A 72,089-nucleotide genomic window follows, 5' to 3' on the forward strand; every position below is an offset into this window, starting at 1 on the left:
TTGATATTGCCTTTAGTTAGGTTATGTTGAATCCTGAATTAGTTATATATGCGGTTGAGATAAGGTATAAGATATGCATGTCATTAGAAAGCTAGCAAAAAATTAAGAACTTTTCCTTTAGATATCGAATGGTTTCGTTGAACGGATTAGAAGTTATAGTCAATTGAATTTTTGTATTATTATTAAAAATGATTATTATTATCGTCGTTATTATCGTCGTTATATTTTTATCTAATTATTATTATTATTATTATTATTATTATTATTATTATTATTATTATTATTATTATTATTATTTTTATTTTTATTTTTATTATTATTATCAATAAAAAGTATCATCCTTAAAATTGTTATTTTTATTATTATTACTATTGTTATTGTCGTTGAAGTTATAATTAGTATTATCATTAATATTATCATAATATTTATTATCATTAGTATTATCATAATTAGAAACTAATATTAGTAACACCTAATTATTAAGATTACTATTATTATCATTAACATGAACGCGCTATAAAAGACAATTAAAAGCTATTAAACAAACCAATTAGGAAATAATGAGTATGAGTATCATGATGAAATTTAAATTATTCTAAAATATTAATTCAGATAAAATTATCGTTTTTCATTATTTTTTATCACAATTATTATTAAAAGTATTATTAATATTAAAACTATCATTTTTACAAAATTATTATTTTAATAGGAATATCATTGTTAATATAAAATTTCATTATTTTCATTAATATGAATTACCATTTTATCATAATATCATTTTAGCAAATATAAATATTGTTATTATTATTAATAAAATAATAATAATTATTATTACAAAATAATATAACTCTTACTTACTATTATTATTATCGATATTATTTTATCAAATAAATATGTAATACAAAGATGTTTTACTACGTGTAACATAGTTACATTAATACTACCTATCATATTATTTTTATGATGTTAAATGAACTTTATAAATTTTATTACTTAAGATATATAAAAGTATATTTTATATGAAATTTTATTTATTAATAAATGAATTATATTATTTACTCTAATAGATCTTTTAAAAATATTTAAAAAATATAAAATCGACGATATTTAAACTATATATTAATTATTTATAGATTTTGGAAATCATTTTGAGTCAAATTAACTTTTGTTGACTTTTGCATAGTAGTCTCGATCATTAGGATTGTGGTACACTATGACTTGATCTAATTTATTAGACAAATATTGACCAACACATACACACACACACACACACACACACACACACACACATATATATATATATATATATATATATATATAATTAATTTAGGTTCGTGAATCTGAGGCCAACCTTGCACTTGTTCAATGACGTTATATGTATTTTTACTACGAAATACAGTATGGTGAGTTTCATTTGCTTTTTTACCCTTTATATTTTTGGGCTGAGAATACATGCGAAATTTTTATAAATGTTTTACGAAATAGACACAAGTAATCGAAACTACATTATATGGTTGAATGGATCGAAGCCGAATATGCCCTTGTTAGCTTGGTATCCTAAGAATTAGGGAACAGACCCCCTAATTGACGCGAATCCTAAAGATAGATCTATCGGGCCCAACAAGCCCCATTCTGGAATTTGGAATGCTTTAGTACTTCGATTTTATCATGTTCGATGGGTGTCCCGGAATGATGGGGATATTCTATATGCGTCTTGTTAAGGTCGGTTACCAGGTGTTCAATCCATATGAATGATTTTTATGCAGATTGCATGTTATTGAAAAATGGAAATATGAAATCTTGTGGTCTATTAAAATGATGGAAATGAATGATTATGATAAACTAATGAACTCACCAACCTTTTGGTTGACACTTTAAAGCATGTTTATTCTCAGGATTGAAAGAAATCTTCCACCGTGCGTTTGCTCATTTTCAAGATATTACTTGGAGTCTTTCATAGCATATTTCGAGAACGTTGCATTTGAGTTCATCAAAGATTATTATTAAGTCAATTTATAGTTGGACAGTGGATATTATGAAATGGTATGCATGCATGTCAATTTTCGATGTAAAGAAAGTTTGTCTTTTAAAAACGAATGCAATGTTTGTAAAATGTATCATATAGAGGTCAAATACCTCGCGATGTAATCATATGTTATTGTATTCGTTCTTATGGATTAGGACGGGTCTCTACAGATATGATCTTGTTCATTAATGATAACGATGAATTCGAGGATATCTTAGAAACTATCCGTCATTCCACGATCATCTTAACGCTTCATTTAAAGGATCGGATAGAAGATATTGAGGCAGAATACAAACTTTACCTGCAAAGAGAAGAAGAAGATGATATGCATTCAAGACTTTGTCACAGCACTTTATGATCACAACCTCAGAGAAGAAAGGCAAAGAGAGAATGACTCAGTAGTACGAACTATTCACGAAACAAGATTCTATCAAGATCAGAAAGTCATTCACTCCAAGGTCTTCAACGCCTTAGCTGGATCTTCATTTCCTTTCTCAGCCGACCAATGAGCACTACTTACTCTCATCCGAAGATATCTTGACGAATCTACTGGATGCCCGACTTTCCATATTGACAATTTATTGATCAATAAACTTCATGATCTATTCGTTCTCTTAGTAAGGGATGATTTTCAAAGCACACACAGATAGACTACGACTTTAAATCGAATAAAAACATCTATGGTTTCTGATTCCTTTTTAAGATGATAAAACCACAAGTAATGAGTGAAGTCATCTACAAACACAACATAATATTTGTGACCATCAATAGATAGAACCATTAATGTCCAAATATCAGTATATATATAATATCAAGTGGCGCATGCGAATCTGATTCATTTTTTTGTTTTAGAGATACAAACAAGCATATATTCTTGCATAACAATGTTCCTGTCATCGATATCTCCTTGGGATCTATTACGATTCTCTTCGAGAAGTTGGTACGCTTTTAGTTTTTCTCGAGTTTCGGGATAGGAAAAATCTTTAGACTTTTAATGAGTGAAAGCCAAATGTACAGAGCCTTTTCACCTTTGTTCTCGATGTACTGATGAAGTCGTTATTCCCATTGGTAATATTGTCCATCATATAGAACTGGTGGCCTCGTATCCGAACCGAGAGTAATTGATTCGTTGTCAACATTTTAAAAATAAGTACTCTGCAAAAAGTATTCGGTAACAGTTGTGCCAAATGGATTGTATTCGGTTTTATGACTTTTCAAATGAAAACTACTCAATACTAACTTTCCGAATGAAAAGTATTTGGTATTGACTTGCTAAACAGAATGTGTGTATGTGCTTTCTGAATAGAAAGTATTCGATATTCTTCAAACACACAAAATTAACCAAATACCGAAAATGAATAGTGCAAAATACAAAACACACTTACAGAACAGTGTATTCCGAATAAAATAATAAATGCCGAATCAAATCTATTCGGTAACAGTAATGCCAAACAGAAAGTATTATGTAATCTTCAAACACATAGAAAAATTTGAGATTCTTCTTGTTGAATGCTTTTCCTCCAAGTATTGTTGTCTTCAATCTCTAATTCACAGTAACAAGTCTATGTGATACATTAGATCTATGAATATTTTTGGTTAAATCAACAGAGTGTCGGTTAGTTACTTTTCCGAAACTATACCAAATCTATCAAAACTTGATATAATTTAACAATTAAACTGTAGAACAAATGCTATTTAGCTTCGTGAACACTAATCTCCTTCCATTTCTTCAAAACAACTTGTAATCTTCACTTATGAATCAAAACAGTAGCATTTTTCCGAAAACCCAAAAACTTCAAATAATATCAAATTATGTTTCGTTTGTTGAAATCCAATGCTGAAACCAATACAGATAGATTCACTAAAACCTAATACACATTCGTTAATCGAGTTGAATCCAAACGACGCACTAGATCTAGCAAATTAAGATTTGTAAAATAGTTTCAAATTCGTAAGTTAAGTGTCGAACGGATGAAATAGGCTAATTCTCCTAACGTTTGATGTAATCTGGACTGAACAATCGATTAGATATCAATTATTGGTTCTGATACCAAGTGACCTTGGTTACATCATAAACATAGATCTAGGAGGTATTCGATGAAGATGAAGGTTTCGGTAAAGTAAGATAGAAACAAAAATTTCTAAGTCTACGGCTTTCTTAACTCAATTACAATGCATTGGCTGTTTTCTTATAAAAAGCCCTTGGGTGGTATTTATTGCCCTAATCATACCACCCTTACATTTAGGTTGTTACACAACCTACACAACAAAGAATATGAAATATAGTTATCAACAGTTATAATTTCTCTAATCGCTTAGTTTCTTTAATATGCATATTCTAGAAGTTGCATGTTTTATTTATTAGATCTAGTTTTAACGAGTATGATTGAGCTCGTGCGTTGCTGCATGAAATATTTGCGATATGTTTTTAATGTTATAACGTATCACATATGATAATTACTAAAAAAACATGATATTTAAGATTACTATTACAATTCTTTGTGGTCTACAAAGTATCTCATTGACCATACTTATAAATCAAACTCGAAATTTTTATCTACTTATTTTCCCTAAATTGTCAAACTAACTATTACTTAAAAGCACTTAATTATATTTTCTTCTTAATATAAAAGATTAGTCATTTTATGATTAATATATATAACTAGAAAAAGTACGGACCGCGAGTTGATGCGTTTGTATTTAGGTACCTGTTTGTAGTATCACACGATTTATGTACAAAATGTGTACTTATGTTTACTACTTATTACATACATAATGTTGTACATTTAAAGATTTTAAAAACACGATATTTTAAAAAATGATATTTCTGAAAGTAACATTCTTTTCGCTCATTTTCTCTTTTCTATTTCTATCAAATCATATATTGACATCATGATGTATTTTGGTGTTTTCTTTAACTCTCTCCACAGAAAACATATATACCTAATGGCATGCGCGTTGCGTTCTTTACAAATTCATAAACTTACCGCTTGCTTTAGATATCCACTTGATATAATTAGTTGAATACAAAATGTTTCCCTTTAAAAAAAGAAGCTCCGTTTTGAATGTAATTAGTTGCGTTTTGTTCGTAAAATTATTTCGAGTTAAACGGTGATGACGGAAAAACGCAACTCGCGGAGGGAAAAAAGATAAATCCCGTTAAAAAATTGGGTGAATTTTATTTGTTGATTATTATATTAAATTAAAAAGTTATATTTTAACCCCTTAAATTACTCTTCATACTCATGTGTAATCCCTAAATAATTACAACATATACCCCTTAAGTGTGTATGATTTGACCTTTTCTTCCCTTGGTCAAAACGGCTTACACATGTATGTGGTACGACCAAAATTTTCATTGCTATTAGTAAATACTAGTCAGGTCCGGCCCGCGCGATGCGGCGGGGGCTTTCGGTCGGCGTGTTCATATTTACTGCAGTATTATTTACAGATGGGAAAACGGCACATGTGTTACGCGTCGTTAAAATTTAACTCGCAGCGAGCAGGAAGATACGGGCTGTCGTTGTGTTTAGCGGTTTTTAAAAAGTGTCCGGTTCGGACGTGCTTAGTATCGTTTCGTTGGTAAGATTATTTCGAGTCTGACGGTGTTGGCGAAAAAATTTAACTCGCGGCGTGCAGAAAGATACGGGCTGTCGTTGTGTTTAGCGTTTTTTAAAAAGTGCCCATTTCGAACGTAGTAAGTATAGTTTTGTTCATAAAATTATCTTGAGTTTGACGGTGCTCTCGGAAAAATTTAACTCGAGGCGAGCGGGAAGACATGGGCTGACGTTGTGTTTAGCGTTTTTTAAAAAGTGTCCGTTTCGAACGTAGTTAGTTTTGTTTTGTTAGTGAAAATATTTCGAGTTTAACGGAGTGGTTGGTGAAATTTAACTCGAAGCGAGGCGGAAGATACGGGTTGTCGAAGGATTTCGGTGAATTTTTTATTATTATTTTTTTTTTTATTTAGGGAAGTTGCATTTAACCCCTGAACTTTGGTGTTTGTTTTGCAAGTTGGGTGAAGTTGAGACGGGAAGAATTAATATTGCAAGTGTGAAAGACTTTGCGCACTGATGTTGCCTTATCAAACGACAAAGAGTCTCATTGTTTTTAGTAATATAAGGATTAATTGAAATTACATACATATTTAATTTTATATATAGCTTTTAGTAAAATATTGACGTACTATACTAAAAGATAAATTATAAAAATTGTTGTACTATGCCGAAAATATAAATGAAATCGTGTAGTTTTTATGTATCTAAATTTATTGAAAACGAGAAAAGGAGAAGAGAAAACAAAAAACAAAAAAAAAACAAAAAAAACAAAAAAAAAAAGATTAGTTGTAAAAAAAAACTAAAAAAAATCAATAACTTGCTCTTAATGGGCATTTGAAGTACAGTATATTTCCTATTTATTACGATGATGAAATATACAAATATAAAAAAAACAAAAAAACAAAAAAACAAAAAAAAAATGACATGAAATATACAAATCATTCATAAATGAAAATGAAAATGACATGTTTTTTTACTCCAATTACAATCATTTTTAAATCAGACATGATTTAAGCATTAAATTGAAATTAGAATCTTTTATAGCCTGAAATAAAAAACGATATTATCTTTTGGGGCAATTTGTCATTTACATAATTATAAGAGCACTGGGAGTGGTTCCATTTTTTGCCGTTCACTTTCCGGAGCGTCGGGATTTTGGCGTTCCCTTCGGTATTCCGACAACGTTTAGGTACTGTAGCACTGGATTCCGAACGTTAGGTTAGTCTATTTTTCCCAAGAGACAGGTGTTATGTGGGTTTCCTCTTTTTTTAATCTTTTCCATTCTTTTTTCATTACTCCCTCTGTTCCACCACAAGTGTTCACATTTCCATTTTGGGATGTCTCATTACAAGTGTCCACTTTGAATTTCAACTAATAGGAAGAGGTTACTCCGGAGAAAGAAGATTTCTGATTGTTGGAGAATGAAGTTAGTGAAATTTTTTAAAACTGTGTACAAAAAGTAAGTGAACACTTGTAATGGGACAGAAGGATTATTAGTTTACATGTACTCCTCAACATTAAAAATGAACACTAAACTACTCTTTCACTATTTACACTTAAAGTTTCTACAGAAACTTTGAACATAACTTCGTGTGAACGCGTCACCGTTACTTGTGCAATTAAAGTAACTTATGAGAAAAGGCAGTGTCTTCATCGAAGGCTCCACAACGGGCGTGAGTAAGCATGTAAAGAATTAAACACGATTAAATTTTTTTTTTTATAGATGACCTATCGTTACCTGAATGTTGGTGGTCGATGACAAAGCACTACTACATAAACACTATAGAGACCCTACGATATAAATGTATTCTAGTTGAAGTCAAAGTAAATAAGTTCGTAAAGAGTTTAGATACCGGGTACATTATAGGAGCATCTTTTAGAAAGGCAACACAAATTTTTTCCCCGATATATAAAGATGACGTTCACCGCTAAACTTGAACTCATAATCTATATCAGATGTCTGTTGCATTATAAAAAACCAATTTCTGTTACATCGATAATAAAGGGGGAGTGATATGTACACAATCTATATTTGTTATGTACACAACCTCTATGCTTTACAGTGTTGGACTGTACAACACTGTAAAGCATGATGATTGCGTACATAATAAATATAGGTTGTTTACATATCATCACCCATAATCAATGACGTCTTTGGACATAGGCAAGATAAGCGATCGCCTAAGGCCCAAAATTTTTGAAGGGCTCAAAATATATATATATATATATATATATATAGTCATAATCAAGAGGGAAGCACTTTTTTGGGGGAAGGGGGAAGCAATTTCTTTTTTTGTTTTTTCGTTTTTTGAAAAAACTTTGTTCATGAACATCATAGATTAGATGAAAATATGAATATTTAAAAAAGACACTTTGTGATAAATGTCATTATTTTGGCGGCAAAACGCTCGAAGAAAAAAATAAAAACATTCAATGCATTGAATGTTTTGCTGCTGAGTTTATTCGCATCGTTTTGTTTTCATCTTGTGTGAAGTGTTTTTTTTCGAATTTAGCCCGATTTAGAGTTTAGAATTTTCGGGTTTACCCCGTAAACCCTCAACCCTAAACCCTAAACTCTAAACCGTTCGTGTTAAAATATTCAATCTAAACCATAATTTTTAAACCCTAATAGCTAAACCTTAATTTTTAACCCCGTAATTTCTAAACCCTAATTTCTAACTCCTTTAAAAAAACTCAGAATCAAAACATTCAATGTATTGAATGTTTTCATTTTTTTCTTCGAGCGTTTTACCGCCAAAATAATAACATTCATCACAAAGTGTCTTTTCTAAATGTTCATATTTTCATGTGATCTTAATGCCTGGAAAAAATTTTGAAAAAAACGAAAAAAATTACTTCCCCCCACTTCCGCCCAAAAAAGTGCTTCTCTCTTGATTATATATATATATATATATATATATATATATATATATATATATATATATATATATATATATATATATATATATACATATACATATACATATACATATACATATACATATACATATACATATACATATACATATATATATACATATATATATATACATATATATATATACATATATATATATATATATATATATATATATATATATATATATATATATATATATATATATATATATATATAGTTAAGTAGATAAAAATAATGTGTTCAGTAAATTTAATTAAAAAAAAAGTAAGTTAACTTATGAGTATTAGTCTATATAACAGTAGCATCTGTAAAAAGAAGTTATTCAAAACTGAAGTTGCTGAAAAACTACTTGCGGTCTATCATGTCACAGGAAATACTTAATGAATTGGCTTTGATATTTATTGAGAATGATATATTGAAGAGTATTGACTATAAAGAGCTGATAAACGACTTTGCTTCTAAAAATGCTAGGAGAGTAGTTTTATTTAAATAATAGTTTAGGTATAGTCGAAGGACAAATATTTTGAGTATTTTAAATACTTTGATACGCATGTCTTGAAAACTTTTTTCGTATTGGTAAATTTTAATATTTTATTTTTCTGTATTTAAAATTTTAATGTGTACAAGGGTCCATTTTTATTTTCGCCTTAGGCCTTTGAATTGTTGAAACGGCCCTGCCCATAATAAAGACTTGTCCTTTTTAATCAAGCATATTTAATATTGTAACGACCTAACCCGTTATCCAACCGAATATGCAACATAATTTTTTTTTATACAGAAGGGGTGCGCGGCGCGCAACCCCATATGTGCGCTGCGCGCACGTAGCCTGGCAGCTTACTGTCCAAAATTTCCATTTTTCGATTAATGATCTCCCACTTCCCGACACTTTTAGACGAAACGGTTTTCACAACATTTAATAATAGTTAAAACTAACACGGTTCAATAATAAAATGAGTTTTACGACACCGGGACCACATCGGCCGTTTTACGACTTTTGTACAAAATACAAGTTTCCGACCACATGATTTTTAACACAAAATAAAGACCGAGCATGGCGATTGAGATACGCTACCCAATCCTAATCAATCCAAAAGCAAGATCTTCTAAAGCAACTACGCGAGTCCACTAGTTCCCACGCTTACCCGAGCAACCGCATCCATGCAAATCTATAAAAATGAAAACAACGAGAGGGTAAGCTAATGCTTAGTGAGTGAGAATATACTACATACATATATATATGCATAAAATGGACACGCCACACAAATAATCAATTAACACATACCGGAGCATCCACGTATAAGGCAAACTAAGTATACCGTTCAACCGCTATATAACAAGTTATAAATCAACAAGTAAGTTCACCAACGATGCTATGAACAACACCAACAAGCTACACACTGAGGGTTAGCTACATCACAATAATATGACGATATATAACAATAAAGCGTACAACGCCCAAGGTTAACCCCTTAACCCAATACCAAAAGTCAAATCCCAAAATACCAAGATGAGGATTGGCCGAACTACACTAGCATTAGTAAATCCGCATCCACACGAGATTACTATCTTCAATACCACAACAACATCTAGGTTGGTCGAACTACAAGAGCCTTAGTGAGTCTGCAACCACACGAGATCACTACCTCAATAAGATGACCGAACTACACTCGTCATCGTGAATCCGCATCCACACGTGATCCACTTCTCCAATCACAACTCAATACCAACCCTTCGCCATTGGGGTTGTATAATCCACATCACAAGCATATGTGATAACGTACACACAAAGTGTGCACCTCACCAAAGGTGGTAAACCAAAATGCACAACCGTGCCAATTGGACCTATTACACAAGTCCATCAAATCTACCTATATGTGAAGTGAGCTCTATAACCGAGAACCACTTCACCCGACCCGCACTCATCCTACACATACATATGCACATAGGATATTAACACTCACCTTGTCGTCTTGATGAATGCTACCAAATAATCCGCAACTCGCCGATGGAATGTACCTATTCCAATTTCACAATACAAGTAACACACTTAGAGTGAATTCACAAACCAACTCAAAACGACACTTAGTGCAATTTCGACCAATTGCACTTCCAAGCACAAAACGCGCCCAAACTAACCAATAATCACTATCACAAGTGAAAATGGTCCTAATACACCAATTAAACCATACACAAGTGTTAAACACTTATCATTCTCAAAATCACCCATAAACTCTAATTTTGACTCAATTCAAAAATTAGTCTTTCAAATACACTAAAATGGGTTCCAACACTTCCATAATCACCAAACCTAGTGATTAAACCCAATTCCAACTCCTAAATCATGGCCAAGTCGGTTTCCAACCCAAAACCCACCAACAACAACAATAAACCCGATTACTAGCATCAATGAACTCACTTCAAGAGTTTAAATGGGTTTCTCTACAATTCAAGTTCAAACCCTAACTTTGAATATCAAATCAAACATTAAAATTCGGAGTTAGAACTTACCACAACAACCAAAACGTAGTTAGGAACGAGAAGAACAACTTTAAAACCCGAGCTTTTGATCAAATCGAGCTTCTTCTTCTCCAAAACCCCAATTCTCTCTCTAGAACTCTCTCTCTCTCTAAGATAGTTGAAAGTGTTTGTGGATGTGAAAATGATCCAAAGTTGGGTCCAAACCAGCTGATATGGCTTCAGATCCGTCCCCAAGTGAAAAGACCAAAAAGCCCCTCATTTAATTCTAATTGGAAAAAGGCAGAAAACTGTCGCTGGCAAGGTGTGCGGCGCGCTCACCTAGTGGTGCGCGGCGTGCACAACGGTCTGAGCAGTATTTGAGCTTTTTAATTTACACCAAGCTTCATACACTTTATGTACGCCATTTATACTCTTATGTACGATAAATATTTGGGTCTTACAACTCTCCCCCACTTAGAATCGATCACGTCCTCGTGATCCTCGTCACTTAACCAACCGGACCCACACTCAATGGTCCTCAAACATACGTTCCAAACCGACTTCTACCACAATTATCATAAACTCAAAGATTATTCCGTTCACCAATTACACACGTGCACGCATTTCGAGGCATGCGATGCACAAATCATCCGAAAGCAACTACAAACGCTTAGCATGTAGTGACCCGAACTTTTCCATGTTTATATATATTAATTGAGATTGATATTTACATGATTAAATGTTTCCAACATGTTAAGCAATCAAACTTGTTAAGACTTGATTAATTGAAATATGTTTCATATAGACAATTGACCACCCAAGTTGACCGGTGATTCACGAACGTTAAAACTTGTAAAAACTATATGATGACATATATATGGATATATATATAGTTAACATGATACTATGATAATTAAACATATCATTAAGTATATTAACAATGAACTACATATGTAAAAACAAGACTACTAACTTAATGATTGTTAAACGAGACATATATGTAACGATTATCGTTGTAAAGACATTTAATGTATATATATCATATTAAGAGATATTCATACATGATAATATCATGATAATATAATAATTTAAAATCTCATTTGATACTATAAACATTGGGTTAACAACATTTAACAAGATCGTTAACCTAAAGGTTTCAAAACAACACTTACATGTAACGACTAACGATGACTTAACGACTCAGTTAAAATGTATATACATGTAGTGTTTTAATATGTATTTATACACTTTTGAAAGACTTCAATACACTTATCAAAATACTTCTACTTAACAAAAATGCTTACAATTACATCCTCGTTCAGTTTCATCAACAATTCTACTCGTATGCACCCGTATTCTTACTCGTACAATACACAGCTTTTAGATGTATGTACTATTGGTATATACACTCCAATGATCAGCTCTTAGCAGCCCATGTGAGTCACCTAACACATGTGGGAACCATCATTTGGCAACTAGCATGAAATATCTCATAAAATTACAAAAATATGAGTAATCATTCATGACTTATTTACATGAAAACAAAATTACATATCCTTTATATCTAATCCATACACCAACGACCAAAAACACCTACAAACACTTTCATTCTTCAATTTTCTTCATCTAATTGATCTCTCTCAAGTTCTATCTTCAAGTTCTAAGTGTTCTTCATAAATTCCAAAAGTTCTAGTTTCATAAAATCAAGAATACTTTCAAGTTTGCTAGCTCACTTCCAATCTTGTAAGGTGATCATCCAACCTCAAGAAATCTTTGTTTCTTACAGTAGGTTATCATTCTAATACAAGGTAATAATCATATTCAAACTTTGGTTCAATTTCTATAACTATAACAATCTTATTTCAAGTGATGATCTTACTTGAACTTGTTTTCGTGTCATGATTCTGCTTCAAGAACTTCGAGCCATCCAAGGATCCATTGAAGCTAGATCCATTTTTCTCTTTTCCAGTAGGTTTATCCAAGGAAATTAAGGTAGTAATTATGTTCATAACATCATTCGATTCATACATATAAAGCTATCTTATTCGAAGGTTTAAACTTGTAATCACTAGAACATAGTTTAGTTAATTCTAAACTTGTTCGCAAACAAAAATTAATCCTTCTAACTTGACTTTTAAAATCAACTAAACACATGTTCTATATCTATATGATATGCTAACTTAATGATTTAAAACCTGGAAACACGAAAAACACCGTAAAACCGGATTTACGCCGTCGTAGTAACACCGCGGGCTGTTTTGGGTTAGTTAATTAAAAACTATGATAAACTTTGATTTAAAAGTTGTTATTCTGAGAAAATGATTTTTATTATGAACATGAAACTATATCCAAAAATTATGGTTAAACTCAAAGTGGAAGTATGTTTTCTAAAATGGTCATCTAGACGTCGTTCTTTCGACTGAAATGACTACCTTTACAAAAACGACTTGTAACTTATTTTTCCGACAATAAACCTATACTTTTTCTGTTTAGATTCATAAAATATAGTTCAATATGAAACCATAGCAATTTAATTCACTCAAAACGGATTTAAAATGAAGAAGTTATGGGTAAAACAAGATTGGATAATTTTTCTCATTTTAGCTACGTGAAAATTGGTAACAAATCTATTCCAACCATAACTTAATCAACTTGTATTGTATATTATGTAATCTTGAGATACCATAGACACGTATACAATGTTTCGACCTATCATGTCGACACATCTATATATATTTCGGAACAACCATAGACACTCTATATGTGAATGTTGGAGTTAGCTATACAGGGTTGAGGTTGATTCCAAAATATATATAGTTTGAGTTGTGATCAATACTGAGATACATATACACTGGGTCGTGGATTGATTCAAGATAATATTTATCGATTTATTTCTGTACATCTAACTGTGGACAACTAGTTGTAGGTTACTAACGAGGACAGCTGACTTAATAAACTTAAAACATCAAAATATATTAAAAGTGTTGTAAATATATTTTGAACATACTTTGATATATATGTATATAATGTTATAGGTTCGTGAATCAACCAGTGGCCAAGTCTTACTTCCCGACGAAGTAAAAAATCTGTGAAAGTGAGTTATAGTCCCACTTTTAAAATCTAATATTTTTGGGATGAGAATACATGCAGGTTTTATAAATGATTTACAAAATAGACACAAGTACGTGAAACTACATTCTATGGTTGAATTATCGAAATCGAATATGCCCCTTTTTATTAAGTCTGGTAATCTAAGAATTAGGGAACAGACACCCTAATTGACGCGAATCCTAAAGATAGATCTATCGGGCCCAACAAGCCCCATCCAAAGTACCGGATGCTTTAGTACTTCGAAATTTATATCATATCCGAAGGGTGTCCCGGAATGATGGGGATATTATTATATATGCATCTTGTTAATGTCGGTTACCAGGTGTTCACCATATGAATGACTTTTATCTCTATGTATGGGATGTGTATTGAAATATGAAATCTTGTGGTCTATTATTATGATTTGATATATATAGGTTAAACCTATAACTCACCAACATTTTTGTTGACGTTTTAAGCATGTTTATTCTCAGGTGATTATTAAGAGCTTCCGCTGTCGCATACTTAAATAAGGACGAGATTTGGAGTCCATGTTTGTATGATATTGTGTAAAAACTGCATTCAAGAAACTTATTTTGTTGTAACATATTTGTATTGTAAACCATTATGTAATGGTCGTGTGTAAACAGGATATTTTAGATTATCATTATTTGATAATCTACGTAAAGCTTTTTAAACCTTTATTGATGAAATAAAGGTTATGGTTTGTTTTAAAATGAATGCAGTCTTTGAAAAACGTCTCATATAGAGGTCAAAACCTCGCAACGAAATCAATTAATATGGAACGTTTTTAATCAATAAGAACGGGACATTTCAGTTGGTATCCGAGCGTTGGTCTTAGAGAACCAGAATTTTGCATTAGTGTGTCTTATCGAGTTTGTTAGGATGCATTAGTGAGTCTGGACTTCGACCGTGTTTACTTGAAAAATGATTGCTTAACAAATTTTGTTGGAAACTATATATTTTTAACATGTGAATATTATGTGATATATTAACCTCTTAACACGTTTGATATTATGTGATAGATGTCTACCTCTAGAACAAGTTCCATTGACTCACCTAATAATAATGAAGAGTCAAATGTAAATTGGAATGATTCGTGGACTGATTCACAAGTTCCCGAAGAGGAACCGGAAGAAGAGTCGGAATCGGAAGAAGAATCGGAACCGGAAGAAGAATCGGAACCGGATGAAGAAGTAGAACCGGTGGGGGAAATAATAAAACGGTTAAGTAAAAGAAAATCCTCAACCAACCTACCAAGGTTAATTATGGTCAATGGTGTTTCCGCCAAGGAAGCAAAATATTGGGAGGATTACAAATTCTCCGATGAATCGGATTCCGACGAGAATTCCGATGATGTTATAGAAATTACCCCAACTGAATTTAAAAAGGCAAAAGAAAATAATAAGGGAAAGGGCATAAAAATAGAGAAATCTAATTCTAACCCCGATGAACTTTATATGTATCGTCAACCCCCGAAGTCCTTAAGTTGTAACAATGACCCAGGAACCTCTAAACCACCAGGTTTTTCTAAACCGTTGTGGAAAACGACAGTTAGAATTAGGGGAACATCATATATCCCTAGAAACTTGGCAAAACGAACCAAAATCGAAGAAGAAGAAATAAGCGAGTCGGAATAAGATAGTTGTATTCGTGTGGTGTAATATATGTAATATAGTGTGCTTATGCTTTATGATATATGTAAAAATTTCTTGTATTAATAAGTATTTTTTTTATGAATCTAACTCTTGTCTATTTTACAGTATAAAAACACAAAATGGATAGACAACCCAATATTTTAAGAGACCTACCCGGAGACATGATTGATGAAATCTTGTCTAGAGTCGGTCAGAATTCTTCGACACAACTATTTAAGGCGAGATCAGTTTATAAGACATTCGAAGAACGTTCCAAGAATGTCTTGGTTTATAAGAGACTTTCGTTTGAAAGATGGGGGATATCACATTGGGAAACCCATAAGTTACGATGTGTTTACTTTGACGCATATATTGCGGGGAACCCAAATGCTATTTTACGCAACGGGTTAAGAAATTATTTTGACTCAATATATCCGAATATTGGACTTCGTGATTTAGAAAAAGCGGCTAACATGCAACATAAAGAAGCATGTTATGCTTACGGATTAGTAATGTTCGCTTCTCACCAAAGTGAGAACAAGAACATCGGGCTACAACTATTAAACAAAACGTTTCCACAAGTGACGGAGTCGGTAATTGGGGTAAGAAATGAGGTTTTTAGATTGTTATGGGACTGTTGGACATTACGTAACCCTCGTCCTTTTGACGACGTTACAACACGCTGTCTTATCAACGGCCATAACGGTTATGTTCCACAAGACCAAGGATGGGAAGTAATCCTAGTAAAACCAGAATGCATGACTTGTTTCTGGACGTATGAATTACGTATCTTTATTACCTTTGCTGAACAACTTGTGTGCTAGCTAGAATTATCTTCACAACTATCTTGTATCAAAGTTATTGTGTGCTATATTTCATGCTTTATGTAAAATAAGCGGTATTGTAAGTTTGTAAAATATTGTATAAAAGTTTGAACGCGAAATATTATTATAATCAGTTTTTCATATAGAATTGTAGTAGTTGAATTGTATATTAGCTACTAAGTATGAACTTAACGGGTAGGTACTACCCGAATTTAAACTTATAAAATGCTAATATGAAGAAAAAGCTTTTATAAATGAGTTCATATTATGCTACGAAATACTATTAACTACTCTTAATATTCTGTATGATTAACTTGTTCCATTTGATAATTTTGAAGGAAATGGCACCGACTACTCGACACACCGTGAATATGAATGAAGAGGAATTCCGTACTTTTCTAGCTTCAAACATAGCCGCAGTACAGGCTGCGCTACATACCAACAATAACCTTGGATCTAGCAGTACAGGAAATCGTGTAGGATGCACCTACAAAGAATTCACTGCCTGCAAACCTTTGGAATTTGATGGAACCGAAGGACCGATTGGATTGAAACGGTGGACCGAGAAGGTCGAATCGGTGTTTGCCATAAGTAAGTGTACTGAAGAGGACAAAGTGAAGTACGCTACGCATACCTTCACAGGTTCTGCGTTAACATGGTGGAATACCTATCTAGAGCAAGTGGGACAAGACGATGCGTACGCACTACCGTGGTCAGCATTCAAGCACTTGATGAACGAGAAGTACCGTCCCAGAACCGAGGTCAATAAGCTCAAGACAGAACTTAGAGGGTTACGAACCCAAGGATTTGATATTACCACGTACGAAAGACGATTCACAGAATTGTGCCTATTATGTCCGGGAGCATTCGAAGATGAGGAAGAGAAGATCGACGCGTTTGTGAAAGGATTACCGGAAAGAATCCAAGAAGATATAAGTTCACACGAGCCCGCCTCCATACAACAGGCATGTAGAATGGCTCACAAACTAGTGAACCAGATTGAAGAAAGAATTAAAGAACAGACTGCTGAAGAGGCCAATGTGAAGCAAGTCAAAAGAAAGTGGGAGGAAAACGGTGATAAGAATCACCAATACAACAACAACAGCAATTACAACAATAATCGCAACAATTATCCCAACAATCGCAACATCAATCGCAACTACAACAAACAGCCCAACAACAACAACAACAACAATAGCAACTACAACAATCATCCCAACAACAATAATAACCGCAACAACAACAACAATCAGAAGCAGCTATGCCAAAGGTGTGAAAAGTATCACTCAGGGTTCTGCACCAAATTTTGCAACAAGTGTAAAAGAAATGGTCATAGCGCGGCGAAGTGTGAGGTCTACGGACCAGGGGTTAATAGAACGAAAGGAACAAATGGTGTCGGAACGAGTAATGGCGGAGCAAGTAGTGTCGGAGCAAGTTATGCCAATGTAGTTTGTTATAAATGTGGAAAATCGGGCCACATTATTAGAAATTGCCCGAACCAGGAGAACACGAATGGGTAAGGCCGCGGAAGAGTTTTCAATATTAATGCGGCAAAGGCACAAGAAGACCCGGAGCTTGTTACGGGTACGTTTCTTATTGACAATAAATCTGATTACGTTTTATTTGATTCGGGTGCGGATAGAAGCTATATGAGTAGAGATTTTTGTGCTAAATTAAGTTGTCCATTGACGCCTTTGGATAGTAAATTTTTACTCGAATTAGCAAATGGTAAATTAATTTTAGCAGATAATATATGTCGGAATCGAGAAATTAAACTGGTTAGCGAAACATTTAAGATTGATTTGATACCAGTAGAGTTAGGGAGTTTTGATGTGATAATCGGTATGGACTGGTTGAAAGAAGTGAAACCAGAGATCGTTTGTTACAAAAATGCAATTCGCATTATACGAGAAAAAGGAAAACCCTTAATGGTGTACGGAGAAAAGGGCAACACGAAGCTACATCTTATTAGTAATTTGAAGGCACAAAAACTAATAAGAAAAGGTTGATATGCTGTTCTAGCACACGTCGAGAAAGTACAAACTGAAGAAAAGAGCATCAATGATGTTCCCATTGCAAAAGAATTTCCCGATGTATTTCCGAAAGAATTACCGGGATTACCCCCACATCGATCCGTTGAATTTCAAATAGATCTTGTACCAGGAGCTGCACCAATAGCTCGTGCTCCTTACAGACTCGCACCCAGCGAGATGAAAGAACTGCAAAGCCAATTACAAGAACTTTTAGAGCGTGGTTTCATTCGACCAAGCACATCACCGTGGGGAGCTCCTGTTTTGTTTGTCAAGAAGAAAGATGGTACATTCAGGTTGTGTATCGACTACCGAGAGTTGAACAAACTTACCATCAAGAACCGCTACCCACTACCGAGAATCGACGACTTATTTGATCAACTACAAGGCTCGTCTGTTTATTCAAAGATTGACTTACGTTCCGGGTATCATCAAATGCGGGTGAAAGAAGATGATATTCCAAAGACTGCTTTCAGAACACGTTACAGTCATTACGAGTTTATGGTCATGGGATTTGGTTTAACTAATGCACCAGCTGTGTTCATGGACCTTATGAACCGAGTGTGTGGACCATACCTTGACAAGTTTGTCATTGTTTTCATTGATGACATACTTATTTACTCAAAGAATGACCAAGAACACGGTGAACATTTGAGAAAGGTGTTAGAAGTATTGAGGAAGGAAGAATTGTACGCTAAGTTTTCAAAGTGTGCATTTTGGTTGGAAGAAGTTCAATTCCTCGGTCACATAGTGAACAAAGAAGGTATTAAGGTGGATCCGGCAAAGATAGAAACTGTTGAAAAGTGGGAAACCCCGAAAACTCCGAAACACATACGCCAGTTTTTAGGACTAGCTGGTTACTACAGAAGGTTCATCCAAGACTTTTCCAGAATAGCAAAACCCTTGACTGCATTAACGCATAAAGGGAAGAAATTTGAATGGAATGATGAACAAGAGAAAGCTTTTCAGTTATTGAAGAAAAAGCTAACTACGGCACCTATATTGTCATTGCCTGAAGGGAATGATGATTTTGTGATTTATTGTGATGCATCAAAGCAAGGTCTCGGTTGTGTATTAATGCAACGAGCGAAGGTGATTGCTTATGTGTCTAGACAATTGAAGATTCACGAACAAAATTATACGACGCATGATTTGGAATTAGGCGCGGTTGTTTTTGCATTAAAGACTTGGAGGCACTACTTATATGGGGTCAAAAGTATTATATATACCGACCACAAAAGTCTTCAACACATATTTAATCAGAAACAACTGAATATGAGGCAGCGTAGGTGGATTGAATTATTGAATGATTACGACTTTGAGATTCGTTACCACCCGGGGAAGGCAAATGTGGTAGCCGATGCCTTGAGCAGGAAGGACAGAGAACCCATTCGAGTAAAATCTATGAATATAATGATTCATAATAACATTACTACTCAAATAAAGGAGGCACAACAAGGAGTTTTAAAAGAGGGAAATTTAAAGGATGAAATACCCAAAGGATCGGAGAAGCATCTTAATATTCGGGAAGACGGAACCCGGTATAGGGCTGAAAAGATTTGGGTACCAAAATTTGGAGATATGAGAGAAATGGTACTTAGAGAAGCTCATAAAACCAGATACTCAATACATCCTGGAACGGGGAAGATGTACAAAGATCTCAAGAAACATTTTTGGTGGCCGGGTATGAAAGCCGATGTTGCTAAATACGTAGGAGAATGTTTGACGTGTTCTAAGGTCAAAGCTGAGCATCAGAAACCATCAGGTCTACTTCAACAACCCGAAATCCCGGAATGGAAATGGGAAAACATTACCATGGATTTCATCACTAAATTGCCAAGGACTGTAAGTGGTTTTGATACTATTTGGGTAATAGTTGATCGTCTCACCAAATCAGCACACTTCCTGCCAATAAGAGAAGATGACAAGATGAAGAAGTTAGCACGACTGTATTTGAAGGAAGTCATCTCCAGACATGGAATACCAATCTCTATTATCTCTGATAGGGATGGCAGATTTATTTCAAGATTCTGGCAGACATTACAGCAAGCATTAGGAACTCGTCTAGACATGAGTACTGCCTATCATCCACAAACTGATGGGCAGAGTGAAAGGACGATACAAACGCTTGAAGACATACTACGAGCATGTGTTATTGATTTCGGAAACAGTTGGGATCGACATCTACCGTTAGCAGAATTTTCCTACAACAACAGCTATCATTCAAGCATTGAGATGGCGCCGTTTGAAGCACTTTATGGTAGAAAGTGCAGGTCTCCGATTTGTTGGAGTGAAGTGGGAGATAGACAGATTACGGGTCCGAAGATTATACAAGAAACTACCGAGAAGATCATCCAAATTCAACAACGGTTGAAAACCGCCCAAAGTCGACAAAAGAGCTACGCTGACTTTAAAAGAAAAGATATAGAATTTGAAATTGGAGAGATGGTCATGCTTAAAGTTGCACCTTGGAAAGGCGTTGTTCGATTTGGTAAACGAGGGAAATTAAATCCAAGGTATATTGGACCATTCAAGATTATTGATCGTGTCGGACCAGTAGCTTACCGACTTGAGTTACCTCAACAACTCGCGGCTGTACATAACACTTTCCACGTCTCGAATTTGAAGAAATGTTTTGCTAAAGAAGATCTCACTATTCCGTTAGATGAAATCCAAATCAACGAAAAACTTCAATTCATCGAAGAACCCGTCGAAATAATGGATCGTGAGGTTAAAAGACTTAAGCAAAACAAGATACCAATTGTTAAGGTTCGATGGAATGCTCGTAGAGGACCCGAGTTCACCTGGGAGCGTGAAGATCAGATGAAGAAGAAATACCCGCATTTATTTCCAGAAGATACGTCAACACCTCCAACTGCTTAAAATTTCGGGACGAAATTTATTTAACGGGTAGGTACTGTAGTGACCCGAAATTTTCCATGTTTATATATATTAATTGAGATTGATATTTACATGATTAAATGTTTCCAACATGTTAAGCAATCAAACTTGTTAAGACTTGATTAATTGAAATATGTTTCATATAGACAATTGACCACCCAAGTTGACCGGTGATTCACGAACGTTAAAACTTGTAAAAACTATATGATGACATATATATGGATATATATATAGTTAACATGATACTATGATAAGTAAACATATCATTAAGTATATTAACAATGAACTACATATGTAAAAACAAGACTACTAACTTAATGATTGTTAAACGAGACATATATGTAACGATTATCGTTGTAAAGACATTTAATGTATATATATCATATTAAGAGATATTCATACATGATAATATCATGATAGTATAATAATTTAAAATCTCATTTGATACTATAAACATTGGGTTAACAACATTTAACAAGATCGTTAACCTAAAGGTTTCAAAACAACACTTACATGTAACGACTAACGATGACTTAACGACTCAGTTAAAATGTATATACATGTAGTGTTTTAATATGTATTTATACACTTTTGAAAGACTTCAATACACTTATCAAAATACTTCTACTTAACAAAAATGCTTACAATTACATCCTCGTTCAGTTTCATCAACAATTCTACTCGTATGCACCCGTATTCTTACTCGTACAATACACAGCTTTTAGATGTATGTACTATTGGTATATACACTCCAATGATCAGCTCTTAGCAGCCCATGTGAGTCACCTAACACATGTGGGAACCATCATTTGGCAACTAGCATGAAATATCTCATAAAATTACAAAAATATGAGTAATCATTCATGACTTATTTACATGAAAACAAAATTACATATCCTTTATATCTAATCCATACACCAACGACCAAAAACACCTACAAACACTTTCATTCTTCAATTTTCTTCATCTAATTGATCTCTCTCAAGTTCTATCTTCAAGTTCTAAGTGTTCTTCATAAATTCCAAAAGTTCTAGTTTCATAAAATCAAGAATACTTTCAAGTTTGCTAGCTCACTTCCAATCTTGTAAGGTGATCATCCAACCTCAAGAAATCTTTGTTTCTTACAGTAGGTTATCATTCTAATACAAGGTAATAATCATATTCAAACTTTGGATCAATTTCTATAACTATAACAATCTTATTTCAAGTGATGATCTTACTTGAACTTGTTTTCGTGTCATGATTCTGCTTCAAGAACTTCGAGCCATCCAAGGATCCATTGAAGCTAGATCCATTTTTCTCTTTTCCAGTAGGTTTATCCAAGGAAATTAAGGTAGTAATGATGTTCATAACATCATTCGATTCATACATATAAAGCTATCTTATTCGAAGGTTTAAACTTGTAATCACTAGAACATAGTTTAGTTAATTCTAAACTTGTTCGCAAACAAAAATTAATCCTTCTAACTTGACTTTTAAAATCAACTAAACACATGTTCTATATCTATATGATATGCTAACTTAATGATTTAAAACCTGGAAACACGAAAAACACCGTAAAACCGGATTTACGCCGTCGTAGTAACACCGCGGGCTGTTTTGGGTTAGTTAATTAAAAACTATGATAAACTTTGATTTAAAAGTTGTTATTCTGAGAAAATGATTTTTATTATGAACATGAAACTATATCCAAAAATTATGGTTAAACTCAAAGTGGAAGTATGTTTTCTAAAATGGTCATCTAGACGTCATTTTTTCGACTGAAATGACTACCTTTACAAAAACGACTTGTAACTTATTTTTCCAACGATAAACCTATACTTTTTCTGTTTAGATTCATAAAATATAGTTTAATATGAAACCATAGCAATTTGATTCACTCAAAACGGATTTAAAATGAAGAAGTTATGGGTAAAACAAGATTGGATAATTTTTCTCATTTTAGCTACGTGAAAATTGGTAACAAATCTATTCCAACCATAACTTAATCAACTTGTATTGTATATTATGTAATCTTGAGATACCATAGACACGTATACAATGTTTCGACCTATCATGTCGACACATCTATATATATTTCGGAACAACCATAGACACTCTATATGTGAATGTTGGAGTTAGCTATACAGGGTTGAGGTTGATTCCAAAATATATATGGTTTGAGTTGTGATCAATACTGAGATACGTATACACCGGGTCGTGGATTGATTCAAGATAATATTTATCGATTTATTTCTGTACATCTAACTGTGGACAACTAGTTGTAGGTTACTAACGAGGACAGCTGACTTAATAAACTTAAAACATCAAAATATATTAAAAGTGTTGTAAATATATTTTGAACATACTTTGATATATATGTATATAATGTTATAGGTTCGTGAATCAACCAGTGGCCAAGTCTTACTTCCCGACGAAGTAAAAAATCTGTGAAAGTGAGTTATAGTCCCACTTTTAAAATCTAATATTTTTGGGATGAGAATACATGCAGGTTTTATAAATGATTTACAAAATAGACACAAGTACGTGAAACTACATTCTATGGTTGAATTATCGAAATCGAATATGCCCCTTTTTATTAAGTCTGGTAATCTAAGAATTAGGGAACAGACACCCTAATTGACGCGAATCCTAAAGATAGATCTATCGGGCCCAACAAGCCACATCCAAAGTACCAGATGCTTTAGTACTTCAAAATTTATATCATATCCGAAGGGTGTCCCGGAATAATGGGGATATTCTTATATATGCATCTTGTTAATGTCGGTTACCAGGTGTTCACCATATGAATGACTTTTATCTCTATGTATGGGATGTGTATTGAAATATGAAATCTTGTGGTCTATTATTATGATTTGATATATATAGGTTAAACCTATAACTCACCAACATTTTTGTTGACGTTTTAAGCATGTTTATTCTCAGGTGATTATTAAGAGCTTCCGCTGTCGCATACTTAAATAAGGACGAGATTTGGAGTCCATGTTTGTATGATATTGTGTAAAAACTGCATTCAAGAAACTTATTTTGTTGTAACATATTTGTATTGTAAACCATTATGTAATGGTCGTGTGTAAACAGGATATTTTAGATTATCATTATTTGATAATCTACGTAAAGCTTTTTAAACCTTTATTGATGAAATAAAGGTTATGGTTTGTTTTAAAATGAATGCAGTCTTTGAAAAACGTCTCATATAGAGGTCAAAACCTCGCAACGAAATCAATTAATATGGAACGTTTTTAATCAATAAGAACGGGACATTTCATAGCATACATGGAAACCATCACGCGTTCTTCCTACTCCTCTAGGCAATTCTTCCCAACGAATCACCTTTTATACAAAATCGTCATCCGCGATTTATCAAATTCGCAAATCCGAGCGCTAAAACTTGCTCAATCCCTCACATCGGGAAAAACTCTACCAATCTCGTACCGAGATATCAACCCTTTAGCGTAACCTTACCAAATACAATGCTAATAGCAACCAAGTTTCAACCTAAGGTCAACAACCAAAACGATGAAGACCGAACAAAAGCGAATCTTTACGGATAACATTTATCACTTACATCCCTTGTAGCGCGCCACACGACTAATACGCAACTATCATAAAGTCGTAAGCAAACGACAAAATCCGCTAGCGTCCAAAATGACTATGGCAATGTAAATCCCAAGGTGTACAAAATCGACTATTGTCACACCCGTAACAACATGTGAGCGAAACACAGCTATCGCATCACCAATCACACAACATGGTCCTGACGACCCCACCATTGGTATATAAAACAACAAATAGTTCTCAACACAAACCACATGAAGGATGGCCGAAACTACACGCACCTTAGTGAATCTGCACCACACGCGACTCACTACCTTCACCGCAACAACGATCGGGATTGGCCGAACTACACGCGCCTTAGTGAATCCGAACTACACGAGAGTCACTATCCCAATAGAATGACCGCATCTATACGCGTCATTGTGAATCCGAACTACACGAGACTCACTTCCTCAATATAATGACCGCATCCATACGTGTCATTGTGAATCAGAACTACACGAGACTCACTTCCTCAATAAGATGACCGAACTACACGCGTCATCGTGAATTCGCATCCACACGTGATTCACTCCTCAATAGAATGGCCGCATCCACACGTGTCATTGTGAATCCGAACTACACGCGACTCACTTCCCAAAATCTCAACACATGAATGATACTCCCATTCCGATAACGTTATACCATACCGATATAACACTACTCCTATGGTGAAGTTAGCGGACGGAGTCAACGGCCATAACCCACCAATCACATAAGCTCTTTTGGCCTCAATCAACGAGTAGTGTAACATCGCGCACTGCTACACCATAGTGAGTCCTAATGGAATACACTAACCATCCATCCCAAACGACAGGTATATACACATACTTAGAAACATTCCACTCACATCGAAAATCTTTGCACACGCATCACACGTACGTGTACACAATGCCACCACAATCAAGCAAGAGACACCTATATCGTACATTAGCACAAAACAATAGTTCTTTAGAAGAGAATCCGACACGCACATCCCTTAACCAAGGGATCTCATCTTGCTCGTCAAATACGTCCATTATCTCTCAAAGGGATTCACCACATTACCACCTTGGCGGTAATTTAAATCCAAAACCATAAGTACAATTTATTCCAAACCGTACTTTTACCAGAATCGACCAACGTAGGTCTCAACGCTAGCTCCGAATCCATATGAGCATCGTCCAATATCAACACACTAAAACATCCTCGTGCGAGAGTTCAAACTCCCCCACTAAGAATTCCGTTCCATAACCACATCATCGAGATAAAGGTATCCCGCGAATCCACTACTCACTCATTGTTGATTTAGTCAACGTCGAGTCCGTCTCCGTCTCACCGAGACTCATACAACCATCATGCTAAAGAAAAAACAAAATCCATCCGTCTTGTATTTCACAACATACCCATCACGATACCTTGCTCCAACCTTGAGCAAACGAAGGATTTCGGATCATCCTTCTCCACTTCATTCAAATCATTCACTAACACGAACACAAAACCTCACCCTTGCAATCGTCCGATTGCTATGGCTTGTCAAATTCCGTTTAGTCACTCATGTACCTAAGGGTTTCTATAGGGTACCTTAAGTACAATGTAACCGCAACACCATCGGAGTCGAATACCACTAGTAGGTATGAAAGAGGCACCTAACATCGCGTCACGTAGACTCCATTACCAACATACATCGAGATCCATAACACTAGATCTCAAGGGTTCCATCCACCCGTCGAACCTCATGGTTCATCAACTTCAACACGAAAGCAAACACGCGCTAACATCCTAACACCAAAGCCCATAACCATGGCTTGGTAGCATCATTTCCCAACACTAAGGAATGCTTGGTTGCACCAAGTCTTACGCCCTTCGTCCGTCAATCAAAACTTCACCGTAGGGTAATTCCATTAGGAACGTCACCCATAACAATAATACGCACAACACAATCGCAATCTTAACGGTCTCACTCGAACGAGCTTAACGACCCGATACCATAAGCGTAAACCGCCCGCTCACTACGGATTATCTTCAGCGGAGAATGAAGTCTAATTAAGACTTACGTCCACACCGCATGTTATTACAAACGAACAACATACAATATCACACTAGGAGTACCTAATGCAGCATCGTTGGGCTTCCGTTCCCCACTTCCCATCATGTAGTCTCGCTCTAACCTCTTAACCCGGTCGTCAAACGATTCAGAACACGCCGACTTCCGGTGTCCCTCTTTTCGACAATTAAAGCACCTGATCGTGCCTGAAGGTACACCCATACAATCTCGTGCCAAATAACCTCGTTCTCTACACTTATAACACGTAGGCATGTAACCCCTCTTACTCTTCTTCTTCACATTCCCGACGCCTTCAGGCGTACTTCGTGCCCTCTTACCAGGAGCACCATGTGACTCTGACCTTGCAAGTACTTCGTCATTGTCACTACCTCGAGGTTTGGAAAACCTCTTCTCAAACTCTTCCCTTACGACTTTAGTCACTTGGTCTCGGACCATTTCGGTCACCCGTCCTTCGATTGCCTCTTGGAGTTCTTGCTTAACCTTGTCGGCGAAAACCGAGGCATATCGTTCGAACGAAGCCTCAATCTTTAACGTTAACTCATCCTTCCCCGTATGAATAGTCTCGTCCGTTCCGTAACCATCTTTCGTCTTCATTCTAAGGAATGCAAAACGATTAGACCACGAACGTAAAACCACACACAAGACCGCCCCATCTTGCTCAACACTCGTCGTACATCACTTGTTAGACATGATTTGCACCCGTAATAAGGTTTGTAAGTCCTTATTACGTGCACACGCCGTATCAACTTGTTAGTACAACGACCGCCTCGCTCGATGATATAAACAACACAACCAAATATCCTACGCGACATAAACACACGCAAGAATAATGTCACAACACAAGCCAATACCCTAGTTAGTTCACCTACACGCTAAGGCACTAGCAAGTTCCCATTCCGACCCGTAATCCTACAAGTCCTGCAACAAATACGCACACATAAAAAGTCTAAGTCTAGGCGCCTATCTCAAGTCACCTAAATTCCTTAGACCATGCTCTGATACCACTTGTAACGACCCAACCCGCTATCCAACCGAATATGCAACATAAAAAAAAATTATACAGAAGGGGTGCGCGGCGCGCAGCCCCATATGTGTGCGGCGCGCACATAGCCTGGTAGCTTGCTGTCCAAAATTTTCATTTTTCGATTAATGATCTCCCACTTCCCGACACTTTTAGACGAAACGGTTTTCACAACATTTAATAATAGTTAAAACTAACACGGTTCAATAATAAAATGAGTTTTACGACACCGGGACCACATCGGCCGTTTTACGACTTTTGTACAAAATACAAGTTTCCGACCACATGATTTTTAACACAAAATAAAGACCGAGCATGGCGATTGAGATACACTACCCAATCCTAATCAATCCAAAAGCAAGATCTTCTAAAGCAACTACGCGAGTCCACTAGTTCCCACGCTTACCCGAGCAACCGCATCCATGCAAATCTATAAAAATGAAAACAACGAGAGGGTAAGCTAATGCTTAGTGAGTGAGAATATACTACATACATATATATATGCATAAAATGGACACGCCACACAAATAATCAATTAACACATACCGGAGCATCCACGTATAAGGCAAACTAAGCATACCGTTCAACCGCTATATAACAAGTTATAAATCAACAAGTAAGTTCACCAACGATGCTATGAACAACACCAACAAGCTACACACGGAGGGTTAGCTACATCACAATAATATGACGATATATAACAATAAAGCGCACAACGCCCAAGGTTAACCCCTTAACCCAATACCAAAAGTCAAATCCCAAAATACCAAGATGAAGATTGGTCGAACGACATGAGCCTTAGTAAATCTGCATCCACACGAGATTACTATCTTCAATACCACAACAACATCAAGGTTGGCCAAACTACACGAGCCTTAGTGAATCCGCAACCACACGAGATCACTACCTCAATAAGATGACCCAACTGCACCGTCATCGTGAATCTGCATCTACGCGTGATCCACTTCTCCAATCACAACTCAATACCAACCCTTCGCCATTGGGGTTGTATAATCCACATCACAAGCATATGTGATAACGTACACACAAAGTGTGCACCTCGCCAAAGGTAGTCAACCAAAATGCACAACCATGTCAATTGAACCTATTACACAAGTCCATCAAATCCACCTACATGTGAAGTGGGCTCTATAACCGAGAACCACTTCACCCGACCCGCACCCATCCTACACATATATATGCACATAGGGTATTAACACTCACCTTGTCGTCTTGATGAAAGCTACCGAATAATTCGCAACTCGCCGATGGAATGTACCTATTCCAATATCACAATACAAGTAACACACTTAGAGTGGATTTACAAACCAACTCAAAACGACACTTAGTGCAATTTAAACCAATTGCACTTCCAAGCACAAAACGCGCCCAAACTAGCCAATAATCACTATCACAAGTGAAAATGGTCCTAATATGCCAATTAAACCCATACACAAGTGTTAAACACTTATCATTCTCAAAATCACCCATAAACCCTAATTTTGACTCAATTCAAAAATTAGTCTTTTAAATACACTAAAATGGTTTCCAACACTTCCATAATCACCAAACCTAGTGATTAACCCAATTACAAGTCCTAAATCATGGCCAAGTCGGTTTCCAACCCAAAATCCACCAACAACAACAATAAACCCGATTACTAGCATCAATGAACTCACTTCAAGAGTTTAAATTGGTTTCTCTACAATTCAAGTTTAAACCCTAACTTTGAATATCAAATCAAACATTGAAATTCGGAGTTAGAACTTACCACAACAACCAAAACGTAGCTAGGAACGAGGTGAACAACTTTAAAACCCGAGCTATTGATCAAATCAAGCTCCTTTTTCTCCAAAACCCCAAATTCTCTCTCTAGAACTCTCTCTCTCTCTCTCTCTCTCTCTAAGATAGTTGAGAGTGTTTATGGATGTGAAAATGATCCAAAGTTGGGTCCAAACCAGCTGATATGGCTTCAGATCCGTCCCCAAGTGAAAAGACCAAAATGTCCCTCATTTAATTCTAATTGGAAAAAGATAGAAAACTGTCACTGGCAAGGTGCGCGGCACACCCACCTAGTGGTGCGTGGCGCACACAATGGTCTGAAAAGTATTTGAGTTTTTTAATTTACGTCAAGCTTCATACACTTTATGTACGCCATTTATACTCTTATGTACAATAAATATTTGGGTCTTACATATATTTATATTCACTTCTTTAGAGACTGTTTACTAACATTCCTATATTACTATTGACTATTTTACTATATGTACTAAAATATTCCTTAAAACTATATATGTTAATTTAAACGATTTCTTAAAACAGACGTGCAGACTTACCTGCAAGGACCACCCAAATAGATCCATATCTTAAGAAACTCTTTATGTTTACACGTTTTTTTATCCTAAACAATTATATTTATTAATATAAAAATTAATTAATCATACTCTCTTTTAAGCATTTATTTTAGAAAAATGGTAAATATAGCCCGTATATGGTTAAGCATTAATTGCAAAATTAATATTTACAATATGAATCTACATATCTTCATAAATAAATTAACCAATTGAATTTAAATATAAAAAATACGTTATAATATAAAAAAAATAACAATTTTTTAATCAATGCTTAAACATAACTCCCAATATTCTCCATTTTTTTATTAGATAGATAGATAGATACAAGCAACATACCATCACAATTTCATTTAACTTATTTTGAGGTGTAAATAATCAAGCATAGAATATTCAGGTCGGGTTCGGTCCATGCATGACATCAAAGAAAGGGGATTTAAGGGTCAACTGAGTTTAAGTCTCCGGTCCAGAGTACCGTGAATAACCCCTTGCGAGATGAGGATCTCAGCGGGGGTGGTTAAACATAGACCCACCATCAACGGGAAGTCCCGTTAACGACTGCTATCAAGAATGTCTAGTGAAATGCTATAAGTCCGGTAGCACGGGTATAATCGCACTATATAGATAGCGCGGCTAGTTCGTACCTTAATACCTAAAATAGTATGTGTGTAAATCCCAGAAATGGAATGCCCTTGCATTGTGATTCGAGTCAGTGATTTATAGCTACAGTGACATTTTTCTATTGGTGCCACGTGTTCCATGTTGCTTTCTTGTCTGTACTGCCTGAACGTCTAGGAGAAGGGACCAGGGAACAGTACTATTACTTTTTATACTGGTTGTCTGTAATTTGCAGAGATCGTGGTAAGTACATGACACGTCATCCTCTTTCAGCACGCTAGACGTAACTAGCGCACATTTACTTGAGCCTGAGTGCTGTAGCGCGAGGGCTGTGCACACATGGTGCAAGTGTGATGCGCAACACGAGCTAATCGGGTGTGCGTATCATTAAGTCCCCCCAGTTCGATATTATGTACAAGTATTGCGTATGGTGTCGAACTCAGCTACTGTCAACCCTATAGCAGATGTAACGTGACAGCCGTCACATCACCTATTTCATTGCATTAAATTTTGACATACTCTGACACGTGTACGGTAAGGATAATTTACAGCCGTCCTTTTTTCTTCTATAAATAGACCTTCCCCTTTCATTTTTCACTTTTCCTTTACTTTCAACTTTCGACATGTCTTCTTGCGCAGATCTTTCCAGTGTTGGTTTCATTCCTTCATCCATCACACCTCAATACGTAGCGCATCTATCGAAGCGCTATCCTCCAATGGGGTCGTTATCACCCCTTGTTCCTGGCCGTGTATATCGAGCCAACTGATCTCCTGTTGGGTAAGTGGCTGTATATAGCGTAGTTTTTGAGCGAGGGGATCTGCGCATTCCGCCAACAAATTTCTTTATGTGCATTCTTTCACATTTTAACATAGGTATGGGTCAGCTAGACCCTGATAGTGCCTGTCATTTTATCGTTTTCCAAATGTGGTGTAGAGCGCATGACTTTATTCCGATGGTGAATTTGTTTAAGAACATATTTCTTTTGAACGACTCGATACTAGTTGGTTCGCTTTTCGTGATAACGTTCGTTTTACCGCTGGACCAGTGGAGGAAACTCCCCCAAACTGGAAAGAATGCTACTTCTTCGTGGATGACACGTTCATCCCTCTGGATTATTCAAATGCGGGTTCCTGGCAATATGGTTTTGACGGGAGTTTAAATTCAGCGCTATCTCTACGTTCTAGCGAGCAGTCAATGCTGTATAAGTGTGTGGGTCGTGCCATACAGTTGCGTGCATTCAATAATTACATTTTATACGTGGGTGGTATATCCAAGCATTGGCCAGACCCCAATTACTATCCTCACTTTAGCTGCCATCTTCAAGGTATGCAAGGCTTTCAACTTACCTTATCTAATTCTTCTCCTTAATGACTTCGTTTACTTTTGCAGCGATATCATTTGCTGAGTATCTTGAGTTCTCAACATCCGCATCTGTGGCGGTGGATCGTATGCCTGTGGGGAAAGTTTTTTTGGCTAAGCGCCCGGTTGCGGCAGCTTCTACTTCTGTTATGTTTTGTGTCTTTTTTTTATGTGATCGTTCATCCCTTTACGTTATTGATCATTTTTTCCGATCAGATGGTGGTGGACCTAGCGCGAAAAAGAGCGCCGATGGACTTCATCCGTCCCCTATTCAAGTGAATAGAAATTCTTCTAGTGAAGGAGGGCTCACCAGCCCTACGGGTTACCCGAAGGGTAAGAATGTCTAAAGTCCTGGTCCCTGTGATGGTTTTTCTGGCGACGAGATGTCCATAATGAGGAACACGGTGATGCGCCTTTGTGGAAAGCTTGAGAAGACGCAACAGGCCAACGGAGAAATACAGATACAGCTAGATCGCGAGAATCGCCAGAATGATGATCAAGAGGAAACTATTCGCACGCTGAAGGCTCAGTATGCAAATCTAAAGCAGCGAGCGCAGTCTGCTACTCTTGAGTTTAGGGTGCTAAAGGCAGGTCTCCTTCGCATAATGGACAATGCTTTGAACAACGATGTCGTGAGTGATCATTATGAATATGCGTTGAAAGCCATCCAGGATGTTGAACGTCTCTACTTCTGGGATATTATAAAGGAGAATATTCAGACGCCTGCCATTCTCCCTAAAGCTATTCAAGATTGCCTCATACCCGAGGCGCGCGAGAAGGCTAGGAAAGCTTTTATGGCCCTGCACCACATTCCTATTCCTCTCCTGAAAGAGTTGTCGCGTGATCCGCATGTGACGGCGTGAGATTTAGTGAACTCAAAATTGTAGGCCTATTTTTTAATGTAATAATGTGTTATGGCGTGTGTAATATTTTGTAACATGTGTATTTTTTTTAAAATAAAAAATATACTATTGTGATGTAAGTTTGTGACACATTGATTGCTCATATTATTGCTTTGTTATCTATAACGTTGTTATTTTTACCCTTGGCGTCCTATCGCTAATCTTTATATGCATTGATGTGCACTCAACGTACACTCAGATCGTGTGCTCGTAATCGCGTCTAAGAGTCTTCCAAACGTAAGTTTGGGACTGTGGTCAAGCGCGACTAAAACTTTTTGTTTATAGCCATGACTTGCAGATCCCTTGGTCTGCTCGAGTGGAACTAGGTCAACCCAATGACCGTCGCTCTCTGGTAAATAGTCTAGTATGTCGCCAAACAGACTTCTGCCGCACTGGAGCTAGGGAAAGTCATCCCTTGAAGAGGCAGGAACGCGCTGGTATATTACTGTGCGCGTGCAGTTTAATTCAAATAGCTATTCTACTTTCAAAGGTACGAGAAATAATTGACAATGACTTGTTGCTTTAATATAATCGAAAATACGATTTTATAATAACGCAGTACACGGTCGACCTACAAAGGCGCGTTGTTTTAGTAATTACATGTAAATCTAGACAAAGTAGGTGAGTGATCAATTCTCCTAATTTCTATATTACATGTAACATTTCTTAAGCGCGGTAGCATGCTATGTCCGCTTAATTGGATTACCCTTGAGCTCTGCCAGTTTTTAAGTTTCGGTGTTACTGATCCCAATGATCTTGTAAGTTCCCTCCCATTTTGGCCCCAACTTTCCATTATTTTGGGCCCTGCTCGCTTGATTGTCGCGCCACACAAGATCTCCTACTACTTGTATACTCTTTTCCGCACACGCTTATCGTAGTATTTTGTGATGCGCTGTTTGTTGGTTGCTTCACGAATCGCCGCCATTTCTCTGTGCTCTTCCGTGTAGTCCAAATTGGTGCGCAGCTTTTCATCATTTCCTTCTTCATTGTATGACAACATTCTTTCAGTTAGGATAATTATCTTTGCTGGGATCACCGCCTCATAGCCATATACCAAACTAAACGGCATTTCTCCCGTGCTGTTCTTGTATGTAGTTCTATGCGCCCACGAAACTTTTGGCAATTCGTTCACCCATCCTTTGCGATTCATTCCTAGCCTTGCTTTGATAGCGTGTATGATATCTCGGTTCGTAACCTTGCATTGACCGTTGGCCTGTGGGTGCGCGACGGAGGTGAAACTTTGCTTAATGTTTAAGTCCTGACACCAGCTGGGGAAGGGTTACCTTCGAATTGCGTACCATTGTTGCTGACGATTTCATTAGGTATTCCGAACCTGCATACGATGCTTTCTCAGAAAAAGTCCCTGACCCGCTTACTAGTTATGGTGCGCAGGGGCTTCGCTTCTACCCATTTGGTGAAGAAGTCAATAGCGACCACCAAATATTCCGCATTCCATGCGCCTTTTGGGAAGGGTTCCACTATATTGATGGCCCATTTGTAAAATGGCCATGGTGATGTGATCGGTATCATAGGATGCTGGGGCGCCCTGCTAATCGGCGCGTGTAGTTGGCACTCTTAACAAACCCTTATTATTTCTGTTGTGTCGGCATACATCCTTGGCCAGTAATACCCTAGCCGCTTGATCTTTTCGGTGACTGTCCTGAAGCCTGAGTGTAACCCGCATGATCTTTTATGAATTTCATCAATGATTGTCGCGGCTTCCTTTGGCCCCACGCATCGCAGGGTTGCGCCGAGATAGGATTTCCGGTACATGATATCTCCTAGTAGCTCGTAATTGGGTGCCTTCACTCTGATCTTTGTTGCTTCTTTCTCATTTTTTGGCAGGGATCCGGTCCCCAGGAATTCGATAATATACGTCATCCAAGTCTTTTCTTCCCCTTCGACTGACGCAATTGTCACATCTGGCTCGACAGATTTTTTGAAAATTTGTTCTACCAGTATATTTTTTCTAAATGGTTAAACGTAAGAGCTGCCAGCTTGCTGAGTATGTCTGCCTGTTTGTTTTGACTTCTCGGTATTTGGCTGATCCTGAAATCGGTGAGCGTATCCGCCAAAGAGTGGACCAGAGATAAGTATGACTGCATAGATTTGTCATTAGCATCGAACGTGCCATTTATTTGATTAGCTACCAATTGTGAATCTACATAAGCTTGTAGTTTCTTTACTCCTATTTCCTGGGCTATCCGCATTCCTGCGAGTAGCGCTTCCTGCGAGTAGCGCTTCATATTCTGCTTCGTTGTTTGTTACTTTGAAATTGAATCGCAGCGCATACGTGTGCTCTTATTGATGTGGGCCAGTGAGGATTAAACCTGCTCCGGTGCATTCAGAGCTTGTTATGCCATCGGTGTGTAATTCCCATAATTCGGGAGAGGGCGCGGGGAGTTGTTTAGGATCGTAGATTGTTTGCATATCGGCGGCTGTCTCGACCAGAAAATCTGCCATCAACTGACCCATAGTAGCATTTCTAGCGCAATACGCAATTTCATGCTCGCCCAGCTCAATTGCCCATTTAGTCACCCCCCACCCCCCGATACTTCTGGCTAACAGAGTAGTTTCCGAATAGGTTGATCAGTGAGCACCATAATCGGGTGTGCTTGAAAATACCTGCGCAGTCGACAGGAAGTGATGACCAGCGCGAACACCAGCTTTTCTATAGGGAGGTAGTTTAACTCACTCCCCGACAGTGCTTTGCTAACAAAGTATATGGGCATTTGCGCATCTCCTCGTTCGGCAACAAGGACGAAACTAATAGCTTCTTTAGATATGGCAAGGTAAAGTATCAAAGTTTCGCCCGAGATAGGGGCTGTTAGCGTAGGGAGATTTTTTAGGAGCGCTTAATTTCTTGGAATGCCTTTTCTGCTTCATCAGTCCATTTAAAATCTGACTTCTTGAAGCGGTCTTTCAATGTATGAAAGAACGGGAGCGATCTTTCTGCGGCCTTGGATAGGAATCGCGTTAATGCGGCTAACTTTCCATTGAGGCTTTGAACCTGCTTTTTTGTTTTAAGAGAAGGCATCTTTTCAATCGCTTCTTTTTTCTTTGGATTCGCTTTGATTCCTCGCAGAGTTACAATGTGCCCTAAAAAGTTTCCTTCTTCTTCCCCGAAGCTACACTTAGCGGGTTTAAGCTTCATATTGATGCTCCTGAGCGCGTCAAATGTTTCAAGGATGTCAGCTAGCAACTGCTCTTTAGTGGTGCTTTTGATGACGAGGTCGTCAACGTATGCCTCAAGGTTGCGCCCAATTTGCTTAGCGAATGCTGCATCTATAGTGCGCTGATAGTTAGCACCCGTGTTTTTCAATCCGAAGGGCATCTTGGTGTAGCAGTATATCCCTTGGTCTGTGTGAAACGCGGTCTTCTCTTCATTTTCCTCAGCCATTTGTATTTGGGATATCCTTTGTAGGCATCCAAGAAGCACTTAAACCGGAAACTGGCGAGCGATTCGACCTTCCAGTCTATCTCTGGTAGCTGATAATTGTCTTTGGGGCAGGCTTTGTTAATATCTTTAAAATTGATACAAAGTCGCCACGTTCCGTCAGATTTGGCCACTAAGACGGGGTTAGCCACCCACGTCTGGTAGTTCACTTTGCGTAGTATGTTAGCTTTGACCAGCTTGTCGACTTCTCTACTCAACCACTCAAATCTGTCAGGCACCATCGGCCGATTCTATTGTTTGATGGGAGTCAAATTGGTACTAGCGCGGAGATGATGCTGCTCTATTTCTCGTGGCACCCCGATCATATCGGCGTCGCACCAACAGAACACGTCTGAATTGGAAATGAGTATATTTCTCAGTTTTTCTTTAGTTTTCTGTGTGAGATTTCCCCCTATCTTCACCTTTTGTTCTGGATACTCGGGGTTAACCACGACACACCATTCATTCACGCCTTTCTCTTCGGGGGTAATGTCCCTTTTATCGGTAATAGATACGGACAAGGCATCTAACGGTGTTGATTCGAGGGTGGAAACTCCTCGCTCTGTTGAAAATCGGACCATTCCATGGATTGTTGACGGTATAGCGCCAAACTTTTGGATGGAGGTCCTTCCCAATATAGCATTATATCTAGAGTACGAGCGTACTACGCAGAATTCTACGCTTTTGGTGCGCTTTTTCAACTTATTCTTGCCGTCTCTCAGCTCCAACCTCAAGTCTAAAATTCCGATAGGTCACGCTGAATCTCCTGAATACCCGGATAAAGCTGTGGTTGGAGGCTTGATAGACTGTCTAATCGGTGTGGGCAACTGTCGGAAGCAATGCGCGTACATGATGTCAACACTACCGCCATTGTCCATGTGAAGGCGCTTCACACCATGTCCTAACTCGGGTAAGTATCCCTGTACCACAATGGGCGCGCATGAAGTGTTGAACTCTCGAACAGTAGGGAAAGTTATCTCTGTCGCTTCCAAGCTTCTGCCAGTGCCAGCTTTGCGCTTAGTTCCTAGCTGTTGTCGACAGTTGGCCATTGAATCCACTTATTCTGTCGCAACAGGTGCCTGTATAGAAAAAATAAGTGAGTAGTGGACATACAAAGAAAAGATCAAATCAAAACCTTTTAACTTTTGTGTCCCACGGATGGCGCCAAATGATGAAGCATAGAATATTTAGGTTGGGTTCGGTCCATGCTTGACATCAAAGAAGGGGGATTTAAGGGTCAACTGAGTTTAACGCTGCCTGTATATCAAGAATGTCTAGTGGAATGCTATAAGTCCCGTAGCGCGGGTATAATCGCGCTATATAGATAGTGCGGCTAGTTCGTACCTTAATACCTAAAATATTATGTGTGTAAATCCCAGAAATGGAATGTCCTTGCATTGTGATTCGAGTCCGTTATTTATAGCTACAGTGCCGTTTGTCTATTGGTGCCACGTGTTCCCTGTTGCTTTCTTTTCTGTACTGCCTGAACGGTTAGGAGAGGGGACCAGGGAACAGTACTATTACTTTTTATGCTGGCTATCTGTAATTTGCAGAGATCGTGGTAAGTACAGGACACGTCATCCTCTTTCAGCGCGCTAGACGTAACTAACGCACATTTACTTGCGCCTGAAGTGCCGTAGCGCGAGGGCTGTGCACACATGGTGCAAGTGTGATACGCAACACGAGCTAATCGGGTATGCGTATCATTACTGAACTCACCAATCAAGATCATCACGATATGCCATTAAAGTTCTTGTGAAGAAGCACATATCAATTTAATATGGGATTTTGGCATGTGAGCATATGGGTATATAAGTTACATACATTAATAATGTTATCTTATTAATAATGTTATCATTAATAATGTTATCTTATTTGGCTAGTTAGTAAGGCCCGGTACCCACCAGGTCGACCCTTTTTTCTATATTGTTCAGCTACTGAGAAGTTGAGAGTGAATGTACATATATATTGTTGTTATTCGTACATCCACATATTATACGTGAAAATGTCGACATTAATATGTCATTTTCTTTACTCAACATAAAAACATCAATTATTGATTCACGGCACTTAGCTATATGTTCAAGTGTACGTGCTTCCTATATATGGCTGCCACGCTCATGAGGGAAAGATACATGTTGGATATACGATGAATGTCCCAAATAAGTTAAATGTAATATATTACTGTTTATTTTAGGTGTTAATGCTCTTGGATACATGTCTGTCGACTATGTAATGTTGCACTACAAGAAAAAGATGTTTTCTCCACATGTAATTTTGCACTACAAGAAAAAGATATTTATCCGAAGAAATTTGCCAACAACATATCCTTGCTAACAGAGGCGGATCCTTGTGTTGACTTAGGAGGGCCATGGCCGGCCTAAGTTTCGGGGCCATTAATGTTTTTTTACTTACAAAATATGGGCAAAATATATTTATAGCTTATTGGGCCACCCCAAAACAAACCGTCTATATAAATTCTCAAGTTTTATCGACAATTCTAAGTTTATGCCATGGCCATCCTAAGTTTTATCAACAATTCTATATAAATTCCCAATTAATGATGTGTTAAGATAAAGTTTTATGTGTGAAAAAGAGACGTATTCTACTGAAAATTTTGCTAGGGTTAATGTCTTGATGATATTAAAGGCTAAGGGCCTGTTTACTTTTAACTTAATTGGGCTTAATGGGCTGAAAGGATTACTCGGTCACCAGCTCCCCTTGTTTACTTTTAGCTTATTTTTTTAACTTATCTTTACCAAATGATTATTGATTAATGTAGAAAAGGGGTGTTGTCCCCATATGGTCAATTTGTTTCCAGGGCTACCCTTATCCTTCTTTTCTTAAAATCAAAAATTAAAAAACCTGTTAATCGATCGTGGACTATTCCGACCTTGTTTTCTCGATTGATTCTGTCAATCTCCCATCTTATCTTCAGGTAAGTTTCTATTTCTTCATTTATGCTTTTGATTTGGGGTTTTTTCTAGAACATAAATTGTGTGTTATGTATATTTTATGCTTTTAATTTGGGTTTTTTATATGTATTGTTTCGTTTCCTGATGGTTTATATATAGTGTTTCTATTTTAATAAATTGATTGTTTTTAAGAAAACATATATGAAAAATGGATGTATATTATAACCTTGACAGTAAGAATATATATATTTGTAGGTGAAGTATGGATGTTGAAGATGAACTTTTAATCTTCCTCATTGTTTATTGTTATGTGAGATGTAAAATCATATCAAGAAGATCAAAAAGGAAAAGAGATCTCACTTCCGCGTTAAGTGGACATGATTATACACAAGAGTTATTAGTTGGATCAAATACGCAATGTCATGAGCTAATGTGTGTCTCACGTGATGCATATGTTCTATTATGCAATCATTTTAAACAAAAAAATTGGTTGCAAGATAGTAAACATATAAGTGTCGAGGAGAAGATCGCGATGTTTTTAACGGTTCTTGCCCAAAATGATCGGTATAGAGCAGCAAAATATCGATTTCAACACTCGTTACGAACCATTCACATATGTTTTCATGAAGTTCTACAAGGAATGATGCAATTTGCGCGAGAAATCATAGGGCCGACATACCTCGATGACCCAAATGTTTCGGATAGACAAAGATATTTGAGAGAAATGTTTTCGGTATGTTCACTTGTTATAAACTAAAATGAATTTATATATTTTATATTAACTTTTATATATGTTCACTTGTTGCTTCTCATCAATGTGTGTATTATCTTGGTTTTGTCTCATCTAAGCACGTCAAATTACTTAATTATATATCGTTCTAATTAATATTATGTTGCCCATGAAAAAAAATATATACAATGAAGGGAGCAATAGGTGCACTAGATGGAACACTTGTACACGCAATTGTGCCTATAAACAACAATCTGCTTATAGAGGTCGGGGTGGCGGTCGTTGCTACCAAAATGTTTTAGCAATATGTGATTTCAATATGATGTTTACATTTGTTTGGGCCGGATGGGAAGGTATAGCACATGATTCTAGGATACTAAATGAAGTATTATACAATCCAACATCCGGTTTTCCTATTCCTCCACCAAGTATGTACTATATTCCATTATTATATAGAATTCTAATTCTTAGTTTACACTTTCATATTTATAAATGTTATGAAACTTTCATATTTTTACAGATAAGTACTATCTATGTGATGCCGCATACGCAAATACTCGAGGATTTTTGGCTCCATATCGTAACACAAGATATTGGTTGGTAGATTTTCGCCGTAGGCGTGCTTTGACCGATAAAGAAAAGTTTAATCACGGGCATGCACAACTTAGAAATGTCATTGAACGTTCTTATGGTGTCTTGAAAGGAAGATTTCCAATCCTAAGACAAATGGCTCCTTTTTCATTTCCGGTACAAAGAAATGTGGTGATTGCTTGTTTCGCGATACACAATTTTATAAGAAAATGGAATATATATGACAAGTATTTTATGGAGTGCGACGAAGACACTCTTTTTGACAATGATGAACAACCCGAAGGAGATGGAGAAGAAGCACCTGTTGGAATGTATGATGATGCTCAAAATTCTCAATATATGGCTAATATGCGTGATGAAATTGCTCAAAATTTAGTTTAAGGAACTTAAAAATGTAATGTGAATTTTTTGGTAGTATGTTAGTTTAATGAAGTCACTAGTTGTTGACTTGAACTAGTTGTATTTTGGTTAATTTAGTTATTCTTCATCAGAAGGTTAAAATTGTCATTTGTTATTATTTAGACCATTCATTCAGCACAAAAAGTAAACAGCTATTTAAGTTCTCTATTGACTGTATATAGCTAATCAATATCCATTATGCCAGACATATACATACAGAACTTAATGAGAAAAAAGTAAACAGACCCTAACTATGGTTAATGTCTTGATGAAAATTTTGCTAGGGTTAATGTCTTGAGTCAGTTTCTTTATTTTGTCATATTATAGTAACATATCTTGACTTTTAATGAATAAAAGTTTAAGTCTAAGTTTGTTGTCGATGATTTTAAAATGCTTATGGTTCGTTGATTTGACTTGTAATGATTTTCATCTTCGTTTTTATACGACTATGATTGAGGGGTAAGTATACGAGCTCGACTTTTTCAAAATTTACATTTATTATAGCCCGAGTTGTGAAATTAATCGACCAATTAACTTTTGTTGAGCTCGACTCATATTCGAAAAATATCAAGCTTGAACTCATTTTAAAGAGTAGTTCGTTAAAAGCTCGATTCTTTATCAACACTAATATGATGCTTATTCATTAATGTATTACATTAATGAAATTTTGAATGTTCATTTTCGCCTCCTAATACAAAATTTCAAGTTCCGCCACTGCTTGCTAATTGTACTTCTCATCAGGGAAAGATACATGTTTGGCTAAAAGTCGTATATATAGGGTAAATTAATGATCTGGCCGCGACCTAAACTTTTCGATCATGAAAGGGTCATGACCGAGAAAATCGATCTTGTTGGTTGTTAAACTCATCTCGATCCTTGTGTGACGAGGATTGCATTTGATGCTTCATAGATTGTATAATTCTATTGTTATCGCACTATAAGATGGAGTTTATTCATGAAGAAACAATTGGATAAGAATGACAAAGTGACCATCATAACACGTAAACGTTTTAATTAATTATGTAATTAACCACACACTAACAAAACGTAAATAATAAAGAAATGTTTGATATATAACTAACAGTCATCTTTTCTAGTACATAATTGTGACGACCCGGAAATTTCCGATTAAATTTAAACTTAAATCTTATATGATTTCGACAAGATAAGCAAAATCTGTAATGTTGAGTCTCGAAAATTTTGAACTGTTCCATATATTCATTTGACATTCGCCTGCTCCCGACGATTCACGAATAATTGTTTGTAAATAAATATATATAGACATATAGGTTCAAATATAAATGTATATAATGATAAAAATACAATTTAATCATTTGAATTAAAAATGAATCTACATATATACATGTACATAATTTCTATATATAGTAAATATTATATGTATATTGTAATATATATGAATATTAAGTATTCAATATATGTTATTATATAAGAATCAAATATTACATAATTAATAATATGTAATATTAATATAATAAATTTAATTACAAGTAAAATATAAATGTTATATTTATTACTTTCATTATTATTGTTAACATATTAATATAATTATCATATTTAGTATTATTATTATTATTATTAGACAATAATATAATTTATTACTATTATCATTAATAAAGTTATTATTATCATTGTTTTTATTACTCTTATTATTATTAGTATTATTTTGATATTATTATTATTAAATTTTTTTATTTCTATTGTTATTAGTATTTTTATTATTATTAATAATACTAATAGTATTATTATATTTAATATATTATTAACATTTATTAAATATAAAATATAACAACAAATATCTGTTCTGTTACACATCAATATCATGATATTTACTTTTTATAATTTTTCCTGAATCCGTGATATAATGTCGACAATCAATGGGTGAGCTGTAAAGATTATTCAGTTGATTTCTTCTATCTCTTTCTATAATATATACATACATGCATTAGCATGATTAACATTCACCATCAACTGCTCGATCCTCCTATTGTAATCACCTTCCCAACTTACTAATTATTTATGCTTCTTGCTAAACTTATGCAAAACACAAGCACACAACCGCAAATCATCATCAAACACTTATAACTACTGGAATTCATTTTTATTGATTGAACCTTGACTAAAACAAGTTGCAACCCATCTTCATGCTCTATTCTATCTCAACTACAATTCTTCTATCTCTTTTCCGTTATGTTTCAACAACCCAATACAATTAAAACTTGTTTCTGGATCAAAACCCGTTTGCTACCATTGTTACTCGTTTGTTCGTTTCTATTATTAAAACAAGAAAACCCGTAAACAACCGTTAGCTTCGGACCTTCTACTGCTCGAACAACTTCATTGTTTTTGCTCGTGTTTCATGTTGTCAAACGACCACACGAGAACTAACCTACAAACTTCATCACCACTAAAACCCATCGAACCATCCATCACTTCACCATCTTACACCACCGGCTACAACCACAACCTCACCCATCCGTTCTCCCTCTCTCTCTAATTATCCCTCACTTGCTCCCGTTAACGACAACCACCCAATGAAAACAATCACCCATCTAACCACCACGCTCTTGCTAACTTCTGTTGCTATACTTGAATGGTTTCGCTGCTGCAGCCCTTGGTCACCAAGCAACCATCACCAACCTTATTCTTTGTGAACCCACATCGAACCACCATCCCTCTTATTTAATTCCTATCGAACCCAACCTCAACCGCCACCTCCATCACCAATGTAATATCACCATGAACTACTCCACCACCAAACCCACAACTATTAAACCGACCTCACCATACTCGACCATCATCAAGCCTCTCGTAAATCTGCCTGAACAATACTTTCTGTTACAAAGGACCGCTGCAAAAGGTGATGGTTATAGTTTATATAAATCAAACCCTTTTTAATAAGGCTAGTGGACTAGTGGGGTGGAACCTACATGAATTACACAATTAAATCTCATGACCGACCAAGTTTAATGGTAGGGACATTTTATTAAATTAAATTAAGCATCATAAAAGTCGGACCTAGTTTGTGCATGTGAGACGAATTCAAGTATCATGGCCGACATTCTCTAATCAAACAACCCCACTCTCAATAAACAATACAATTACGGAGTCCATTTTTCTTTTCTTGTTCGACGTGGACAACTATGGCCAACATATTCTTGTTATAAAGTAAATCGGGTTGCTTTATCATTGTTGTTGTTGCTCGACAAGAAAATACACCGAAAACATGCTGGACTGATGGCAGCGGGCTGAATTGTTTTAAAGATAATCTTGTGGGCCGAGTAAACTAATTGTTGGGCTGCCATTTTCTATTTGGGCCGTTACCCAATTACTTGCTTCCTATTGGGCTGCTGCTGTTCCTTCTTTGTTCCTGTATAGCAACGTCAAGGAATGATGGATATGATCACGAGTAAGAATGATGATGATATAGGATTCAAGATGAAATGATTATGTTACTGTGATGATATACGATGAAAGAATGATGATGATACATGACGATGATATATGTGATATATGTATGTTTATGATCATAGTAACATTGTTGATGTTGATGATGATAATAACTAGCGATGATGATGGTGATGAAACTAGAAGAATGATGATTGGGTTTTAAGTTGAAAATAAATAGATTCGTATATGATATATGATGAAAACTGTAACACCGGCCATTTTTTTTTAAAATACACAGCGGAAGACTTTATTAACAAACACAATATAAGTCACGTCATTACGTTTAAGTTTACACAATGTTTTCACAAAGCATTATTTATACAAAAGTCCACATCAGAGTTGGGTTGTCAAACATGTCTTCTGCATCAATACCCATCCTGACTAGCAGTATCTAAACCTGCAAGGGGAGAATATGTGGGGGATTAGCGCACCGCTAAGTGAATGGAATCTATCTAACAGATATAGCTTAAGCCACACACAAGCTATATACTAACAACAACACTTGCTAACTACCAACTAGCACACAATAAGACAATACGAGAATCGGCGGCTTGTACGAGCACACGACTCCCAGCTGATCGAGCCTGAGTCTACCGATAGTCCCTGCTACTCAATTCACAGTATAGTTATCCAGATGCAGGGGGTGCATCGTTCACACTATACTCCACAATTAGTAGCCTATGGACCCAACCTCCCCTAGGCACGGTTGACCTCATACGGACTCTAACCTCTCCTAGGCACGGTTTCGAGTCCCCAGTCTCCCTAGGCCCGACTGGTGCCATTCACACAGTGTACACATAATTCACATACAACATCAGGCAAATGATATTATTCTATCATGGCAATTCCTACACTATGCATGGTAAAATAGTCAACCACAGTAGCATGATATGCTACTTAAACTCTATCCGTAGTAGACCCACTCACCAATTACCAGCAACTGCTCAGTTTTTATTTCTGAGCTTCTTCCTTGTCCTTATCTCCTGAGAACAGCAAAAACCAAGTTAGAATAGTGTTCCCATCAAGATTAGACACACTGACAGCGAATTATAGCAAATTCATAAAAAAATGCGTCCGCTAAAATTTTCATGCTTAACACTTGTGCACTTTCAAAATTTACATCCTGAACACCAAAATATAAACGGGCAGCATAACGGCTAGAAAAAGGCACTTTGGTAGAACATTCTGCCCTGTACACACAGTCGGTCGACTGACACTTACAGTCGGTCGACTGTCGACACAATCGGTCGACTGACCTGTCCAGTCGGTCGATTCATTGGGTAATACATCAATCGGCCGAAGGCAAATCTCAGTCGGTCGGTTCACTCGCCAGTCGGTCGGGTCACCCTCAGTCGGTCGACTGTCGTCCGACAGTCGGCCGACTGTGTTCATCTTCCTCAGAAACTGAACAAAGGCTACGGACTTCACGATGAAATCCTCAAATCTCGATCTAGAGCTCGTTTTAAACACCAAAATCGACCACAACTTGTTCACTACTTGTTATAGACTCAAAACCCACAACAATTTGACCATAACAACACTTAAATCACTTGTTTTGACACAAATTCAAGCTTTTTACCAAACTTACACAAAACCATGAATTTAACAACGAATTGAACACAAAAACACATGTTACTTACCTTGATAGACTTAGTAAATGATAACAAACACGATTCTAACACCAATTTGAGCTCAAGATCAATGTTTAAGGATTAGGGTTTGGTAGATGGGAGGGATGAAGGTACGGTGTATTTTCTAAAAATGGGAAGAAAATGAGAAAGTGGCAGCTGGTATAACACTTAATTGTGTTATATCACAATACCTCTCAACACACGGGTATTTACCAGTTATCTGATATCTTTCGCAAAAGGTTAGGTAACCCAAACGAAGTCCAAATAAAATAAACAAACCTGTTCTGGGACCCTTGTCACAAACTGGTCACAACACAATTATAATAAAACACTAATAAAATAATTAAAATAAAAATCACTTAAGACTAAGCACAAACCCTAAGGGCAAAAATAGTCCACTTACAACTAGCCCGGGTTTCAGTCTGTTACAAATCCACCCCCCTTAAGGAGATTCCGTCCTCGGAATCTGGTCTTGGTCAAACAAATGAGGGTAGCGGTTTCTCATCAACTCTTCTGTTTCCCACGTAAGATTAGAACCCAAACTGTGTTTCCACTCAATCAACACCATCGGAATCTCTTTCTTTCTCAGCTTAGTCACCTTTTGGTCAATCACACGGACCGGCTCTTCCACCAATTTCTTATTCAAATCGACCCTTAAATCTTCTAAAGGAAGAAGTTGTGTTTCATCGTCGACTTTACACTTACGAAGATAACATACGTTAAATGTATTATGAATACCGGCTAACTCTGGCAGAAGATCTAACACCACAGTCTGATCATTCAACACTTCACTGATCGGAAACGGACCAATAAATCTCGGTGCTAACTTACCACATTTACCGAATCTGATAACCCCTTTCCACGGTGAAACTTTCAGATACACTCGTTCACCCACATTAAAGGTTACCGGACATCTATGCGGATCAGCATACATTTTCTGCCTATCTCTAGCGGCTTTCAACTTTTCTCGCGCAATTGCAACTTTTTCGGCTGTCATTTGAACAATTTCGGGACCTGCAAACTGTTTCTCCCCGGCTTCTAACCAACAAGTCGGAGTTCTGCAACGACGACCGTATAACATTTCACAGGGCGGCATCCCTATACTCGAATGATATGAATTATTATACGCAAATTCGACCAACGGCAAATGTGTATCCCACGAACCACCGTATTCTAACACACAAGCCCTTAACATATCCTCCAAAGTCTGTATCGTTCTTTCACTCTGACCATCTGTCTGAGGATGATAAGCTGTACTTAAATTCACACGTGTACCCAAATTCTGTTGAAGACTGTTCCAAAAATTCGACACAAATCTGGAATCTCTGTCTGAAACGATCGATAATGGCACGCCATGTCGACTAACTATTTCTTTAACATACAATTCGGCTAACTCACTTAACGAAGCTGTTTCACGAGTAGCAAGAAAATGAGCACTTTTAGTTAGACGATCCACTATTACCCAAATCATATCGTGTCGTTTCTGAGTTCTTGGTAGTTTGGTCACAAAATCCATCGTTATATGTTCCCATTTCCACTCTGGAATCTGTAACTGACGTAGCGAACCATAAGGTTTCTGATGTTCTGCCTTCACTTGAGCACATATATGACACTTTTCAACATATCGAGCGATATCTGTTTTCATTGTCGGCCACCAATACACTGCTTTCAAATCATGATACATCTTATTACTACCCGGATGTACTGTCAATTTGGATTTGTGAGCTTCTGTCATAATTAAATCCCTCAAATCTCCAAGCTTAGGTACCCAAACACGATTGTTTAAAGTCTTTAGTCCACGTGAGTCATCACTTAAGTCCACTTTTCGTTTGATCATTTGTTCATATTTAATATGTTCGTCCTCCAAAGCACAGGCCTGAACGGTTCTTAAGCTGTTAATCAAATCTGAAGTTATATTCAAATGAAGGAATTTCACATTTTCACTTGACTTTTTACGACTTAGCGCATCTGCAACCACATTTGCCTTACCCGGATGATATTTAATTTCACAATCATAATCTTTGATCAACTCTTGCCACCGTCTCTGACGCATATTCAATTCTTTCTGTGAGAAGATATATTGCAAACTCTTATGATCTGTACAAATAACACAATGAGTTCCATACAAATAATGTCTCCACAGTTTCAAAGCAAACACTACTGCAGCCATTTCAAGATCATGCACTGGATAATTCTTCTCATGAACTTTCAACTGTCGCGAGGCGTAGGCGATTACTTTATCTCTCTACATTAAGACACAACCCAACCCAGCATATGATGCATCACAGTATACCACGAAGTCGTCTGAACCTTCTGGTAAAGCTAACACTGGTGCCTGACACAGTAGTTGTTTCAAAATCTGAAAAGCCTTTTCCTGTTCATCAGTCCATCGAAAGGCTACATCTTTACGAGTCAACTTAGTCAATGGACCCGCTATTTTGGAGAAATCTTTGATAAATCTGCGATAATAACCAGCCAATCCCAGAAAACTCTTAATCTCAGTCGGAGTCCTCGGAGAATTCCAATTCATTACCGCTTCTATCTTTGTCGGATCAACTTTTATACCCTCGTACAAATCACATGACCCAAAAACTGCACTTCACGTAACCAAAATTCACACTTTGAAAATTTTGCAAATAGTTGCTCACGTTTTAACAAGTTCAAAACCAACCTCAGATGTTCAGCATGTTCACTCTCTGTTTTCGAATACACCAATATGTCATCAATAAACACAATCACAAACTTATCTAAGAATGGACGACACACTCTATTCATTAGATCTATGAAGACTGCTGGCGCATTCGTCAACCCAAAAGGCATGACAAGAAATTCATAATGACCATACCTTGTTCTGAACGCTGTTTTCGATATATCTGATTCAGCAACACGAACTTGATGATATCCGGATCGTAAGTCTATCTTAGAAAAGAATGAAGCACCCTGTAACTGATCGAACAAATCATCTATTCTAGGTAACGGATACTTATTCTTCACAGTTCTTTTGTTCAATTCACGATAATCAATACACATACGCATTGACCCATCTTTCTTTTTAACAAACAATACCGGAGCACCCCACGGTGAAGAACTCGGTTGGATAAACCCACGATCTAATAACTCTTGAATCTGTGACATCATTTCACGAATTTCAGACGGCGCTAATCGGTATGGAGCTTTTGTAACTGGAGTTGTTCCAGGAACCAACTCAATCTTATATTCGACTTCCCTTACCGGCGGTAGACCTGGTAACTCATCTGGGAACACTTCGGGAAATTCTGATACTACTGGAATATCGGCCACTGTTCTATTTTCTTTCTTCGCATCAATCACATACGCAAGAAACGAATCACAACCCTTTTCCATCGACTTTTTCGCTTTCATCATGGTTATCAACGGAAAATTATACCCGCCCCGCTCCCCCCGGGCCACAATACGGGTTCCATCGGTCAAACAAAAGGTAATCATTTTCCTATCGCACTTAATTTTAGCCCTAAGCGAGCTTAGCCAATCCATTCCTAATACTAAATCAAAGCTAGGAATAGGTAACACTAAACAAGTCACTGGGAAACACTTCCTTTCGATCTCTATACAAACCCCAGACACATATGTTGTGACGGGTGTGGTCTTACCATCAGCTACTTCTACACTAACCGGCTTGGGTAACACAGTAGCTGGTAAATTCAACTTAGCACAGAAATCTAGGGACATAAAACACCTATTGGCACCACAATCAAACAATACGCGAGCAGGTATTGAGTTGATTAGAAACATACCGGTGATCACTTCGTCGGTTGCCACGACATTCTCAACCGACATCTGAAAAGCTCTAGCCTCTGCTGTTGGAGGGTTCTTCCTCTTTTGCCCACTCGAGGCAGTTGACCCTCCGGCTGATGCTGAACGCGCCCCTGACCCTGCCCCGGAACTACCACTCTTCGATGGACAACTAACTGCACGATGCCCTGGTTTATGACAACTCCAACACACACTATTCGGATACGGACATGCTGAAGACTCATGCCCAACCACACCACACTTTAAGCATCTTCTTGTAGCCTCAGAACACTGACCACTGTGAGAAGATCGACACGGGTGACACCAATTCCCTTTACCTGATCCAGATCCAGAACTACTCTGACCACTTTTACCCTTCGATTTAAACCCACTAGACTTCTTGGATTTAGATCCTGATTGACCAGATACTTGCCCACCTTGTTGTAGCACATTACCAAACATTCTGTTTCTGGCAGCCTGAACATCACTTTCTACCATCTTAGCCATCACAACTGCTTGAGACAAAGACGTAGCCGTTCTAACAAAAGTTCGGTACTCTGGCAAAATGATATTAACAAAATGTTGTATACGAGATGCTTCGTCTGGCACCCACTGTTGTACAAACCTCAGTTTATCCATATACTTCTCTACTACCTCATCGATCGTCATTTGAGGTGTCATCTTCATTTCAAGGAATTCAGTCTTGATTCGATTCATATCAAACGGATTACAATACTGTTCACACACCTTCCCATGAAACTGCTCCCACGTGATCATACTCACTTGCTCTTTTGGTATACTGGAAATCAAAGAATCCCACCAAATCATAGCCCTACCTTTCAACAGTCTACTAGCATATGTTACCTTCAGCTCGGGTTCACACTGACATGCTTCAAATACCCTTTCAACTTCTCGCAACCAATTGAGAGTTACAGTCGGATCAGTACTTCCAGAGAACTCAGAGGGTTTGCAATCACGGAAGATCTTATAAGTACACTTTTTGGGTGGTTGCATGTAAGGTTGTTGAAACATTTACATTTGGTACGGGTTCATCATCATTGGATTTTGGTAAGCAAAAGTGTTTTGCGGTGGCATATAATATTGGTTAGGTATTTGATTCTGAAACTGGTTCTGGTGCACATTAGGTATCGTTTGGGATTGCGCGGTTGGGAATCCAGGTGGTGTATCATCATTTCCAGAATGCCTTGCCAATTCAAGCTCATTAATTTTGTCCTCAGCCTCTTTTAGCTTACTTTCTAATTGAAGGATGTAACTACTCTGATCATCATCAGATTCAACACCCTCTTCTGGTGCTCTAAATGTTCCGGGGTTGGATGGGCCAGTTGCGTTTCTATCAGCCATACCTGTGCTACAAAATAGCTCACACAAAAGCTTAGTGGATAACAGTTAGTTCAATCACAACTAACGCACATATATCCTATATTCACTTAGCCCCCACTCCCACAGACATGTTTGACTTGCCTCAGGGTTTGGGAACAAAATACGCGCACGTACTTGCTGCCAAACTATGCTCTGATACCAACTTGTAACACCGGCCATTTTTTTTTTAAAATACACAGCGGAAGACTTTATTAACAAACACAATATAAGTCACGTCATTACGTTTAAGTTTACACAACGGTGTTACGTTTTCACAAAGCATTATTTATACAAAAGTCCACATCAGAGTTGGGTTGTCAAACATGTCTTCTGCATCAATACCCATCCTGACTAGCAGTATCTAAACCTGCAAGGGGAGAATATGTGGGGGATTAGCGCACCGCTAAGTGAATGGAATCTATCTAACAGATATAGCTTAAGCCACACACAAGCTATATACTAACAACAACACTTGCTAACTACCAACTAGCACACAATAAGACAATACGAGGATCGGCGGCTTGTACGAGCACACGACTCCCAGCTGATCGGGCCTGAGTCTACCGATAGTCCCTGCTACTCAATTCACAGTATAGTTATCCAGATGCAGGGGGTGCATCGTTCACACTATACTCCACAATTAGTAGCCTATGGACCCAACCTCCCCTAGGCACGGTTGACCTCATACGGACTCTAACCTCTCCTAGGCACGGTTTCGAGTCCCCAGTCTCCCTAGGCCCGACTGGTGCCATTCACACAGTGTACACATAATTCACATACAACATCAGGCAAATGATATTATTCTATCATGGCAATTCCTACACTATGCATGGTAAAAGAGTCAACCACAGTAGCATGATATGCTACTTAAACTCTATCCGTAGTAGACCCACTCACCAATTACCAGCAACTGCTCAGTTTTTATTTCTGAGCTTCTTCCTTGTCCTTATCTCCTGAGAACAGCAAAAACCAAGTTAGAATAGTGTTCCCATCAAGATTAGACACACTGACAGCGAATTATAGCAAATTCATAAAAAAATGCGTCCGCTAAAATTTTCATGCTTAACACTTGTGCACTTTCAAAATTTACATCCTGAACACCAAAATATAAACGGGCAGCATAACGGCTAGAAAAAGGCACTTTGGTAGAACATTCTGCCCTGTACACACAGTCGGTCGACTGACACTTACACTCGGTCGACTGTCGACACAATCGGTCGACTGACCTGTCCAGTCAGTCGATTCATTGGGTAATACATCAATCGGTCGAAGGCAAATCTCAGTCGGTCGGTTCACTCGCCAGTCGGTCGGGTCACCCTCAGTCGGTCGACTGTCGTCCGACAGTCGGCCGACTGTGTTCATCATCCTCAGAAACTGAACAAAGGCTACGGACTTCACGATGAAATCCTCAAATCTCGATCTAGAGCTCGTTTTAAACACCAAAATCGACCACAACTTGTTCACTACTTGTTATAGACTCAAAACCCACAACAATTTGACCATAACAACACTTAAATCACTTGTTTTGACACAAATTCAAGCTTTTTACCAAACTTACACAAAACCATGAATTTAACAACGAATTGAACACAAAAACACATGTTACTTACCTTGATAGACTTAGTAAATGATAACAAACACGATTCTAACACCAATTTGAGCTCAAGATCAATGTTTAAGGATTATGGTTTGGTAGATGGGAGGGATGAAGGTACGGTGTATTTTCTAAAAATGGGAAGAAAATGAGAAAGTGGCAGCTGGTATAACACTTAATTGTGTTATATCACAATACCTCTCAACACACGGGTATTTACCAGTTATCTGATATCTTTCGCACAAGGTTAGGTAACCCAAACGAAGTCCAAATAAAATAAACAAACCTGTTCTGGGAGCCTTGTCACAAACTGGTCACAACACAATTATAATAAAACACTAATAAAATAATTAAAATAAAAATCACTTAAGACTAAGCACAAACCCTAAGGGCAAAAATAGTCCACTTACAACTAGCCTGGGTTTCAGTCTGTTACAAAAACTGCAAGTTATTTCAAGAAATATCGAGTGGTCTAGTGGTTTGGAACGAAATGATGAAACGAGAGGGCGCGGGTTCAAATTTAGGCTATGACATATTTGCTATCTTTTTAAGGTAGTATTATTGTTATTATTATTATTATTGTTATTATTATTATTATTATTATCATTGTTTTGATTATCATTATTATTATTATTATTAATTATTATTAATACTATTATTATTATTATTATTATTTTTTGAATATTATTATTATTATTATTATTATTGATATTATTATTATTATTAAAATAAGTATTATTATTATCATTATTATTAGAATCATTAGTAGTAAAATTATTATTATTATCATTATTATTATTTTTAACCTTATTATTATATTTATCATTATTATTATTATTATTATTATTGATATTATTATTATTACAAAGATTATTAATATTATTTTTATCATTATTTTATTCTTTTAGTATTATTATAATTATTATTTTAACAAACAAATGATATTTATATAAAATATATTACAAGTATACTAATATTACATACTAACATGTTTTTAATATATTATTATTTATATTACATTAATTAAATTATATATCATAACGTATTATAAGTATTAATGTAACTATATATAGATAAAGATATTAATCTTAATACATTATAAAATATAAATAAACTTAGTTGATTAATTGTGATACGTGTTAATATACATATATATAAATGATATAGGTTCGTGAATCCCAGGCCAACCCTACATTTGTTCAATGTCAGCATATATATTTTTACTACAAAATACAGAATTGTGAGTTCATTTGATTCCCTTTCACTCTTTACATTTTTGGGACTGAGAATACATGCGCTGTTTTTATAACTGCTTTATTAAATGATTTTGAAATATATTTTGAACTGCGAATACATGAAATGCTTTTATAAATGTTTGACGAGATAGACACAAGCAAAACATTCCTCGAATGAATTATTATAAAGACAAAAGTTCTGTGGATTATTATTGAATTATGTGGACATGATAATTGCCACCAATTGATGAATATATTTTTCCCTGATTATTATTGCTTGGTAACCTAAGAATTAGAATCGAGTATGGCCCTAATTTACGCGAATCCTAAAGGTAGCTACCGGGTTTAACACCCCTACCCAGAATGTTCACTAGACGGAAGAGCTAGTGGGCGTGGTGTTTAGTACTTCGAAGTTTATTATTATTATACAGACGAGATGTTCTGTTTTGGGGATATTATTGATGCACATTATATGTTAAGGTCGGTTACCATGTTGAGCAATGAAATCGAAATGAATGTTATGTATCGAGAGAATGATTTTTATACACAGGTTATGTGTATTACTTTTGTGCACGAGATATGTGTACGGTTATTAAAAATCGCGAGGCAACCTACGGGGGAGAAAAGGATACGAACCTACTCTGCTAAGCATTATGAAAAATGGTTTTGTACACGGGATAGGTGTACTGTATTTAAATCTTGTGGTCTATCAAAATGATGAATTTTATTGCTTATGATAAACCTATGAACTCACCAACCTTTTGGTTGACACTTGAAAGAATGTTTATGCTAAGGTATGAAAGAAATCTTCCGCTGTGTATTTGCTTATTTAGAGATATTACTTGGAGTCATTCATGACATATTTCAAAAGTCGTTGCATTCGAGTCATTAAGTTCATCAAGATTGTTTTTAAGTCAATTATAGTTGGATATATTATGAAATGGTATGTATGTCGTCAATTTTCGATGTGATGAAAGTTTTTCTTTTAAAAACGAATGCAATGTTTGTAAAATGTAACATTTAGAGGTCAAATACCTCGCAATGAAACCAATTGATATAAATCGTTTATAATCGTTATGAACGGGTCATTAAAGTTGGTATCAGAGCGGTGGTCTTAGCGAACCAGGTCTTGCATTAGTATGTTTAACTGATAGTTGTTTAGATGCATTAGTGGGTCTGGACTTCGACCGTGTCTGCATGTCAAAAGTTTTGATTATCATTTCATGTCAAAAATAATTTGCTTATCATCCTTAAAGTCTAGACACGTCTTACTGCATTTAATGCATCGATAGTGTATAGACAAAATTCATATCTTAGCGTATCTGTTACTGTAGACTTTGCCTGACAGCTTTCGATATTTTCTCCATAACCTGCGGAATCTTTGTGCTATATATAAGTACTCTATGTAGATAGAATATCATCCGATAGTCGAAAATCATTTCATATCGAAAACTCTTTATCTAACCGTACAAGATGGAACTCGCAACTATTTCAAATTCCTCGGCTTCTTACAGCTATTCCGATATGGATTTCCACTCGAGCTCTGAAAGCAGTGTAACTGGAATGGATCAACCAATCAGTCATCACCAATTCTGGATGACTTGGGGATGGGTTCGTAGTCGACTTAATCAATGGAAACGCGAAGAAGGCGATCCTTTTCACCAACCGAATTTATCTCTTGGCGATGAACCTGAAGCACTTACCGGCGAACCAGTCCGAAACACCATCTTCACCCTCATTTCCCGAATATCTCAGCACGATTATATTATATCTAAAATTCTAAACCTTATTCATCCGCTCGTTCTGACCGACAATCATCCCGGAATAATGAAAGAAGTCAACGAGCTTCGCGCCCGAGTTGTAGCCTTGGAAAATATGGTGCAAAACATACCAGCTTCGGCTACATCACCGGCACCAACAGTACCATCATTAGCAGCACCTGTACCATCAACAATCCATGCCTCAACATCTCATTCTGTACCTCGAGTATAATCATCGTTCTACGTATCATTCTACATCAATTATCTTCGTTCTTCATGGCGATTATGTAATCTCTAATGTTTTAGAGATTATGTATTCTAATTCTAACGGTAAATCAAATGAGATTAATATTATATTAACTCATTAAATCTATGATTACATCTGAAGAAAATATATATGTAAGTATATTTTCATAAAGATTGTAATTAAAAATTCTTTCGTACAAACTGTTAATGGTGAAAATATTTTAACGGGTAGGTAATACCAGAGGAATATTTAGATTTCACATTAATAAGTAACACTTTACATTCTTCGAATCTGATTCAACAGTCATTTACTATCCTACTTACATCCACAAGATATACGAATCCATTCACCACAAAATAACCATTTTCATTCAATTTCATATTTGGATTTTGACTTACCAGAATCCAACAAGTGGCATAATGAAGAAAACATTGGATAAAAATAAAATTTGTTAGAAACAAACAAATTAACTATGAGAAATTTTGTTAAGAAACCACGCTAACAAAATCCTAGCTAACTGTTTCTAGCTAACTGTTAATTCCTTATTACATTTAATTATCGCAATTTTAATTCTCGCAATTTTATTTATCGTCATTTAATTTCTGTTATTTATTTTACGCACTTTAAATATCGGGACACGTATACAAGGTTTTGACATATCATATCGACACATCTATATATATTATTTGGAATAACCATAGACACTCTATATGCAATAATGCCCGAGTTAGCTATACAGGGTTGAGCTTAATTCTACAATAATATATATACTTTGAGTTGTGATCGAGTCTGAGACATGTATATAATGGGTCACGACATGTATTAATTAATTCGAATATAATATATTAAACTATATATGAATTATTGAACGGCTAACTGTGGACTACTAACATTGGACAAATAAAATGAATTAAAATATTGATTATAACATATGAAACTAAACATTTCTTCAAGTTTGCCACTTGATTTCATCTTAAACCCCATTTGTATCTTGACGATTACAATCTGAGTTCAAACCTTTCATGATTTTTTGAAAACACCTCAACCGAGAGGATGAACCAACCGCACTTCATCTACGGAAGAAAAGATTGATGCATATAGTTATGCACCTGAAAACACTCGGAACCTGAGTAAACGTTTAACAAGTATCTGTGCTAGATCCTTTGGCATTGATATTACCGAAAATAACTTTGCAATTCCTCTCTAAGTAGCCAATTTTGTCACAGCTCCATCAAATCAATTTCGACTTTTCATTCGGATTTGCCTTATTATAACCTTGATATAAGTTTGTTTTTCATCATCGTTAACGGGGAACCTTTTATACCCCACCACATTAGCAGTAAACGTACCAACAACTCCACTACTCTTTGGTATAAGTCTCTCCGAAAAGCCACTATTTTGATTCATTGAAACCCTATCATATATCTATCTACATCTTGTAACAATAATTGTCATATCAACTACCGGGAAGCTTAAATCACCGATCTCGAATCTCGCAACGTTTCTACATCCATAGTTATATGTATACATATAACATTTATCTCTTAGAATTATTATCTTCCATTCTGAAATTTTGAAAAGCACCCAGTCTACGAATCAATACTCTGAGTTTTGAGAAAGCTGAATGAAGCAACAAAAACTGTAGACAACCGTAAATGACCTTAACCGTTGAAAGTTTGATGATAAAGAATAGTATGTTGGCAAAACTCAGAAAAGTTAGAACTGGAAAATGAATTGAGCAAACCATGAAGGAGGCTGTGGACAAATCACAGAGACTAAATCTGCCTTCAAAGAATCCAAATGATTCAGTAGCTGCTGAAGTCATTAACGAATATCTTGCATCGGACTCTACGCTTTTACGGACAAATCTTCATCATCATCCATCGATATTAGAAATTCTAAGATATCATCGTATCTTTCATTATAAATTTTCTCGATATTTTTGAAGATATTTTCATAACTATTCTTATCTGAAATCATTAGTTCTTCGCATTATCTGTGTTACATCATAAAGGAAACTGTTTCAGTTTCTAAATTTTGAAAAATTTAAATTTAAAATATGAATGTTTTTTTGAAGTAGTGTTGGGAACTGAAGCATGAGTTAGTATAATATAATGACACTTGATCAACGTGATTATATTACAGTAAGTCATGCTGAGTTTCTAATGAAACGTGATGATTCACAGACCATAATGTCATCATGTGTCATGTTACACGACTCTTACATTCTATCTGATCTCTAAACATATCAGGAACATATTATCTTGATAGTCCTATCTTTTTCCTTGAATTCTGGTAATTTGATAAGTCAGATTGTGCTATTACCATTTCTCTTTTAGAACGTTAGTCATGTTCATTCGAAATTTCATACCTACAAATTATGGACCATTATTCGCTTGACTTAAAGTCGGGAAGAGAAAACAAAAGGATAGAACTCCAAAATATAAAGGAAACGAAAGGGATGGATTTATAATGAAATATCAGACAGAGCAATCATCACAGATTATCGCAACTAATCAAAGAGGATCCTAACTTCCTTAATTACCGAAGAATCAAATCTTATTATGAAGATTTTCTCCAAATCCCTTGAACTCTGGAAATCAAACCTATCTACGTCAAAAGATATTACAAAACTTTACCTTTCTCGTTTCAGTCTTTTGTGATAGCTTCACTTATACTCTTCGCGTAATCAAATTGTTTTATCCATATTACTCAATGATAATAAAACTCTATTTATCGACTCATATTCGTCATGAAAACATTTTTATGGTTAGCCATGACGACCACGATCAAATTTCGGGACGAAATTTCTTTAACGGGTAGGTACTGTGACGACCTGAAAATTTTCGATCAAATTTAAACTTAAATCTTATATGATTTCGACAAGATAAACAAAGTCTGTAATGTTGAGTCTCAAAATTTTTGAAATGTTCCATATATTCATTTGACATTCGCCTGTTCCTGACGATTCACGAATAATTGTTTGTAAATAAATATATATAGACATATAGGTTCAAATATAAATGTATATAATGATAAAAATACAATTTAATCATTTGAATTAAAAATGAATCTACATATATACATGTACATGATTTCTATATATAGTAAATATTATATGTATATTGTAATATATATGAATATTAAGTATTCAATATATATGTTATTATATAAGAATCAAATATTACATAATTAATAATATTTAATATTAATATAATAAATTTAATTACAAGTAAAATATAAATGTTATATTTATTACTTTCATTATTATTGTTAACATCAATATTATTAATATAATTATCATATTTAGTATTATTATTATTATTAGACAATAATATAATTTATTACTATTATCATTAACAAGGTTATTATTATCATTGTTTTTATTACTCTTATTATTATTAGTATTATTTTGATATTATTATTATTAAATTTTTTTTTATTTCTATTGTTATTAGTATTTTTATTATTATTAATAATATTAATAGTATTATTATATTTAATATATTATTAACATTTATTAAATATAAAATATAACAACAAATATCTGTTCTGTTAAACATCAATATCATGATATTTACTTTTTATAATTTTTCCTGAATCCTGGATATAATGTCGACAATTAATGGGTGAGCTGTAAAGATTATTCAGTTGATTTCTTCTATCTCTTTCTATAATATATATATACATGCATTAGCATGATTAACATTCACCATCAACTGCTCAATCCTCCTATTGTAATCACCTTCCCAACTTACTAATTATTTATGCTTCTTGCTAAACTTATGCAAAACACAAGCACACAACCGCAAATCATCATCAAACACTTATAACTACTGGAATTCATTTTTAACGATTGAACCTTGACCAAAACAAGTTGCAACCCATCTTCATGCTCTATTCTATCTTAACTACAATTCTTCTATCTCTTTTCTGTTATGTTTCAACAACCCAATACAATTAAAACTTGTTTCTGGATCAAAACCCGTTTGCTACCATTGTTACTCGTTTGTTCGTTGCTATTATTAAAACAAGAAAACCCATAAACAACCGTTATCTTCGGACCTTCTACTACTCGAACAACTTCATTGTTTTTGCTCGTGTTTCATGTTGTCAAACGACCACACGAGAAGTAACCTACAAACTTCATCACCACTAAAACCCATTGAACCATCCATCACTTCACCATCTTACACCATCGGCTACAACCACAACCTCACCCATCCTTTCTCCCTCTCTCTCTAATTATCCCTCGCTTGCTCCCGTTAACGACAACCACCCAATGAAAACAATCACCCATCTAACCACCACGCTCTTGCTAACTTCTGTTGCTATACTTGAATGGTTTCGCTGCTGCAGCCCTTGGTCACCAAGCAACCATCACCAACCTTATTCTTTGTGAACCCACATCGAACCACCATCCCTCTTATTTAATTCCTGTCGAACCCAACCTCAACCGCCACTTCCATCACCAATGTAATATCACCATGAACTACTCCACCACCAAACCCACAACTATTAAACCAACCTTACCATACTCGACCATCATCAAGCCTCTCGTAAATCTGCCTGAACAATACTTTCCGTTACAAAGGACCGCTGCAAAAGATGATGGTTATAGTTTATATAAATCAAACCCTTTTTAATAAGGCTAGTGGACTAGTGGGTGGATCCTACATGAATTACACAATTAAATCTCATGACCGACCAAGTTTAATGGTAGGGACATTTTATGAAATTAAATTAAGCATCATAAAATTCGGACCAAGTTTGTGCATGTGAGATGAATTTAAGTATCATGGCCGACATTCTCTAATCAAACAACCCCACTCTCAATAAACAATACAATTACGGAGTCCATTTTTATTTTCTTGTTCGACGTGGACAACTATAGCCAACATATTCTTGTTATAAAGTAAATCGGGTTGCTTTATCATTGTTGCTGTTGCTCTACAAGAAAATACACCAAAAACAGGTTGGACTGATGACAGCGGTCTGAATTGTTTTAAACATAATCTTATGGGCCGAGTAAACTGATTGTTGGGCTGCCATTTTCTATTTGGGCCATGAACCAATTACTAGCTTCCTGTTGGGCTGCTGCTGTTCCTTCTTTGTTCCTGTATAGCAACGTTAAGGAATGATGGATATGATCATGAGTAAGAATGATGATGATGATATAGGATTCAAGATGAAATGATTATGTTACTGTGATGATATACGATGAAAGAATGATGATGATACATGATGATGATATACGTGATATATGTATGTTTATGATCACAGTAACATTGTTGATGTTGATGATGATAATAACTAGCGATGATGATGGTGATGAAACTAGAAGAATGATGATTGGGTTTTAAGTTGAAAATAAATAGATTCGTGTATGATATATGATTAAAACTGCAAGTTATTTCAAGAAATATCGAGTGGTCTAGTGGTTTGGAACGAAATGATGAAACGAGAAGGCGCGGATTCAAATCTAGGCTATGACATATTTGCTATCCTTTTAAGGTAGTATTATTGTTATTATTATTATTATTATTGTTATTATTATTATTATTATTATTATTATTATTATTATTATTATTATTATTATTATCATTGTTTTGATTATTATTATTATTATTATTATTATTATTATTATTATTATTATTATTATTATATTATTATTATTATTAATATTATTATTATTATTAATACTATTATTATTATTATTATTATTATTTTATGAATATTATTAATATTATTTTTATTAATATTATTATTATTATTGATATTATTATTATTATTATTAAAATAAGTATTATTATTATCATTATTATTAGTATCATTAGTAGTAAAATTATTATTATTATTATCATTATTATTATTTTAAACCTTATTATTATTTTTGTCATTATTATTATTATTATTATTATTATTATTATTATTATTGATATTATTATTATTACAAAGATTATTAATATTATTTTTATCATTACTGTATTATTTTAGTATTATTATAATTATTATTTTAACAAACAAATGATATTTATATAAAATATATTACAAGTATACTAATATTACATACTAACATGTTTTTAATATATTAACTAATATATTATTATTTATATTACATTAATTAAATTATATATCATAACGTATTATAAGTATTAATGTAATTATATATAGATAAAGATATTAATCTTAATACATTATAAAATATAAATAAACTTAGTTGATTAATTGTGATACGTGTTAATATACATATATATAAATGATATAGGTTCGGGAATCCCAGGCCAACCCTACATTTGTTCAATGTCAGCATATATATTTTTACTACAAAATACAGAATTGTGAGTTCATTTGATTCCCTTTTACTCTTTACATTTTTGGGACTGAGAATACATGCGCTGTTTTTATAACTGCTTTATTAAATGCTTTTGAAATATATTTTGAACTGCGAATACATGAAATGCTTTTATAAATGTTTGACGAGATAGACACAAGCAAAACATTCCTCGAATGAATTATTATAAAGACAGAAGTTCTGTGGATTATTATTGAATTATGTGGACATGATAATTGCCACCAATTGATGAATATATTTTTCCCTGATTATTATTGCTTGGTAACCTAAGAATTAGAATCGAGTATGGCCCTAATTCACGCGAATCCTAAAGGTAGCTACCGGGTTTAACACCCCTACCCAGAATGTTCACTAGACGGAAGAGCTAGTGGGCGTGGTGTTTAGTACTTCGAAGTTTATTATTATTATACAGACGAGATGTTCTGTTTTGGGGATATTATTGATGCACATTATATGTTAAGGTCGGTTACCATGTTGAGCAATGAAATCGAAATGAATGTTATGTATCGAGAGAATGATTTTTATACACAGGTTATGTGTATTACTTTTGTGCACGAGATATGTGTACGGTTATTAAAAATCGCGAGGCAACCTACGGGGGAGAAAAGGATACGAACCTACTCTGCTAAGAATTATGAAAAATGGTTTTGTACACGGGATAGGTGTACTGTATTTAAATCTTGTGGTCTATCAAAATGATGAATTTTATTGCTTATGATAAACCTATGAACTCACCAACCTTTTGGTTGACACTTGAAAGAATGTTTATGCTAAGGTATGAAAGAAATCTTCCGCTGTGCATTTCCTTATTTAGAGATATTACTTGGAGTCATTCATGACATATTTCAAAAGTCGTTGCATTCGAGTCATTAAGTTCATCAAGATTGTTTTTAAGTCGATTATAGTTGGATATATTATGAAATGGTATGCATGTCGTCAATTTTCGATGTGATGAAAGTTTTTCTTTTAAAAACGAATGCAATGTTTGTAAAATGTAACATTTAGAGGTCAAATACCTCGCAATGAAACCAATTGATATGAATCATTTATAATCGTTATGAACGGGTCATTAAAATAATGTAAGTCTCTAGTTCATTATGGTGTATTTGTGAGTGTTATGGACATTATAAATACTTTGGATAATTGTTTGTTGCTTTGTTAAGTTTTGTATTTGGATTACAATCAATTATATGCGTTGATTGTTAACTTACAACCTGTCTGTGTAACCGCACGGATGAAGAATGCATCCATACGAATACAAGTGCAACCACACGGTTGCAAATTGCAATCGCACGGTTACAAGTGCAGACCCTATATATTGAGGATTTCAGGTTCATTGTTGAGGTTATGAACCTTTACACAACCCTAGCCATGTTTATCATCCTCTGCAGGTGTAGCACTCATCAAGGTCGATCTATAACGTTTACAAATCGTGTTTAATCAATAGATCAAGATTGTTTAAGGTATTTTTGATATAAAATCCAATATTGAGTTTTCCGCACTCGATATTGTTGATTTAGTCGATTAATGCTGTTTAATCGGTCCTACAAAGTGGTATCAGAGCTTTGGTATCATTAATTGATCGGTTATTGTCAAAATCAAGTTTTTGGTTTTTGGGTTTTGGTGGTTTTATAAGAAATTATCAAGATCTAATTAGTGTCGAGTTAATATTCGTGTTTTGTTAATCCAAAGTGTTAAACAGGTCTAATTATGTGATTTCAACATTTGATATTAAAGTTTTCGATCAAGTTTGAGCTGCTAGATTGATCACACTCCAAAATCGTATTTTTGGTGCTTTTTCTGCCTATAACCCATCAAGAACACAACCGCACGGTTACACCCTGTGACCGTATGGATACATCAACCGGATACCTAAAACCGTACGGATAACAACCACATCCGTGTTATTTTGTAACCGTGTCTTGCAACCGTATTAGCCTTGCAACCGTAGATTGCATTCGTATTGAGTCCTATAACCGTACTACATCTAACCCGAATACACACTGTATCCGTGTGAACTGCAACCATTTATATGTAATCGAATTAACTTGTGCATCAGTGTATTGTAATCGTACTCCTTGCTGCATCTGTGTAGTGTAACCATAAGGATACAATGTCAGAATGATTTTTCAGAAACTTAATTTGCTTTAGTCGGTGCATCTTCCTTTGGTTTACAAAAACGTTTGCAGTCTGAAAACGAAATAGGAAGTTTGACTAGGGTTCCCAGACTTGAATCATTAGATGACTATGCCGAATGGAAAACTAGATTCCTTATCACACTTAACGGGATTGACACTAGAATATTTCTTGTAAAATCACCCGGAGAACCTAAAACTCCACTAGAGCTCACTGTTTCAGAAAGAGAGACTTATAGTCTTAAATGTAAAACCTACAGTTATCTTACCTAAGGTCTCTCAAAGAACATTTTCCACCAATTTGAGACTTATACAACCTCATACGGTGTCTGGAATGCTATTGAGACTGGGGTTGAGGGCAGTGCTGAGTATAGAAAGAAGAAGGGTAAGGTTCTGAAGAAAGAATGAAAACAGTTTACTATCCAGCCAGATGAGAGTTTAGAAGCTGTTATTGCAAGATATCGTCATTTGTTAACTGAATTAAAGAGATTTGATATCACTTTCACCAATAAAAAGATAGTATAATGTTTTCGTAATGGTTTGCCAGTGAAGTGGGATCCGATTGTTTAACAGATTGAGACTAAATGTGTAATAGTGGATAATCCTTTTCGTGGTAATGTGACTAAGTTACAGGCTAAAGAGTTAGAATTGAAAGAATGGTTGAAGAGACTTGGAGGAGCGCAAAATCCATCACTCAACAAATCACCTGCTATAGGATCTACCAAGACACATTCGTCACCTTAAACTGCATGTACAACTAATAGTCAGACTCAAACCTCCAGTTATGCTACTTAGAGTGTCATTCCTCATTCTTCTTCCGGTAAAGATGATAGATCCGAGTTTCTCAAAACTGATAATCTTCGTTTAAGAATGCTCAAGGGGATAGAGGAGGACATGGCTTAAGTTGCGAGGGTTGTGAACTCATACAATGATTTGTTGAATGATCAAATTGGTAGTCATTTAGAAGATGATGACTATGATTAGATTGACGATAATGATATGGAGAAAATGGATATTTGGGCCATAGGTAGTGTTATTGGAAGAGCAAAGAAGTATATGCAGAAGACTGGTGAGAAAACCTTGGGAGTTAACAAGAATACTAAGTTTGGTTTCAATATGAAGAAAGTGAGATGTCACAATTGTAATGATTTGGGCCATTTCAAAAGAAACTGCAGTAAGCTGAAAAAACCAGGTTTTCATAATCCGTTTCATAATCAGAATAGAGAACCCAAAATCAAAGTGAATATTCCAATTGTTGATGAGTCTACCAAAGCTTTAGTTGCCACTTATTAAGATGAGGTTTTAAATGGTCAATCGATGTAACAGATGCTTATGATCATCATGCTAATGTTGCGAGAGTTTAGAAATCAGAAGAGGATGTAGAGAAAGAGAAGCTGTAAGAGAGAGAGAGAGAGAGAGAGAGAGAGAGTTGGGTGAAAAAAAGAGTTGTGACAGATGCTTATGATCATCATGCTAATGGCAAACTATTTGCATCGAGGGATTGTGAACAAAAGAGTTACAGAGAAATTTAAGTGGGATATGCACAAAGATGGTGATGTGTTGACTGATGAGAGTGATTTAGCATCTTCAGATGAGGAGTCATGTTCATAATTCTATTGGAAATCTTTAGGGAAAGATGGTTCATCAGTTAGTAGTGATTCAGATAATGGTGAGGGTATGGTTCATGAGGTCGTTAATGCTGCTGGTGGTAAAAGGTTTGAAAATTTGGGAATCAGGTCAGATAGTTCTAGTTCAGCATTAGAGTCGGAGTCTTAGTCAAAATCTGGACCTGATGGAAAAAGAGTAAAGCATCCCTATGCTTTCATGGCTGATTCTTCAAATAAGTCTAAGGTACAAGCTTAACTTAATACTTTTTTTGAAAATTGTGTTAGTTTAGAACAGTAGCTTAAGGACCTTAGTGAATCTGTTTCTGTTTGTGTTAAGTGTGCTAATTTAGAAGAGCAGGTTAAACAATTGACTGAAATTTTCCTTAAGTGTAATAAATGTGCTACTTTGAACAGGACAATGCCTTTCTCAAGAAAAGTAGTTAGACACTTATGTAACGCCCTATTTTAGATACACGTTATACGACACCGTCTCGGGATTTTGGACGTCGTTTGAGTTTTCAATGTGAATATTCGATCAATGAGAGTGTAAAATTGAGCAAGGTTGGCCTAAAAGTGAACCAAGAGGGAAAAATAATGGAAATTTTGTCCTGACCAAATGCGGCGCATATAAACACCATATGCGACTCATATGCAGTGTAATTTTGAGTCACTTGAAGTTAGACGATAATATGCGGCGCATAAGGCCATAATATATCTTTATTAAGGGCCATATGCAGTGCATATAATGCATATATGTGGCGCATATGCGAGCTGTGGGGTTTGTTTTTGGTTAATTTAAAAAGGGACACAATGGTCATTTCACTAGGGTGTCGAGTTCTTTGCCTTAAATCTGATCCAAATCTTATCTAGATCTCTTTCTTCATCCACTCAAACACTCCCACTTAGAGAGAGAGAGAAGGCAAAACTTAGAGAGAGAAAGATTGATTCAAGGAGGAATGAGCAAGAATTCATTATTTGAAGTTTAGATCTTGTTGAATCCACTTGCTAGCTACATTTTTAGTTTGTGGTAAGTTTGAAATTCACGTTCTGTTGTTTAATTTGAGTCATGGTTAGGGTTTTGGATTAATGTTGGGTGTTAGCCCCATTTCTTTTGAGACATGGGCAATTTGGGTAAGATTTGTGTATGTAGACCATAAGATACATGATCTAGGGTTTGATGTTGTGATTCAGGTTAGTAAGCCTTGAAATAGTACTAAATTACTAACATACTTATGTGTTAGTGTATGGGTTTTTCTTGGATTCATATTTGATCTAAAGTGTGGGTGTTGACCTTGAAATGGGTCAATTGAGTGTGGTGAGACCCAAACTTGTAAGATGAGTATGTAAATACTCAAACCTTGTATTAGTTGGTGTATTAGGACCATAATCACTAGTTATTAGTAATTAAGTTGGTCTTGTCCTAGAGTGGGTGTTAGTAGTGGAAATGGGTCGCCTTTGCAATATGGGTCGTAATTGCACTAGGGGTTAAGGGTTCGTATATAGTCCAACTTGTTTTGTATGTTGATTGTTGTCATAATGTAATTGGTACGTTACATTGAAGGTTGCGGGATTTTGTGCTAGCATTCACCAAAGAGATAAGGTGAGTGGAACGATTATATGTGTATGTATTTGATCTATTTATTTGTGTTGTGGCGTGAAAGATGGGTATAGTACTATCCGTGTACATTGGATTCACTCAACTCTGTGCATTCAATACCACATTGAGCGTGAAGCGTGGGTTTTAGGTTCGTGCATTTGATACCACCCATGGGGGTTAGTGTTTCGTCGTGCACGTTGTATGAACACTAACGGTAGTGGCATTTACCTTCCCAAGTCTTCTATGGTTAACCATGTTTGTTTGTTACATTGATTAGCATTATACGTTGTTATAGTATGCTAATTGGATTGCTAGCTTGTGTGATAAATGTGTAAGTGTTTGTAAATAAGTATTTGCAAATAAGTAGGATATATATGTAGATGTATAATTGTTGCATTCACTAAGTGTTATGCTTACCCTCTCGTTGTTTACTTTTTAGATTCGGATGCGAATAAAGGCAAGGGTAATCTCGGGGACTAAAGAACTCCCTCTCGTTGATTGCTAGAAGATTGCTTTTGAATATCGACCTAGGTTTGGGGTAGTTTAATCCCAAACACCGTGCTCGCCTTTTGTTTGGAATTTAAACTCTTGTAGGTCAAATTTACCATAAAATTGTTTTAAATGGGTCGTAGGAGTCTCATAGGTTGTTATACCTGTTTTGATACTTTAACATGTGTAATTAATATTTTGAAGTCGTTTATTCAAGATATGGTTGTTATGAATTAAATTAATGGTAAAGTGATATGTTGGAAGTGTTTTAAAAAAAATCTATGTCATTTTATGATAACAGGTTCGGGTCATTACAAGTAAGTGGTATCAGAACATGGTCTAAGGGATTTAGGTGACTTGAGATAGATGCCTAGACTTAGGCTTAATTGTATTTGCATTGTGTGCGGGACTTGTAGGGATACATGTCAGACCGGGAGTTGTTAGTACCTTAGGGTGTAGGCGAACTAACTAGTAAATAGATATGTGATGTGTGCGTGCGACATCGAGCAAGATAGTTGTTGTACTAATCATTTTGATGCGTTATGCAAGTGTAATAACCGATCCCATTCGGGAGCAAATGATTATATCCGTTCAGACGGAATTTTAAAAGAGGTTTTCCAAACCTCAAGTCGAAGGCGGCGAAGAAGAGGGTTCTCATGATCACGGGGTTCAAGGCAACACAAATAAGAAGGAGTTTAGTTACAAGAACTTCATGTTAACTAAACCTCCTGCCTATGCAGGGGACTCTGATATGTTAAAGAGTAAAAGTTGGGTGTCAAATATCGAGGGGTGTTTCTGAACAAGTGAAGCACAAATCGTTGGGGTTAACCGCTAAGAGTTTTTGAGGGGAACCGCTAAGACTTGGTTAGATGATAAAATTAATACGATTGGCGAAGCAAAAATCGTTGGGTTATCTTGGGAAGACTTCAAGATGGATTTTTTCAAGGAATTCCGAACTCAAGCCGATCTTACAAGGTTATGGAATGCGTTATGAAATATGTGACAAGGGTCTATAGACATAAATACTCTTAAGACTACATTCCTAGCAAAGGCACGATTTTTCTCCGAGTTCTCCAGTAATGATTGGGTACTAATGGAGAGTTTCTATGACACTTTGAATGAAAACTTGCGCGAGAAGATTAGTCTTGGACAGGTGGACATCTTCACTAGGATGTTTGAGGTGGCAAAGGGTTTTGAGCCACTTGCTCCGAGGATGGTTGATTACGCTTCAAGCAAAAGGAAGTTTGAAGCTACAAGACACTCCAACAAAAGGACCAAAGGTGCGACCGAAAGTGTGGTAGTGTAAAGAAGGGTGGGTCAGAAGGTTTTGTCTCATGATGTTATAATTGCGGGTAATGGGGTCATTTCGCTCGAGATTGTATAAATCCACCTTCTAACAACATTACGTGCTTTATTTGTCAAAAAGAGGAGCGCCAAAAGTCGGAGTGTCACGAGTTGTATGGGGATCACACAAAGAAAGTAGAGAAAGTGGTGGGTACGGCAAAGGGGCGTAACTACTTGATGACTAGTGAGGAAGCGAGGAAGTTCAATGAAGTTGTTTCAGGTACTTTTGTGGTAACTCTAAACCTGTGAAAGTGCTTTTTGATTGTGGTGCTATTTTGTCTTTTGTTTCTCCGAAGTTTGTGAATAAACTTGATAGACCTCTAGTTAAGTTGGGAAATCCAGTAGAAGTCGAAATAGTGGATGGCAAAACTATACTAGGGGTTGATGTTTGCGAAAACTGTGATATTGTGTTTGGTGCCGAAAACTTTAAGATTGACCTCATAACAATGACATTAGGTGAATTCGATGTTGTTGTTGACATGGATTGGCTCGATCATTATTGAGCCCACATTGCATGTCATGAAAAGTTTGTGCGGGTGAAGGCCCTAAGTAGGGGAGAATTAATCATCCATGGTGAAAAACAGAGAACACTTGTGCCACTATGTACTTATGCACGGGCATCTCGGCTCCTTTGTAGTGGAGGTATAGCTTTTCTAGCACATGTAGCCGATACTCGAGAAGAGCCTCCATCCATTCGAAGTATTCTTGTGGTAAATGAATTTTAAGATTTGTTTCTGGATGACTTATCGGGTGTTCCTCCGGTAATGCAAGTTGAATTTCGCATCGAGTTGGTTACAGGGGCTACTCCCATTGCTAAGATGCCTTATCGTTTAGCACCAACAGAGATGCAAGAATTTTTTAATCAAACCCAAGAGTTTCTAAAGAAGGGTTTTATCCGACCGAGTACTTCGCCATGGGGTACTCCGGTCTTGTTCGTGAAGAAGAAAGATGGTAGCATGTGGATTTGCATTTATTACCAGGAATTGAACAAAGTGACGATCAAGAATCATTATCCATTACATCGGATTTAAGATTTGTTTGACTGACTCCAAGGTGCGTGTTATTTTTCAAAATTGATTTAAGGTCCAGTTATCACCAAATGCGGATCCGTGATGAGGATATTGAGAAGACGACCTTTCGAACTCGTTACGATGCCCTTTGGTCTTACGAATGCACCTGCGACATTCATGGACCTTATAAATCAGGTGTGCCAACCAATGTAAGATAAATCGGTATTTGTATTCATTGATGACATACTTGTTTATTCTAAGAGTATGAAGGAACACGAACACCATCTACGTGAAGTGATGAAAATGTTGCGAAAAGAGAAGTTGTATGAAAAATTCTCTAAATGCGAATTTTGGCTTAGGGAGGTGCAATTTCTAGGCCATATTGTCAATTAAGAAGGCATTCAAGTGGACCCGGGGAAGATAGAGGCAGTGAAGAGTTGGGAACAACCGACTACGCCAACGGAAATTCGAAGCTTTCTCGGATTGGCCGGTTACTACCATCGATTTATTCAAGAATTTTCTATGATAGCTTCTCCGTTAACCAAATTGACGAGAAAGAATGTGAAATTTAATTGGCGAGATGAACAAGAAATTTCTTTCAAATTGTTGAAAGAGAAATTGTGTCAAGCTCCAGTGTTGGTGATACCCGAAGGGGTTGAAAACATGACGATGTATTGTGATGCCTCAATCAATGGGCTCGGGTGTAACACCCTTGAATTGGGCCTAGAATAAAACCACCATTTTTCCCTTAAAATGGTTTTAAGTGATTGTTAGTGAAATAATTATTTAATAATTGCTATAATATATTATTGGTCCAGTGGGTTCATTTTGTGACAAGGGTCACAGAAATATTTCATTTGTTAAATTTAGAGTTTATTTGGTTTACCGAATCGAATACGAAAGAAATCTAGAAACTAGTAAATACCCGTGTTTTATCGGGTATGGGTTTAATACCCATTTAATTTATTAAAACCACCTTAAATAGGGGTTCAGTGTTTTGTTTGACTCACTGGTTCCCCTCTTTTCTCTTCGATCGCAC

General features: G+C 36.0%; 1 protein-coding gene and 1 long non-coding RNA gene across 2 annotated transcripts in view; one reads left to right on the forward strand and one right to left on the reverse strand.

Annotated features, from left to right (window-relative positions):
* Nucleotides 1-34,197: 34,197 nt before the first annotated feature.
* LOC139859730 (uncharacterized) lies at nt 34,198-34,506 on the reverse strand. Its single transcript, XM_071848505.1, has one exon. The coding sequence runs from the start codon at nt 34,504-34,506 to the stop codon at nt 34,198-34,200; it is 309 nt and encodes a 102-aa protein (XP_071704606.1).
* A 37,536-nt stretch (nt 34,507-72,042) lies between these two features.
* Nucleotides 72,043-72,089, forward strand: part of LOC139858846 (uncharacterized) — a 2,501-nt gene continuing 2,454 nt past the window's right edge. The window contains exon 1 of the long non-coding RNA XR_011763098.1: nt 72,043-72,089. This exon is cut by the window's right edge and continues 48 nt beyond it. This is a non-coding gene — a long non-coding RNA (uncharacterized lncRNA).

Source organism: Rutidosis leptorrhynchoides, chromosome 7, assembly GCF_046630445.1.
Source record: "Rutidosis leptorrhynchoides isolate AG116_Rl617_1_P2 chromosome 7, CSIRO_AGI_Rlap_v1, whole genome shotgun sequence".
NCBI lineage: Eukaryota > Viridiplantae > Streptophyta > Magnoliopsida > Asterales > Asteraceae > Rutidosis > Rutidosis leptorrhynchoides.

Bases quoted from the DNA above. Each gene is read 5' to 3' on its own strand.
- LOC139859730 (XM_071848505.1), bottom strand. From the start codon at position 34,506: ATGAATCGCAAAGGATGGGTGAACGAATTGCCAAAAGTTTCGTGGGCG.